We start from the raw sequence: 60,948 nt of genomic DNA on the forward strand, positions 1-60,948 counted from the left end.
CGCCAATGAGACTAATTTATGCGCTGCATCCGCCCATGTCTTAATTAAAAAGCGTTTTTAAATCCGATTTTGTGATGGTATCCACCATCTCCATATTCAGTAACCCTCAATTTAATTAGTCGCGTCGAACAATTAAATTATTATAATTTTTAGTTCGGTGCTGAAGACACTCAGAGCGAGCTTAAGGTTTATAATATATACCCGGAATCAATCAGGGGCCTGACCCTTTGCCCAGAAACCGAGCGAATGAAACGATTGCCAATAAAAATGATGCTCTAACTGCTTTGATAGCGACCAAGTTTACGATGCCTTTAGTACTTTTTATTGTTCTTTTTCTTGGTTTTTACTTTCAGCGGGACACTCTTTTATGACAGTATACGCCTAAAAGACAGATAAATGCGAAGTATCGCCAATCTTTTCCGAGTTGGAAGCTATCTCAGATAACTGTGGGGGCGAACGTTTCTAACTTATTGAGTGAAGGCTTTGACACGACATTGTTAAGAAAACTTGAGTGATGGCGACAATGCGAGAAACTTCTTACGATTTCTAACTCAAATTTAAACCGAGTAAGGCCACGAAAGTCGGAGAGGTCAAGAACCAGCGACTTTTAAAATGATAATAATTAGGAGCCGACCGCCTTCCCCTGAGTGATATCCTTCATGGATCGCGTGGAGCGGATTAACGTATTCATCAATGTCAGAGGGCGCTCCCTTATGTATATGCAATAGCGATGAAGCAAATCCGTCACTGTTGTCCAATGTATGGCACATGTTTATGTTCACATTCTGCGCCGGATGTGTTTTTATGGCCCCCATTTGAAAATACCGCGAATTATTTGCGGCCCGGTGCGCCCGTCATTATTTGGCATGGGTGCAGATCCACATAAAATAAAATGACACCGACAAACATGGGCGTAGCCGGGGTTTCCAAGTGAAGGGGTAGAGATAAATAGTGATACATTTTCAAATTATAAGGTAAAAGAGACATTTTTTGCAAACTCTTCTTTTTTTAGATTTAATCAAATTCCTGTATTCTTTATTAAAACTTATAATTTCAACACTACGACGATAGATTTGTTTACAGATTGTGCCAAACCTCAAAGTTGTAGAGGAGAAAGGAGGAGTTATTTTTCAAAACTCAATAAATCCATTTCATAAATTTTTTCAAGGGTTTAGAAAAAACGATAATTTGTTCAATTTTTCAAGTTTACTTCAACTATTTTGGCAAAAGAGTGTAACACAATGTTGTAGCAAGGGGTTTATCACTAAATAAAAAATACACATTACCCAAAATAATCTCAAATTTACATCAAACCCAATGTCAGTCAAAATTGGATTTATTGAGTTTTGAAAAATAACTCCTCAAAGGGTCACTTTTAGAAATTGACATTTTTAGGATCAAGGAAAATCTGTATCTACAATATTCAAAGCTCATTGGGCAGTACACTCCATTTTTTTTGTATTAAATTGGTAATTCTGGTAGTTTCAACACAATGGCAAATTTTAAACAGACTTAAATAGGAAAACCAATTTTTTCAAAATTTTATATTTAGTTGTTTAATTCAGATGGTTTTAACGCGTTGTCAATAAAATTTGGAGAATTTTTTTCAGTTGACGTGCTTATTTACAGAAAGTCTTACAGGACACAGATCAAATGTCAAAAAATTCAATTGGTATAAGGAAAAACGTAATCATCGTCACCTTCAGCTACGCCCATGCCAGGAAGAAAATCAAGTGAAGATACAATAAATAACTAAACAAAATGTTAGAAAACAAATTCCCGAAATGCCTCTCCGCTTAATCCCGTTAGAAATCTAAATTTAAATTATCCACTTTATTCATTTATTACTCCTAAAACGTACATTTACCTTCATTTTTATGTTTATAGTCATAAAACACTAACAAGCTACACGGGCGGGTTTTCTTAATATGAAATTTTGCTTTTGAAAAAGAAATAACGGTCTCCCATGCTTTTGTTAGTGGTGTTATTATGAAAAACACGAGTCTTTTTGTCGCTTTGTATTTTCCTTCGCCGAAATGAAATAAAAGGATACATATTTTACGAATTATGATTTACGAACCGGTCATAATGTATCTTTACGACGCCGACGTTCCGTTTTTTATGAGAAGGGAGCCGTGTTTTCTATAACATGGAGGAGGGTCCTACTATCTAGGTTAATTGGCACGGAAGAAACGAAGTGAAGGGGCAAAACTAGTGAAGTGGACAAGTGTATTGGGGGTAGTGCAGCAAAAGTGGGAAAAGGATCAATTCGGCTCCGTAAATGTCCAAAGAAATTACAATTATGTATGTAATTTTATTATTTATATCCAACAGTGGCCATAACTTCCAACACGCCATAACAGTGCAAATTCGCTGGTAATTAAAAATTTAATGCAGTAATTTTAATGGCGCTGATTGATTTACAACCATTGTGGAGTTTCAGGTCGTTATTTTCCACTCTTTTTTAGTCATACAAATGCCTTTACATATTACCGTAATGGCAGACATTACAATTCAAAAGAAAATTAAATTTGTCGACGTGGATTAATTGAAACAACCAAAAAAGAAAAAGTACGCCTTAAAACATGGTAAAAGCAGCAATATGTCACAGCGAACTACAGTAAAAGATAAGCAAATTAAGAGGGGAAGATTGAAAGAGAGGTATTAAGCTTTTGCCATCGAGTCCATTGTCGTTTCATCTAAGAAAAAAAGTCTGCAGAGTATAGATTAGATTTTAACGTAAAAACATCCCTCAGTGATTCGTTTAGGAAGGTTATTTGGGTCCGACCAACACACTCCTCGATAAATCTAATCGAAATCAATAACACTGGAACTAAATATTTCATTTTTTTTTGCGGGTAAATTGAGAAAAGTCCTTTCGTTTTGTGTGGGTTTCAGGACCATTTTTCAGTGGTATTACCATAACAATGAATTTTGTTCGTATGAAAGTTGGCTTTCTATTGTCATTTTTGTTAGAACTTAAACGAAGTAGTTTTCATATTCCGCTGGTCTTAATAAAATACCCGGACGTACAAATTAAATTTATGAAAAAAATACATAAATGGAATTTGTTTCTTGAGCCAGCGACGCCGTCGGGATCGTTTTATCTTTTACTAATTTGACACAGGTGGCTCTTGAGAAACACGCTAACTTTTATATTCTCTTGGAAAGAAAGTAATGAAAATGAATAAAGCACCAAGGAAACAACTGCAATTATGTCGGAGTTTTTCCCGAACAAATCAACTGCTGTTTTAATTATGTTATAAGAAGCTGAAGACGAATTACCCCGATAAAAAAATTGCGGAAAGTTAACGTCAGCGTTCGATTAAACCCACCAGACCGCAGACGGGTCTTAATATAATTATATTGATTTACAGATTATATTAATTTTATGACTATTTTAACCCCGACACGAGTTAAGCCAGAGGTTTTTAAATTCAACGTGGCAAATTCAGTTATCAAAATTTATAGCAAATTCATGGATGCACTTGAATGTTGGTGCAATTTTCGCCGTAATATCCGCGATACATGCATGCACTTATCGCTTACACATGTGGTCGTATTGGGGATGACAGTGTCCATGAACATAGATTATGCAAAGGGGTGATGTCCGCCTGCGTATTTGCAATGCCCAGTCACAATGATAGGGAAAGTGCACTGTATTGATTGCATGGTTGCATCAGATTAGGAGGGTTGAGGGTGGTTGCTGCAATATACCCCAATTGATACACGGATAAGCGGTTGCTAAAAAATGAATTTTGTTCACGACCATCGTTTATATTTATTGCGTCGTGGTTGGTCCAGAACTTAAACTGGCGGAAATTGTTGAAAATGATTAGATACTATTGTTGTACAACACAATCTTCAAGTGATATATGCACTAGTGATAGTATTCACGTGTCACACGTACTGTAGGTACACAACACAATAGTGCAGTGAAATTTGCTCTAATCCATTAATCTCTTAGCTGCGACAACCAAATCGATTTTGAATTTATCGCAGAATTAGAGATGCTTGTCGTGAAAAGGTTTGCTGCAATGAATTTGTTTTTTAGGCAAAAACTGATTTTGTTATTTGTGATATGAGTTAGTTTAGTGTCTTAAATCATTTAAAATAATTTTCAACACTGGATAACCTGGAAAATCTTTGATGATTACAGGAGAAGATAAATTGAACTATGTGATTGGAAGTAATTTTTTTCTGCAGATCCAAAAATTAATGTTCGGAAATTAATGATTGCTCAAATTTTTAAAATGCATTTTTTAGCTTTTTAGGACTTTTGAATTCATCAAATATTGTGTTTTACTCCAGTTTCTTAGAATCTCATCTCATCATTTTTCAAGTTTTCTGGTTTTGAAGGAATCTTTTACTTTTAAAATTTCTTTGATTTTTTTTATCTTTTGGATATTTTTTCTAAATTTTCTTATACAGGATGTTCCAGAACTCTTGACCCATAGAGCAAAAGAGGGTGCCGACAGCAACACAGATGGTAAATTTTAAGACAAAAATTGATTTAAAAGTTTAATAGTATTTGAGAAAGGATAAAGAAGTAACGACCAATCTCGGAAGCTTATTCTAACGATTAAAATAACCTAGACAACAAGAGTGTAATGTTCATCTGACCAATGAATGCTAGTACAATGTGTTACCGATTTTCAAATACTGTTCAAGATTGGGTATCGTTTTTTTGTCTTAACTCGATTATTTTGAGTTAAAAAATTTTTGTTTCGAAATTTTGGTTCAGAGATGTTGCCGCCATAAGCCTTTTTTCTCTGGTTCACGAGCTCTGGAACACCTGTATATTCTTTTAGATTCATTATTTTTCATATTTTCAAGTATATAGTTATATTTTAGTCTTTGACTGTTTTGGATTTTTTAACTTCTTTAAAACTTAAAGTTGATTTATACGTAGGTATATATTGATTTTCTCAATTGTATTTATAATTAATATAAAAGTAATTTATAGTACAGCTATATTTTTTAATGTGAGATTGATGTATTTTATCAATTTTGCACAAAATATTTTCATTATTGTGAAATTTTCAGAAAAAATCAAAAGAACAAAATCTAAAAAATCTGTTTCTGGTTAAGTATAAAATTGTGTTTCAAAAGTGTTTCAAGAGTAGGACTGTCTCCAGATTTTATTGTTTCAAATTCTTATATTTCTAAAATTAGTGAAAAAACGGAATTTAATAGAAATTTTTAGTTTTTAATAGAAAGTTGGTAATTTTTTGTTCGTCCTAAAATAAAAAAGTCTAAAAAATCTGTTTTTTGCTTTAAAAATTTGGAATTTGGCAGAGTTAACAAGCATGTTAAAAGTAGTAATGGCTTTAAATTTCAATTTTTTGATTTCTAAAATTAATGAAAATACTATATAAAATTTAATATAGAATATTGCAAATTTTTAATTCGCTCCAAGAAATCATTGCGAAAATTTTTAAAATCTTTTTAATGACTTATCTACACTTTGGCAATGAATATGTACTTACCAGATTTATTTAGAAGCGATTTCTTATTCTTTTAGATATAATAACTATTGAAAAGTTTGCACGTCTAAGTATACCTTCACTTCCATCTTTCAAGTACCGCAATCTCCTAGATATTCCTTATGCGAATGTATATAATTTATCAACATGTAAATTTATTAAGCAGTTAATGAATTTCACAGTTGGTAGTTTGAAATGAAACTGTCGCCAAAGTTACAATTACCAGCTAATAACAAACGATTTCTTTTCTCAAAAAATTGCAGCAGACCCCCACAGCAGGAAGTCGATAACATCATGCAACTGAAATTGCACCCTTAATGTAAAATAATAAATTTGGCCCTGTTTCGTGTAGATCCGTTGATAGTCATGGACATGCTTCCATTTCGACTTTCTTATGAAAGTGCATTTCTCATCGTTAGGATCGACGAAACGTAAATTCGTATGCATATAATTCTTGAAGGGCTCCTAAAACGGACAATTACGTCGGCAGCCGTAAAATACATCATAGTCGGTTGCGCACGTTATACTCATTTAATTACGTGATTATTCCGACTAGAGGATTGAAATCCTTCCGTGCGCGAAATCGTAAAATATATTCCAACACGGTTATGACTGGCGTAAATCCGTTATTGCTTCTTTCATATTCGGCAATTTTCCTGTGACATTTTCTAATTTTGTGACATGCCTTTATGTTCAGTACGTTTTTTTGCTGTTCTTGCTACCTAGTTCCAAGGGCATCATTCAATTTAATAAAAGAATAAATATTTTATAAGGTAATAAACAAGTTGCAGGAGCGTTCTAGAGCTTATTTATGGTTATGACACTGCTATAGAAACTTGCCAAATTCTAAATCAATAAATTCACCCCGTGTTAATTCGATGAGCTCACCTACTTGACCAGGCGTCTGGAAATATTTACTACGTTGCTACTATTCCGGGATTTATGAAGGATTAAAATATTTCAATTTTCGATGCTGGAGCAATATCACTTAAAAGAGCTTAGTTAATTTGAAGTTACGAAGAAACTTGTTTCTTGCAAAGTTAAATTTATTTTAACACTCGAAACGACTGCGTCGTTTCAATTTACAGATCTCTCGGGTGAACGGCCTTAATTTATAACAGGTAAGTTATAATCACATGCAACTGCAATTTCGTCCGGTCCTTGTTGAGTTTATTGCATGGTGAGTTAGCGATATTGGTGGCAGATTAACAATAGAATCGACTCCGTGACGAGTTAATGACGGGCCGGGGGCGGATGCACCGGTTTTTACACTACAATTGAATTGACGACTTTTTAGTTGCATTGAATACAATGTGAAGAGACGATATAAAACTTCTGGCCAGGCCTTCACGTTCCTTCTAGACTTTTCAAGCGAAGCGAGCAGCATCGAGTGGAAACCTTCTCCATTGTTCAAACATTGTCAAAATTATTATTTATAAAAAATTAAAGCGTTCAAATTCGTGGCCGAGATCGGTTCCACTAGCGCCACCTTTCAACGGCGTAGAACACCGTTGATTTTCCTGCAGATAGCTTCCCAATTTGATTTTGAGGGTACCAATAAAAGCACATCACAAAAAGAAGTTTTAGTTCTACAATTAGTAATAAAATCTTTTTTTTTGGGTAATGAAGCTTTGTCTTTATTTCATTCAAAAGTTGATATGCATAAGAACAATTCAATTAAACCCGAAAGATTTCGGGGGAAGTTTACGACTCCGTTGGCTCAGCTATAAAATGCAGCAAGGGATGTTTTATATAACTCTTTAACAAAATCGTACGTTCCTATTAAAATTATATCCTGCATAAATTAAACACAAAAGCGTCCTTTGTTGAATAGTTGATCGTAAAAATAAAACTATTCAAATGAAGCCCGATCATTTTTTATGGCTGCTTTGAAATGAAGCCGAGTGGCTTTACGCAATAAAATGTTAAACGCACCACGAGGACATTTACGCTACAATAAGTTATCATCTCGTGCTTTGTTCACGAACTACACGGGGTAAGTCCTCACCATTTTAATGGACGTCGTAAATTCTTGCCTCGGTCACTGCAGAGACCCCCGAATGGTGTAAGGGTTGAAGCCAGGGCTTAAAAGTCAATAATATTTCACTGAAAATGGCATGGTTTGAATATTTTCAGTTGAATTAAAAACAAAGACATTGAAAAATTGGTGCTTCGAAGCAGCGAAACATGTGTAGGAGACAGTCTGTCATTTACTTTTTACAAATGATATTATGCAAATATAAGCAATCTGATATGTGATTTATGATTCAGGAACGTTCAACAGTTCGACAAAGAAGATTAACATTTTATATATTCATAGTCTCGCAGACGAGGGTGTTGGTTCAGGATTTAGAATGAATTTAAACATCATTCACCCGCTCACTGACAAAGAAAGAGTTTCATATGTGGACCCAAGCGATGGGCTTCCTGCAAAGATTACAAGCTTAACACTTGAATTTGAAGAACGTTACTTACAGTCATTAGTCTCATTAGTCATTAAATTTAGGCATGTTTTGCCTTATTTCCATTTTTGCTTTTTTGTTATCGCATTAGAGCACCGACCCTATAAATTAGGCAACAATAATCAAGTGATTTAAGTCTATCAAATTAAAAAAATACTAAAACCAGCCTATTATTTCTAGTATTTTATGGCGGAAACACACTATACCATCTTGATTTGATGTTGTTTTTTCTTTATGTCAATTGGCCTGATCCATTTTGAAGTGATTGAAAACAAGAGATTTTGTAAGTGTTTTTGGGCTCTTTTTGGTGTGCTCAATTTTTAGTGGTCTATAGATCTTGAGGTTTGTTTTTTTTCTGGTGTTGTATATTCTTTTTTAGTCGTTTTCCAAAAATTTTTTGCAATTGGTCCAGAAATAAAAAACCATTTTGGAATTCATAAAAACAAGTGAATTTGTAAGTTTTTTTTGGAAATTTTTCGGGGCAATTATGCTGGATTTTAGAAGATTTTCAACGGTATTTACATGTGCCTAATTTTTGGTCTATAAATCGATTTTTAGCTACATTTGGGGTGCATAAAACTTAGTGATTTTTAAAGAATTTTAGGTCATCTTCGGTTCTATGTTTAAAAAACAGCTACATTTTAGGGATTGTGTCTTGTGTTTGAAGGTGCCTAATACTCTAGTCCAAAAGTGACATTCAGTATACAACTGTCTATCATTAAATATTTTCGAATTCATGTTTATCTCTCACATTTGGTTTTGGCATTTTTTCTCTCCTTTGGCATACTTTCAAGCGATATAAAAATTGAAATATTTTATGTGCATCGTGCGTATAGTGCAGAGGTGGTTGGGAATCACTTAAAATTAGACACGGACCGTTTTACATTTTCCAGCATTGTGAGTGTCAGCGTGACATATTTGGGTCGATCAAAATTTCGCTTCCATGACAAGTCGTATTTTCTTGTAGTTTACTTGATGGTAAAAGATTTATTTATAATTAATAAAATAAACAACATGTGAAAAAATTAAATTAAAATAAGTCGAATTTTTTCTCCCGTGGCCATTTCTCCTGGTGAGCAAATCACGGAAGTGTACTTATATTTTAGAATTATTTTGAAAATATGCACTACAATAGTGTCTAAACTTCTGGCAAGAAACATATTTTCAAAATTAGGGCTTTGAGTGCGGTTTAAAAATTTAAATTTTTAAGAATTCCTCTGGTCGTAGATTTTTTATTTTTTTAACCGATTTTGCTCGTTTTTGCGACTGTTATAGAGGTCATGAGGTATGCGCTATAAATGTTCGAGCTAAAGAGGTTTTATTATATTTATAATTCAAATTTTAACCGAGTTTTTAAATTAGAGTATATTTATTTTAGCAAGACAATAAACGAAAAATAAATGATAAACATCCATTAATTAATAGTTAAAATTCGTCATTAAAATAAAAATTTCTTAAAGACCTGCTATATAAAAAAGGTTATAACTCACCGAATTATGGAATTTAATAGAATATTGAGAAATTTGAGATTGTACTTTCAAAATTACAGCGTCTACCTTAATCAATGAGCGTGTCAAAAATAGAAACGCCACTAAATGTCTTTTTTTCGTGTAAATCGTAATAACTAAGTTATGCAATGTTACAGAAAAAGGAAGTCATTGGTTCGTATTAAAAATAATTCTAAAATGTTGTTACTTCGAGACAATAAATAAAACGTTTGGAAATGGTCTTTATTTTTTGGATTAGTTTGACCTTAAGAATAAAGAACACCTGGAAACCATTCGATCTCTCCCAAAAATAACAAGTAGTTATTCCATTACAGTAATTGAGAGCGGTGCGTTTTAAATTATTGCTTCCCACATGATGACGCTTTGTAGGTTTACAAAACCGCAGAAAATTGGTCCACCCCCAGAAAAATAAATATTATGATTAAAAATTGAATGACTTTCCTGAAATAGCCAAAAAAGAATAAAAATTTTTCATATGTGTGTTTATTTGAAGTCCACGTCGGCGCTTCAGGGCGCTGGTGCGCCGCTATTGATTTACTCGGGTGTGTATGTGCAAAGTGGTCGCATTTCTAAAGTCATCCCAATTTTGCCAAAAAAAAGCCAAAGTCATGTAGATTCCGCGTAGTGACTAAACCCATCCGTTGCTGGCCTCACGATGACTACGACGGAGACCACCGAGAACCAGCTTACTCCTCAGACACCGGTGCTAACTGTTGCATGTCGAATTTTGCGATCACCATCGCATGAATCAGTGACCACGGACTTGTCCTTGTTTTCAGTGTCTTCAGTAGCGTCCGACGCACAAGTGGGGCGCCGCCTTCTCAGCTTCGGCAAGTGTGATAGCCAGTTTGCCAGGGGTCACAGCCCCAACCCTGACAGTAGGCTACAAGACAGGTTAGTGTGTTACCAAAACAAAACAAAAATGGGAGGAACTCGCTGGGAGCTAATTAAAGTTTCTTATTGCGTTGCTGGAATTAACCGGATTCGAAAAAGTGTGAAGTTACGTAACTCCGCACTCTTACTGACTTCATTTTTTATTTTTTATTTATTTCTTATTCAAATTTTTGTCCACAACTAAGGCAAATGCTTTTTCCAATATTTGAAGACATTCCAAATTAAATTATGTCTTCAGGTTAGTATGAATTGCGTGGGCGTCCCACTTCCGAAAGTAAAAACCCACAAAGTGAGTAACACAGAAAGTATGAGGGTGCAATCAATCAATGAAAAACGGACTTTATATAGGTAGCGCAAATTCTGAAGACAGAAAAATTCCTATTATAATTTCTTTAATACCCATTTATTTTCGAAATTACAAGACAAGTTCACCATTTTGAATTACATAATAGGTATGTGCAAGGTGTGTTTTTTATAATTTTTTGTTTTTCCTTTGAAGTAATGCAATTCCCAAAAAAAATCTTAAAAAAGGTATTGTCGAGTTGAGCCACCAGCAGTTAATTTTTTAATAACATTCTGTATTTAAAGTCTGTTAATTATTCTGAACTGAGCCAATTTTAATTAGAAATAAATCCAAATTAACTAAACAAAATACTCAAAAGCCACTTTTTCCATTTTTTTCTCCCTCCGACGTAAACACATCGTACGCTTCGTAGTAAAAAAACTAGTTTGATCTCGAACACAAGGTGTCATTTCCGGTATCTCACTTGTTCACCCACTTTTTGTGTTATTATTTTGATTCTACTAGACGGCCTTCATAGTAAAGAAGTGCCGGAATCACTTTCACTAGGTGAGAAACCCGAAATGACGTCAGGATGGTTTTAAAACTGGGTCAAAAATGACAGAAAAAAAGCTCAATTGCAATGAACATAACACATAACAAGCACATAACAAAAGTACATTTTTTTACTTATTTTTTATTTCGATTTTAGTTTCAATCCGATGAAGTTTTGGTCCTATTTTTTCCTCTTCGCAGTTTTGACTTTGTGTTAATCTTTTTGATTTGGAAATCTTCCCAGGCTTTAACGATATTATGTCATCATGTAGGTATTCAATACCCATGTTTAATAAAAATTCTGTATATGAACAACCACAAAATCATCAATAAAAAATCTTCATTAACGCTCAAATTTCTTTTAGGCCAGCAGATATACCAGAGATTCTTTGGTTTGAAGAAGAGACTGAACTGATTAGAAGTTGTGCGGCCTTGTCCTCTGCAGTAGGACTCCAGAAAAGTTTCAGTACTAGTGACATCAGTCAATTACCGTCTCCAGAAGATAGTTCCAACGCTCCAGGACTAAGAAGCGCAGTTTCGGAACTTGCTCTAAATTCACTACAACGGTCTGGATTTATCTTAGAGAATGCGCGATTAGATCACACTTCGAGATCCTGTTCTACTTGGGTGGCAGTTGGAGATATAGCGTCTACTTCCCAGTTACCTTCTCCCCATGGAGGACAAACCTCTAGTACCACCCAGCAACAAACTGGAACGCCCCCGCCACCGCCAGTTTTTACAGCCGCAGATTTTATTCGTTCCGTTAATAAAAAAGTAAGCATCGCCGTCTTTTGACGAATCTTCAGTAGTTATGAATATTCTTTCAGGTGCGACAAAATTACATTAGAAGAAGACTTCTAACAACATATAAAGCTCTAGAACGGCTGTCTCAAAGTGAATTTAACTTAGATAGACTCGAAGTAACGCCATCTGCAGCTACAGCTAGTGTAACTACAGAATGTAGTCACAATTCTTTGCAAAGTTCCGGTCCAGTCCGACTAACAGTCCCTGGATCGAGTCCTTCAGCCAAAGCAAATCCGCCGCCACCGAATAGTACTAATGCAGCGGTTCTTCGAGCTGCCAAACAAAGAGCTAGTAAAAATTTACCTCTGACAATACGGGATGTGGAACGAGAACGAGGGAAACCCCTGTCCAAGTATGAAAGAAACATGATGATATTTAACTGGCTGCACACGCTTGATGATACTGTCTTTGTTGAAGGTATCCAATAAAACATTATATTTTAATGCTCCTCTATGTATGAGCATTTTGTTTTTGATTAGCTAATTTATATTATAATGTTGTGTACAATTTAAAGCATTCAAGAATATGTCACTGTGGAACATTATAACATCATATCAATAAAATCCAACTGTTTTTTGTCCGTTTGTCTTTGAATTTACTTTCCACAGCTGTTAGTAAGGGAGTAGGAGTGTGTTTTAGGTAAGTTCTCGTCGAAATCAATACCCTACATCAATAATAGAAAACCATTATTCATTAGATACATACTAGAATTTACAGCACAATCGAGATACAAATAAAGTCACAATATCACTATTTATAGTTTCAAAATAGCAAAACGTCAACCACTCCACCATTCATTCAACATCCAAGTACAATGGTTTATTCCAATCAAATGAATGACAAGAAGGAACGCAGTCGATCTTTTCAATTGGAATAACGTGTTTACCAAATATGGCAGTACAAGAACATAAAACGGTACTTCCATCCGGCGTGATCACAAATTATCAACTAAAATCTATACAAGATTAACTACAAGATTAATTTTTATCTTCTTTCTTTTCTTTCGTTTCTTCTGTTTGTTCTGAGGAAGCGCTACCACTGCTGCCGCTGCTGCTTTCACGGTCAGCCGCCATCTGTAAATTTAACAATGTAAAAGAGTTTTTACCACGGACATTATACAATACCTTCTTGTACGCCATTTCGAACAATTTGAGTGAAGACTGTTGGAGGGTGCCTGTAACTTTGCGAATTTCTTCGGGATCGGCTTCGTCTTTCTTCGCCAAAAGTTCTCGTACTTTCGCAATTTCTTCTTTCAGTTTATCACACTGTAAATCACAGATTTAGAACGAGAAATTAGATAATAAAAAACTACCTCTTCTTTTGGTAACTGGTCTTTGTATTCCTCCATCTTTGTTTCGGTGTCGTGAACAATTCCTTCAGCTTGATTAACAGCCTCTACGCGCTCCTTCTTTACTTTATCTTCCTTTGCGTATTCTTCCGCTTTACGCACCATGTTTTCGATTTCGTCTTTGCTTAATCCGCCTGAAGACTGGATGACAACTGTAAAGAACCTCAGTCATTTAGATACTCTTAAATTAAACGATTTTCACATACTTTGTTGTTCTTTTCCTGTGCCCTTATCTCTAGCCGACACGTGAACGATTCCGTTGGCATCTATATCAAAAGTGACCTCGACCTGGGGGACTCCTCTTGGCGCTGGTGGAATACCAACAAGAGAGAATTGTCCCAAAAGTTTATTGTCCGCTGCCATTTCACGTTCTCCTTGATGTACTTTAATTTCGACTTGTGTTTGTCCATCAGCTGCTGTAGAGAAAACTTGACTCTTCTTAGTGGGGATTGTGGTATTTCTTGAAATCAATCTAGTGAAGACTCCGCCTAAAGTTTCGATACCCAGTGAAAGCGGAGTGACATCAAGCAGCAACACATCGGTAACATCCCCAGCCAAAACACCTCCTTGGACAGCTGCGCCAACGGCAACGGCTTCGTCTGGATTGACAGCGCGACTTGGTTGTTTTCCAAAGATATCTTGTACAGTTGATTGGACCTTCGGCATTCTTGTCATGCCACCAACAAGCAGAACTTCGCCGATGTCGGATTTTGCAACTTCAGCGTCTTTTAAAGCCTTTTGACACGGCTGAACTGTGCGCTTGATTAAATCGCCTACGAGACCTTCGAATTTCGAGCGCGATAACTTGAGATTCATGTGTTTAGGACCAGACGCGTCCATGGTAAGGTATGGTAAATTGATGTCGGTTTGGAGCGAGGATGAGAGTTCAATTTTAGCTTTTTCGGCTGCTTCTTTAAGACGTTGCATGGCCATGGCGTCTTTGGTGACGTCGATTCCTTGGTCTTTTTTGAATTCGCCTACAAGGTGGTTGACGAGGACGTTGTCAAAGTCTTCGCCTCCTAAGAAAGTGTCTCCGTTGGTGGATTTTACTTCAAAGACTCCCTTTTGGATTTCCAAGATGGAGATATCGAAGGTTCCGCCTCCCAAGTCGTATACAGCAATGCTAAAGCAATTAATCATATTCTTTAGACGAAAACTATCACTTCTTATAACTAGATTGTGGTTACAAGTTTCAAGTGCTTATCTAATCAGTCAGTCACTTACATCTTATCTTCAGTCTTGTCCATGCCATAAGCCAAGGCTGCTGCAGTTGGCTCATTGATGACCCTCAACACATTTAATCCAGAAATCTGACCAGCATCTTTAGTGGCTTGTCTTTGTGAATCATTGAAATAAGCAGGAACAGTAACAACAGCATTCTTAACTTTGGTATTTAAATAAGCCTCAGCTGTTTCCTTCATTTTTGTCAAGACAAAAGCACCAATTTGACTGGGAGAATACATCTTTCCATCGCTTCCTTGGACCCAAGCATCGCCATTTGAAGCCTTGACAATTTTATAAGACACATTGTTCCTAAAACAACAAAATAGAACTTGTGCTTCTAACATGGTAAAAAACGTACATATCCTTCTTGACTTCATTATCATCGAATCTCCTACCAATCAACCTCTTTGTGGCGTAAAATGTATTGGCCGAATTGGTGACAGCTTGTCTTTTAGCTGGCATGCCAACCAATCTCTCTCCATCCTTGGTGAAGGCAACAATTGATGGAGTCGTTCGAGAACCTTCCGAATTTTCGATAACTTTAGCTTGTTTGCCTTCCATGACCGCAACACATGAATTTGTGGTACCCAAATCGATACCGATGACGGCCCCTTTAACACCTTCAGACCTACAACCAATTTCATGATTTATGTCCTACATATCCACAATACTTACTTGAAGCGCGCTTGAATGTCATATTTCGGGTGCAAGCTATACGACGATCCCTGAAAGATAGAAAAAAAATATTTCACAATCAAGGTATGACGCAACTGGAACATTGCCGGTAACATAACCCCACTTTAAAAAAAATTATAAAAACCTGACGAAAAGAAACTGAAGTTTGATTTGGCTTAACTTTTTTAAGTAAGAAAGTAAAGCCTGTTCAAATGGGACAAAAAAGGTCGTGAACAGAAGTTTCTAGAAGCTTAAAACTGGAACTTACATTTTGCGTCAAGAGACTGAAATTTCTTCTGCAAGTGGCATCGAAATTCAACTTTGAACACTCAAGAGCCTTGCGGCTAAAAACACGAGCAGCTGACAACATTTTTTTGTGGAAATTTGCAAAAGTCGACCGAAAAAAAGCCTGAAGCTCTTTGAACTTCACGTGCGTCGAAAGTCGAAATTCTAGTCAAAGTGACAGAGAAAGAGCAACTATTAAAATGAGAAGGAAGATACGGCTCAGTGTCGCCAATCTAGACAACCGTAAATAACTATATAGAAATTAAAAATAAGGAATAAGCATCATTTGAAAGAATAGAAAAATAAGCATTTAAATGAGTATAAGTTAATTTTAGAAACCCGCTTATTTGAGTTTAATCTGAGATTTAACCATTATAACCTCTGCACTAAAGCCACTAGAGATCTTGTGATCCTGTGGCAACACTGAAAGAGTTGTTCGGAAAACTTAACCGGTCAATTTAAAATTATTGAAGTTTTTACTGCTTACGTTACTCACAATATGAATTATTTATTAAGATATTATAAATATAGTAGTTACTGTCAAAATTTGAGCATTTAGGCCCAACACAAAGCACTTTTCTGTTTTAGCGGCAAAGATTCTAATTAACTTGAAGTGCTTTTTATCACAAAACATTATAAAATTAGCAATTGGTTGGAATTAACGTTTTTATAATTTGATAACGTAAGAGCTGTAATCACTGATCGAGTGATTTATTGTCCAGAGATAATCTAATATTTTAGTTATACGTTTGTATCTACAATTATTAACAATGGAAATTAGATCTTCATCTTCGTGGTCCTTTAGTTACAATAAAATAAAGGGCAATTATGAGACTTCCTATAAGACTATTCAAACTGCTTTTATGTTAGAAGAACAAAATCGATTTGAAGAGGTAAAATTTTGTTTTGCACTTATTAGATTCCTATATTTGATCTTTCGTTAGGCTTTCCAGAAGTACAAGGAGGGCATTCAGTTAATAGACATCGCTTTAAGTGTCGAAGTGACATGCCCCCCGAATCCTGATTCCACATGGGAGGAAGCAATAATAATGATCCAAAAAATGAAAAAGACCAGAGGCGAAGCCTTATCAAGAATCACTTCTATTCAAATATCAAATGATTTTAAACAAATAGAGCAACCTCCATCGTATGAAGAGGCAGTAGCAAGTCTACCTACAGAAACATTACACACTTATAAAGACTTGGCAAATGCTTTAAATGATATGAGCGTTGAGACTGTTGATTCAAAATCAACAATAGAGGGAAGAGTGATCTACATGTATGAAAATGTTAAACTTTATTTTATTTCATCAAGCGAGGAAGTAGCGTCGACTTTAAAACCTCAAACATTAAAGATTATTGTTGTTGAAAGTAATGTTAAGTTTGTTTTTTATTTAGTATCTGAAGAAAAAAATTTTAGATGAAGGCGAAAATGTACCAAGATCTATCATGCTGATTGGGTCGTGGATATATCCTCTAATTCCAGGGGTGTCACCTTGCTATAGATCAAATTATGGCGTTTTTATTTTACCTAACATCTATGTAGAAACTCCCGGTAATCTTTTCTGTGATTTAAGTCTATTAATATGTTAAATAATTTCAGGGGCCTATGTTGGTATTATCTTACCACCAGAGGCAGATGAAGACGCTTATAACGTTCTAGAAAGTGTTCTTTATGGAATTGTAGGTGAAATTAAAAAGCCTAAGCTTTTAAGTGAAAAAATATCAGATGGAATAGTTTCAGGTAAAAACTAATTCATTTTAAGTTATTGTTTAGTTAAAATCGTCTTTTTTCAAACATAGGGGCATCGTATGTCTCGCGTCATCTAGTACGTGGAGCAGGAAAAGTAGAAAAAATAATCAATAAAAATACCTCGAAGTTTGTAAATAACACGCAAAGTGCAGAAACCCCAACCAAAATTCCAAGAAAAGTTGCTAAAGGTATGCACAAGGCAGAAAGAGCAACTCAAAAAGCCGTAAATGTCACTGGATATGTCGGTTTGAACTTCTCCATACTGCAATAAGTCTTAAAACCGACTATATTTTTTTAGCCAAACAAGTTGGAGTTGCTACAATAAAATTAGGACATTTTCTGGCACCTCATCTTAAAAAACAGGGAACCAGACTTCTAACAACTGGATTAAGGATGTCAGAGGAGAACGCTAACGCGAAAATTATTGGTGTGATCACTGTGGCGTCGGGGGCTATTGAAGGATTTGCAACCGTGTACAATGGTTTAGAGAATTCTGCTTTTATCTTGGGTAGAAGTCTGAAGGATAACACCGTGAAGGTTGTGCAGCACAAGTAAGGTCAGTTAAAAGTTAAAATTAATACTCGTAAGTTGACTTTAGGTATGGAGATTCAGCAGGGGAGTTCGCTGACGATACCTTAAGTACAGTGGAAAACATTTTAACAATCAATGAAAATACGAAAGTTTTTCGGCCTAAATATCTCGCCAAACAAACCATTAAAGAAACAGAAAAATCTATGAAGAACAAAAATATTGGAGCAGCTAACACAACTGGTACCGAAGAATTTATAAGTGAAAAAAGTGAACTCGAAAAGAAATAATTTCTATTGTTTATTTTTATATAAAAATACATTAACGATTAACGATCGACTTCATTGTGTCGAATTCATTGTCCGAAAAAAAATTAAATTCAATTCAAGTTTGAATGCGGGGCAGTGTCGCATCCATAGTACTTTTTTTAATTCTTACCTTGGCAACATGGAAGTTCTAGAACACTCCATGGAGACATTTACCGGGAAGTTTAAAATTTGGTTCGTCGATGCAGTTTTACTGGTTGCGTCATTCACGGAGTAATCCAACCATTTATTTCTTCATTAGTTAAAAATCGAAATAATTAGCCATGGAAGGTAATCATAATCGAAATTCTTTTAATTACACAACATTTCGTAATACTTTGGCTTCTGGAAAGTTTCTGTTCACACCATTTGACCACGTTTGTACTTTAATCACTGACTCATTCATTATTTCGTGCCACCACTTTCAGTTTGTTTACAGTTAACCTCAAAGCTTAAAGTTCTGTTTTGTCTTTTTGTGCTTACAATTTGCAATGGGGAATACAGCTTCCACTTCTTTATGGTCTTCTACTTACAGTGAAATCAAAAGTAAACATGATGCTGCGTACAGTGTTATTCAAAATGCGATCACCTTGGAAGAACAAGAAAAACCACAAGAGGTAAAATGTTTCTTCTTGCTACGATTTTCTTCATTTCGTTTCGTAGGCTTTACAAAAGTACAAAGAAGGCATTCAGTTGATTGACAGTGCGTTAAGTGTCCAAGTCACATGCCCCCAAAATCCTGATATCACTTGGGAAAAAGCTGTTGTAATGATCCAAAAAATGAAGAAGACAAGAGGAGAAGTTTTATCAAGAATTACTTCTCTTCAATTATCAAATGATAACTTTGAAGACAGAGAGCAACCACCATCATATGAAGAGGCAGTGGCAAGCACCCCCACAGACACCCCACACACATACAATGAGTTGGCAAATGCTCTACATCATATGACTGTTGATAGTGTTGACACAAACTCAACAATAGAAGCAGGACTGGTTTATATGTATGAAAATGTTAAACTGTATTTTATTTCTCCTAAAGGAGAAGTGTCCTCAACTTTAACTCCCCAAACATTGAAGATCATTCTCGTTGAAAGTAATTTCAAATATTCTTCTTTTTGTTGTCATTTTACTACAATTTTACTACAATTCTAGATGAAGGCGAAAATGTGCCTAGGGCTATCATGCAGATTGGAGACTGGGTCTACCCTTTAATTCCAGGAGTTTCACCTTGCTACAGATCTGATTATGGGGCTTTTATCCTTCCTAATATTTACTCAGAAACTCCCGGTAATCGTCATCCCTTTTTTAATTGTGTCTACAATAATCTTTAATTATAGGCTCATCTGTTGGGATTATCCTGCCATCAGATGCAGATGCAGAGGCCTATGATATCTTAGAAAGCGTCCTTTATGGAATTGTTGGTGAAACTAAACCTGAGAGACTACCGCCCAAGGAATTAAGTGAGAAAATATCAGATGGGATAGTTACAGGTAATCAAAAAACTACCTAATCCAATAGGATTATGCAACATCCGACTTTTGACAAAAAATTAGTTATCGGATCTATCGAAAGTTAAAGAATCATTTCACGCTTTGATCTTTTTTCGTTATCCCAGGAGCATCGTACTTATCCCGTGGTCTGCTATTTGGGGCGGAAAAAGTTGGAAATTTAATCAATCAAAACACTCCCAAGCTCCTTAATCGCATGCAAAGCGCCGAACAACCAACTGAAATTCCAAACAAGGTCGTCAAAGGCATGCAGATTGCAGAAACAGCCACAAACAAAGCAGCCAAAGTCACTGGATTTGTGGGTTTGTCTCCATCTTCTTTGCAGTCCCCAAAATTAAATCTTGTTATCTAGCTGAACAAGTTGGAGTTGCGACAATGAAACTAGGACATTTCCTTGCGCCTCACATTCAAAAACAGGGTACTAGACTTCTAACATCGGGATTAAAAATGTCAGAGGAGGACGCTAATGCTAAAATGAAGGGCGTAATGACTGTAGCAGCAGGGGCTGTTGAGGGTTTTGCTACTGTTTATAATGGTTTAGAGAATTCTGCTGTTATTTTAGGGACGAGTTTGAAAGAAAATACTGTTAAGGTTGTACAGCATAGGTATGATCCGTTTTGATTGAAATGATATACATATATAATAGTGGTTGATTATGTTTAGGTATGGACATCCAGCTGGAGAGTTTGCCGGTGATACGTTGAATACAATGGGAAACGTTTATTATATCAGTCACAACGCGAAAGTTGTCCAACCCAAATATCTTGCCAAGAGAACTGTTAAAGAGGCAGGAAAGGCCATGGTTAGTGGATACAAGTATACCAATGAAGGAGCTAGTACGTCAGCTACTGGTGTTACACATTTTCCGTCCAAAAGCGAAAATTTTGGAGAAAAGGATGCAATTGAAAAGAAATAATTTAACAGGTTACTTTTATATTTATTCTAGGTTTAAAGGAGGGTTTGATTTTTTATATTACCTAAGTTATTAATATTTGAGAAATAAATGACAGGTATTTAGTTACATTTTATTATAATTTGGTACAGGATAGCGCGATAAGACAACAGCTCTAAATAATTGCTCTTTTTGCAACTTGTTCATAAGTACGCTTTTAAACTGACAAAAGCACAAAAAAACCCTAGTATTATGTGTGAAAACATTATGTAATCGTTAATTTAAAGATTAAAATTTAAAAATACTCGGGAGATTGGTACTGTGATAATGATTGAATTTGTGTTTCATTTTATTTTTGAATAAAACTATTTCTTATTTTATATCCTTTGGGAAATCTCACAACCATACATACCTCATTATACAAACTTAAATAATTCGGATTTGCACGTTTAATTTTTTTCATCTGGAAACAAAAAGGCGATCGAACTTCAAAACTAAAAAAACGTCAAGATTAGAAACATCAAAATGTAAAGTGACATTGAACGCATTTTTAAAATGCTAAATGAATTCATCATGGAAATCGCTCTTCGCATTTTCTTATGGTTCTTATTTTTGTAAGAACGACTCTCATCAACCACAAGTCAGCAACAATCTTTTTAGATGGTTGGATCAGTCTGATCCTTTTATCCGCCAAATCCAAGAAACCGAAATCTGGAAGTATAAATATCCAATTACGCCAAGCTACGTTCCAGCAACGATATTATGGATTGCACTGTTTAGCCTACCAGGAATAGTCTTCTTAACTGAAACTATTGTTACCAAGAAAACTGAAGATCCGATTCGTGCTTGTTTGGGGATAACATTAGCGTATGGGTTAACAGGGGTCTTTACATCATACTTGAAAATGTTAGTTGGTCGTCCAAGACCGGATTTCTATTATCGATGCTTTCCGGATGGAAAAGGGAATGATTTTAATGACTGTAAGGGATCGAGACACCATTATTTGGAGGGTAGAAGAAGTTTTCCCAGTGGACACGCATCTTTAAGCTTTGCTGCTATGACATTTTTATGTTTGTATTTAAGAAGGAAACTCTGTTCATTTAATGAAAAACATAAGTCGTGGCAGTTATCCCTTTGTTTTTTTCCGATGGTAATTTCTACAGGAGTGGCTATTAGCAGGACTTGTGATTACCATCATCACTACGAAGGTACCAATTTTCAAAGTATAGTATTTCAACTAACGTAAAATTTTAGATGTTGCAGTTGGAAGCTTACTGGGCACTGTAATAGCATATCTATCCTACAAAGTATATTTTCCAACGACCTGCCTAGAGTAACATTATTGTTTTATGAAACTGAGAATTTTATGTTAGCTACATTTTCAATTCCACCTTCAATTAGATCTCCTTGATGAACTGGCCCCATTCCTGGAGGAGACCCAGTGATTATCAGATCATTTTCTTCCAAAGTCATGTACTGTGATATAAAACTTATTAATACAGGTATAGAAAAATTGAAGTCATTAGTATTTGCATCCTGTTGCAGCTCATTGTTTACTTTGCACCAAATTTTCAAATTGTGGGGATCCTGAACTTTGTGTTTTGGTACAAATGAGCTGACTGGACATGCGGTATCAAAACCTTTGCCAATAGTCCACGGGCCGCCTTTACTTCGCGCTTCTTGCTAAAAAAAATTACCCATAGAAAAATACAATTAGCAATAATATCTTAATAACCATGCGACACGTTGCTGTCATGTCAAGAGCCACACAGTACCCCCCAACAAAATCCATGGCTTCATTCTGTGGTATGAATTTACCCTTTTTGCCAATAACCACTCCTAGTTCAATCTCCTGATTAACAGAGAAGCCTTGAGGAATCTATGATTATAATTTAAATTGACAGGGATATTAGAAATCGATTACTTACCACAATAGACTGCCTTTCTGTTATATAGCTGCTGGTAGGTTTCATGAAAATTTCAGGAACTTGCGGTGGTGGTTTTTGGAGCTTTTTCAGCAGCAACCTGAAATTCACATTACTTCACAGGTTCCAAAGAAAATGTACATTTGGACTTATAATTTGCAGTTACACCGATAATTTTCTTTCCGTTTCGCATAAAGTGGCTGCAGTTCGTCATGTCGAATTACGTAAGTTTGATTTGAATTTGGCGCCGTTGTTAACTTTGGGGATTTTCATGTTGGAACTAAAATGGTAATCTGCAATTCTTCTAATCGCCCATTCTCGATACGAGTGAAATGGGTTTGTGAGCTTCGCTTGGTGGTTTATCGAAATCATAAAGTTTCACATTAAGAAACTGTGGATTTGGTTTTATTTCACTCTTTAACAATTCATTAATACAATAACGTATAATAATGTGGTAGTGACATTGTGCGAATGGTAAAACTGCAGCAGTGAGGAGTGTGTACTGCTCTCTACATCAATGATGATGGAAACAGATAAAATTGAAGATTCCAACAGTAATTCGCAAGTAAGTTATTTGAGAGAATTTTTAAGCAGCAATGACCGGCATAAAATTAGTAAAATTGTACGGCCATATCCCGTTACGTTACACCTGTCAGAAATATCTGATGTGTCTGACACAATTTTATACTGACTTGACTGGCTTTTTTGTCATATCGGGTTTATGATCATTTCCTTTTTGTGCACTTCTATTCTTTGTAAATTCCGTTATATGCACTTGATCCTGCTTGAACCTGTCATGGCAAGCCGAACGAAACAAGAAATTGTTCTTTGTCGATGTAAAGTTGGGGGGTATTTGACCTTTTGTCCACTGACTCATAATGGCATTAATATTGACTGATAAACAATGCAGTTATCGTAAACTAGCAAAGAAAGGTGTCGGATTTAGGACAAAAACTTTTTTATTTAACATTGGTTTCTAACAATTGAACTTAAAAGAAAGTTTTTGTTTTGTTTATGCATTACTAAAAGTAAAATCTTGATTTAATGAGTACATCATCGAATAATACGACTTTCTCTTAGGTCCTGTTACGGTATAGTTTATAACTGAACAGTCTGACTCGCGAAGAATGCTTCGCTGTGGTGATAATTGAGAATCAAGTAAAGGTGTTCGATAGTGGTACTACATTTTTCTTTTTTTTGGTGCGGAAGTGACGATGTAAGGACAACAGGTTTGCTGGGGACAACCCATAAATTATGCGGTATTAATATCTCATCATAACAGTATAACAAAGAATAATCACGCATTCAAGTAAAAACTCATGCTCGGTGACCTCTCAAATCAAAAGTCACGTCTTTCATTAAAAAGATTCTTTCGTTTGACAAATTAAGTTAATGATATAGATCTATGACGTCACCATCACTCTGCAATTTTCTTTACTTTTAACCTCGGAATTAAGTATTAACAAAAGATTATTTTCTAATCAAAGATAGGAGTCGAGGCAAAGCACTTTTAAAATTGCAAATTAGATTTGATTGGCTGTAGTAAACGGGGCTGCAGAAGAACTGAAAAGAGAAGTTTAATGTACCCAAATGTTGTACATCTTTGAAATTTGTTTTTTTGTTCTTCAGAATCGGCTTGATAAACCCGTTTAACAAGTTTGATCGTGTGCGAGTTATTAGACCATCAAATTTCCAACTATGTAATTTAAATTCATACAGTACGACAACGAACAAAGTATGAAACACAATTTTCTTCTTTGTCATTTTCAACATCATTGGTGTTACATTACAAAAAGTTTTTTAAAGTGTAATATTACTAAGTATATGATAGAACAGTGGGAATCAAAACAACAAGATATTAATACCCAACACTGATTATGCCGATTCAGAATTACTTCTTTAGAAAAGAATTGCAGTCTTGCATTCATCATAGTCATAAACATTCGCCGATTTTTCTATCTTATTGGTAAATTGCGCAGAAATTGAGTTATTTTTTCAAATGCTATAATTCCCATTATATGCTCGTAATTTTAGCTGTAAAACAGCATTCGAAATCACAAAAAAAAGCGCAGATCACGTAACTGCATGGGAGATCCTTTTCCTGTTCATTATATTGCGAGTGCTGCATGATTTTAGAAAAATTTTAGAAAATAGGAAATACCACGTATAACTTTTATACAATTGCTTCGTTTGTGTGTGAAATTACATTGTCAAGTGAAATTTCTCCGGCTTCTGATAATAATGAAAGATATTTCTTGTATTTTTATGTAACACCTAACAGATCTATTTATGGTGGATCACATTGTCTAGTGGATGTTTTAACGATGTTTGTATCTCCAGAAAAATCAACATTTTTTCATAGTCCAATCTCTTAGACGTCGTTTTTATTGTTATTATGCGTTTGATGTCATTGTACTTCAAATTTCTCTCATGAAGAGTACAAGTACCCGACCAACTTTCTTAAATTTTCAAAATTGTTCTTGTTTTCTATCATTATAATTCAACTGCAAACTTGTTATCGCTGCAATAAATTTAATATAAACAGAATATATTATAAAGTGAATGAGAATTTTTTTAAGAAAATCAATTATGCAAAATTTATGAATCAACTAATTAGCTTGTGCAACGCGATTCAAAATTGATGAGTTTTATTAATCCTGGTTTATACTCACGTAAATTAATTTTAAAATTCCGTCACAGCTGCATATCACAATAAACCTCGCAATTATATCTACAAGTTTATTGTGTCTTTATTGTAATAAAAAGACCGCTGTGTAATATTCGACCTTTCACGGATTTATTGCAGACTTTTGCGTAGAAACCAGCTCCTCACAAAGAAGTTGAACGTTGTAAATTTCTTGTCATTCCTTCAAAGCGGTGAACTTCGCTTCTTCACTGTCTCTATCGAAGGTTTTTGTAATCCTTTCTCAGTCGATGAATAATAAATAAATATGTATGTAGTGTTAATATGATTCGTCGTCAGAACCTTCGCGGTTTGCGTATCGGTCCTTGATTTCGCGATCTTGTTTACTTCCCGCGTTCGATTAGGAATTTAATAGGTATAATATTTAAACAAAAATAAAAAACGGAAATTTAGGTTTCTTGTTTCCAATTTCATATCCACGTAAAATGAAATCTTAATTTATTTTTAATTGTCATGTACAGTTGCGGCGGATGAAAAGTAAGACAAAATGACAAGTTCAATATTTTGTCTTTGTAAAACCACCTATAATTGAAGTTTTTGAAATGTCAGTTCGATTGTCATTGAGACAGGACGATTCAGTGTCGTAGAAGAAAGAACTTTAGTTCAAACTTCAAATATTTAATAAAATTAAATGTTGTTAACAAAAATTAATATTTTATTATTGCTGCATGACCGGAATTAATAACACTTTCAAGTCTTCGTGGCATCGACATAATAGCATGTTGAGCGAAATGTTCAGGTATCATTTGCCAGTTATCCGAAATGCTCTGGAGCAGTTTTCGCGATTATTGGGCAAAATTTGTTCATTTATATTTTTGGTCATGATACCCCGAATGTTCTCAATAGGATTTCAAGTCGAGACTCTTTGCCCGATAAGATAATGTTTGCGCCCTATTGTCCTGTAAAAAATTGCTGACAGGGCTCGGACTGCAGTGGAAAAGGGGTTAATACCACGTCTTCGTCCGGGGTTGATATTTTTCTTCAACCAGTTCCTTGCTTCTTCGGATGGTTCCCATCTCTCGAAACTAACGTTTTGCTCGTAAAATCGTATTCTTATTGACAACAACTTTATTTGCAATAGTTTTTATGGCGAGTCCATCTATTAAACGAGCTAGAATCAGAGCTTTTTGCAATTCTGTGAGTTGGGGCATTTTAAAGATGTTTGGGACAACTCTGGTTTATTTTCTGTTGACAGTGACATTGTGATCCTTGATTAAAACCTAATTTACACCTTATAATTTTTGAAATTTTCAAATACAGGGATGTCATACTTTTCATCCGCCGCAACTGTACATCTAGGTTGAGTAATCGAGACTTAACTGGTTTGAAATGTTCAAATGAGTGTAGGTGGCAACGGGGGCTTTGTAAAATAGAATGAATTGTGAAGATTGTCAAATGCGTTTTTTAATTATTATTATTATTGTTCATTAAATGTCGTAGCCACTTGATGTAATCTAGCATACTTTTCATAAAATGCTAGATTACACCAACATCATGCAATCTAACGTACGAGATGTCGGAGGTTAAAAAAAGTGTATAATTGTAACAAAACAGGTAAAAACATGAAGGACGTATTTATCGAAACGAAAACGTGTTTCTACAACTTTTCAGAACTAAACTTCAACATTATTGCCAGCCTAATGAAGAGTAAAAGTGTTACCTATTGTTTAATAAATGCGATGGAGTAATCAGTTGATAACAAGAACGGTACACAAGTTTGTCATTAAAACAATGCATTACTGTCTTGCTTAATTTTAAAGAAAGTGTGTTGGTAGAAATCTTTCAAGGGCGGTTTCGTAAACGGTAGTGCCTTGAATTTTTACATGCAGTTTTTTTTTATACAAATTTGGCTAATTCTGAAAGTCATCAATTTCTGCGAACATTGTGATTTAATCTTAAAAACGTGTTGTGATTCATGTTTTGTTGTATGAGATCAGATAATGGCGATATTTTGAAGTAGTTGGCTTGATAGCTAATCAAGGCAGCAATTTATTGATCCTCTTCCTGGAGTATGGCCCACATATAGTAACCCAAAAGGTATAAAGGGCCCCACAAACCTTGTTCTTGCACGACGGTTTCGGCCGTTACAACGAAACGGTCGGAAAAAACGAGGTCTTCGGGTAAAACTGTCGGTTCAACACGACACTAATAAAAATTTTGACCGTCAATTGTCATCTCTTTTGTACCCTTATCGGCAAGCGCGTGTCCCAGCAATAAATCATGGTTTGCCTGAACTAAAGGGCCCCACAAACCTCGTTCTTGCACGACGGTTTCGACGGTTGGAACGAAACGGTCGGAAAAACCGAGGTCTGTGGGTTAAACTGTCGGTTCAACACGACGGTTTTTGCCCATAGACCTCGGTTTTCCGACCGTTTCGTTCCAACAGTCGAAACCGTCGTTCAAACACGTCGAGCAAGAACGAGGTTTGTGGGGCCCTTTAAGCGCTGCGGTACAACCAGATGGTTTACAACTCTGGGATGTTTTCTATTGTAGACAAGTTAACTTTTACACAGTGGGATAATTTTAGTGGTGTAAAAGTAACGAAAACAAGCGTACCCGTATGTATTCGTTACTATAACAGTTAGTACTCGTTACTATCGTATCGTTACGTTACTCGTTACTATCGTATCGTTACGTTACTCGTTACTATCGTATCGTTACGTTACTCGTTACTTTTGATACCTTATAACAAGCCATGTTATGTTAGAGCAACGAATCGAGTCATATTGCGTACGCGTACTGTATGACTTCGCACGTTTAACTAACTCTATTATTTTCAAATTATACTTTACTTAATTATCAAACATCATTCTTTGTAACGTACATTTTTCAATTCACCGAATATGCGCGCACATGCGTAAAACTTACAGTAACGAAAAATGCGAGTAACGAAATGCATTTGTGAGTAACGTTTCGTTACTCGGTACTAGATGACGGACCCGTTACTCAGTACCGAATACATACGGTTTGCTACAGCTTTGGATAATTTTACTGCTGCTATATAGCCTTATACAAGGTGTTTATAAATGTTTCTAGCATCAAGGGTGGCTATGAATTGTCAAAGAAATTTGCCGCTCCTTACAAATGTAGGTTTAGATTTTTCAACTGACATTTGCAGTTAAACTTAATTAAGAGCAAAGTTAATTTTGACCAAAAAAAACTGTTCCAATTTTGCTTTGAAACCAGAAAATCAAAAACTTGGACACAAAATCGTAACTGAAACGTGTTTGACATAAATGACATTTTAAGTGTAGAAATTCCAGAGCCGCCCTTGATGCTAGAAACATTTATAGACACCCTGTACCTCTTGGGTTACTTTAATATTAAGTGTTGGATTATAGGGATTTAGTTCTACTGTACTATTATTATTCAGGGTTTCCCATTGGGATAAGTCATCATAGCCAATCGATTCACTATAAATAATCCTTGTGTAATTATAAAAAATAATCCACTTTATCATGCTACAAAAACATCCGGTGATGTTTCACTCGTATGTAGTAAAGTGAGGTTGAACGCTCTGCTTTAATTGTCTCAGTAGTAATTGCAGTCATGCGATTTTTATAATTATCTGATATTGTTATCGAAACGCCTGTAAATGACCAAATAAGTGAAACTTGATGAGCTATTGTTGCGCAGTTGTTGCCTAAAACCACAATCACCGCATCTGTGTGACCAAAGCGAGCTTTGTCGGTTTTAATGCTTCGATAATTATAAATGCAATGGTTGGTAGCTTTGCGTTTGTTTGACTTGGATTAGGCAGGTAAAAAATATTTCACGGAACCGTCCTCGCTTGAAAACTCGTCTTGTCTCCTAGCCGTAATTCTAGTTCAAGTGTACCATGTATGTTAATTTCGTCCTGGATGTCGACCGCACTTTATTTATGAGATTATACTTTTGATTGAAAAAAACAAGGCACCAGTCGAACGTTTTCTATGTTTGTATTTCCTCTAAAGAATTGCGATTCATATCAGCGGCAAATAGACGATTTGTGTGTGCACAAGGAATTCAACTTTCTACTAAACACATCTAATTATTGTATTTATGATTTCTAGTTCCATTTTTGTTGTATGTTATCTTCATGTTGAAAACAACATGTGGTTTAAAATCGAAACGTTGTCTTTAATTTATTTATTTATTTCAGTATCCAATGACAATATTATCACCGTACGACACGGCGAGGAAGAAAGAACCGTCGGCCACATTTAACGCGGAGAGAGAATCATGTCTGAAATGCTTCGAAAAATGGAGCGAAACCGACCAAGTCGAATTTGTAGAGAACTTACTAGCTAGGATGTGTCATTATCAGCACGGCCACATAAATTCCTATTTGAAACCTATGCTACAGCGAGACTTTATCTCTCTATTGCCAAGTGAGTATAGAAAATAAAACGCAAATATTTGTTTACAACAATGACGTTGATTATATTGAGCGAGAGCTCAAATTTACATATTGTAATATTGGTATCTTTATGGTTATTTAAAGAAAATGAATTCACTTGGAAACTTTCAATTTTTCGTTGTTCGATAGTAAGAGTGACACGTAAACAAACAATAAAATTATTATAATGGCTTTTCTCTATCCATCTGTGATTGACTTCATGCTATGATTTTACATTTTAAATTATTGTAGAAAAGTGAGAAATAAATATGTGGCTTTCTGTTGTAAAGTCTATAATGGTCTCTTATGAAATATTAATTAGTAAATTATAATATTCCGGGATATGAAAATATTCGTAGTTTAATAAAGCTTGAATATATTTTAAGTAGCCACCGAAGTTTGAAAATAAATAACTAGTCCCAGTGGTGTCAAGCAAGGCCACTTCAATGTTAAATTTCCTTAAACATAAAATTGCAAGATCGCGCTAATTGGTAATTTAGAGTACAAAGCAAAAATAACGTTTGTTTATAATTTTAGAACAAGGACTGGACCATGTTGCTGAAAACATATTATCATATTTGGACGCTGACAGTTTACGAAACGCCGAATTGGTGTGCAAAGAATGGTTCAGGGTAATATCAGAAGGAATGCTATGGAAGAAATTAATAGAGCGAAAAGTTCGAACAGATTCTTTGTGGCGAGGTTTAGCAGAAAGAAGACAATGGTATAAAACTTTCTCAAACTCGTTTTTTATAAGCATTATTTTTTTATTTTTAGGATTCAACACTTGTTCAAGCCGAGACCCGGTGAAAACCATAGGCCGCACTCATTTTATCGGGCCCTGTTCCCTAAGATAATTCGTGACATCGACAGTATAGAGAGCAACTGGAGACATGGACGGCATATATTGCAGCGAATCAACTGTAGATCTGAGAATAGCAAGGGAGTGTATTGCCTGCAGTACGACGATCAAAAAATCGTGTCGGGTCTGAGGGATAATACGATAAAAATATGGGACAGAAGTACATTGCAGTGCACTAAAGTTCTAATAGGACATACTGGATCGGTTTTGTGTTTACAGTATGATGACAAAGTTATTATTAGTGGTTCTAGTGATTCTACTGTGCGCGTCTGGAACGTTAACACGGGAGAAATGGCTAATACACTCATTCATCATTGTGAAGCCGTCCTGCATCTTAGGTTCAATAATGGAATGATGGTTACTTGTTCGAAAGTAAGTTTTTACAATGACACTCCCATTATTTATTCTTGGAAATTCAGTTACCTCAACCTAAATTACCCATTACGTCGTACTCATTATTTGTATTTACATATAATGGATCATATGATCGTCTTGTCCACCAATAGAGCATGAGAAATTAGTTTACAATTCATCAGCGTATTCCATATTCTGAAACGTGATGAATGGATACTTGGTATAATGTAATGTAAATTGCAAATTTAAAGCATTTGAATTACGATTACAAACGGGAAACAACGTTTAATGTTAATTTGAAAATATCTAAATCTTCCTTGTTTTTTCTAAAATTTTATCAAACTGAAATTCAACGCCCACCGTTCGGTATTTTGTTGTTTAATGAACTGTCCTTCCAAGTTTCTTAACATTCATTGTCATAAACCAGCATTTAATGTTTTTTCTAACAGAAAAAAAAGCAATAAAGGCTAACTGTTTCTTAACCCCGTTTTCTCAAGCTCTCCAAGAAAAGTCTCAAACTTTATTGTTTAATATTGGAGCATTCGATTGGAAATGTTTTTCACGCCTCCAATGCTGTTTTTGTAAGAATTAGTTTGTCCTACAAAATGTTTTTTCGTTCGTCTACTTCAGTAAACACAAAAACGGAGTGTTACATTGTGGATAACATTACTTGTTTCTTTATAAGGCGCTTTGTGTCACTGCCCTTTTTTGGAATTTGTGTAGATCTTGATCGTTATTGAGCACACCATAAAACTCCTCAAAACCGTGGCGCGAATAATACGTGATCACCTGATCAATTAATAACAAAAAGTGACGACAAGATTTTGATTACACGCGATTTCGCCCACCTGTTGTCACTTTTGTACTGTAAAAAAGGCGATCGCAGATCAAAGCGATGACAGATTTCTAATTACGACATGATTTTTACCTGATCATAATTCACCGTGATATTACATATTTTTTTATTGCTCATTAAAGTTGTTAAAGGTTCGTTCCGTAATTAGACATCATCTTTACAGGATCGCTCGATAGCCGTATGGGACATGACATCACAGTCTGAAATAACCCTTCGAAGAGTTCTCGTAGGTCATAGAGCTGCAGTGAACGTCGTCGACTTCGACGAAAAATATATAGTTTCAGCATCCGGTGACCGTACTATCAAAGTATGGAATACTTCAACGTGTGAATTTATGCGAACATTAAATGGACATAAACGAGGAATCGCTTGTTTGCAATATAGAGATAGATTAGTAGTAAGTGGAAGTTCGGACAACACCATAAGGTAAAATTCAACTTTTATACTTTCGATGAATGACAGAATGAATGTTCCAGATTATGGGACATTGAATGTGGATCTTGCCTTCGAGTTTTAGAAGGACATGAAGAATTGGTACGTTGCATTCGTTTTGATTCGAAACGAATCGTCAGCGGGGCGTACGATGGCAAAATCAAAGTTTGGGATCTTGTTGCGGCGCTAGATCCGAGGTCCCCAGCCAATGCTTTATGTCTTCGAACATTGGTAGTAAGTTAATACAGTCATTAAATTCATTAATATCATAACGCAAAGTCATTGTGATCATTTTAATAACGGAGTAGTTAATAAAGGTCTGGGAGTTGTTTAGTTAATTGTGGCTAACCGGTGCTTGGGACTAAACAATACGTAACCTCATAAAATGTTAAAATTACCGTTTTAAAACGAAATGGACCTTGGTGCCGAAAATAGTGGTCACATTTGTCTTCAAAAAAAATCGATATCGGAACTTATTTCTCTTCTTTGATGCTAGGCGTTTGGAATTGCGAACCTAATTATTTACTTACCTTAACATCATTTATACCATTTCTACTAATTACATAATTTATTAAAAGTATTGACATTTACGTAATGATAATTGAATTTGATGTTTTTAGAACTAACACTAATGGAAATATTTTTTTTAAGAATGTCAATCATGTTACCAGTAGAGTACAGATTAAGGTACAAATATTTGATAAAATTTCTTAATAGACAGTATCGGTGGTTCAAATCGACATTATCGTGCCAGTATTTTGATTGACAATTTGTGGAGCAGTTACTCAAAATTCCATGTGTTTTAGTTTTCAAGCACCACAAATGAGTGTTGTTTTCAATGATACAAATTTGCAGGAACATACCGGTCGAGTGTTTCGGCTGCAATTCGACGAATTTCAAATAGTGAGCAGTTCGCACGATGACACGATCCTGATTTGGAATTTCCTGAATTCAATCACTGATCGTAGTGCAAAATCGCCTTCACCTTCGCGTAAGTATACAACTCGTTAAATGTGGTTGTGTTTTAGTGTATTTTTTTTAGCATTTGAATAAGCTATTGAGAAGCCCACAACCATTATTTCGAAGTTAACTGAAAAACAAATTGAGCAAGAGCTCGTGTCGTATTGTGAACGCATTATATTGACGGATTATACATACGCATTAATTATTATTATTGTGTACAATGTTATACTTAAATTTGATATATTTATGTCCTAATTTATGATTATGAAGGAACGTGTTTGATATAATTGAGGTTACTTTAGATGTGTTTTTGTCTTTATGAAGTATTGAATTTAGCTGTTGTATTTCTCAAACCGAATTAAAGACGTAGGTGTCAACAAATTCTTTGTTGATCTGTTGTAAAATATTTAATGAGTTGAAACTGCAGCTAATGTGATAGTATGTTTTGAAGTACCCAATTGTTTTTGGGCGTACCCTTCTAACAGTTGAAGCGTGACTTGTTTAATTTCAGTTATTGTTGAATTTTAAAAATTGTACATCCTAACTTTCTAGTCCGAAATTTTAACTAAATCAATTCGTTGTATTGTCAATTCGGCTCTTTCCATTAGTTGTGAACTATAGAAGCTAAGTTTAGTAATTTTTGGGGCAGACTGTTTAGCTTTCTAGTCTTAACTGATTTTTGCAAGATTAAAAGGGTGAGTTTAGAAATGACATTTTTGCAGTAAGTTCAAATAAACTTAGTGTTTATTAGTTTGGGATGAGTAAGTATAGTGATGAATCAATCTTAGGTTGTTAAGAATATTATTTTCGTCTTCATAATTTAAAGCATTGTGATCGATTAATTTTAGTTTACTATTAAATTTTATAAAAAAAATTGTCTTACTGTAACCAAAAACGAAATTAGACTGTTGTTAGGATTGCTTTGCACCTTATTTAGTAAATTAAAACAAAAAATTCCAAGAGTTGTCTGTAGGGGCTGTTCTTGCAATTGGTTTTGATCTGCCAAAATATAGTACTCGAAGATTATTAACAAGAATTACTTGTAATAGCTTTTGTGATAAATCTTACCGTAAAATTTGTATGCCTGTTTTGTACTATAACTGGAATGTACACTATTTCATGTCTTAAGTAAACTTATTCTCACTAAAAGGCACTAAATCAACATTTTATAATAGGTTAATGTAAATATAATTATAATTATGAATGTAGTGTTAAAGCATTTGCATTTACAATTTTTATTTTAAATTTATTTATATTTTATGCGTGTAAGTAAATTAAATGATGAACTACACACTTGTTTTATTTATTACTTCCGTTTTAGGTCATTCTGAAAAACATCACTACTTTTAAAAATTAAACTTTATTAAAATTAGTACGTGTTGAACAGTCTTGGTCATCACATGGTAGGTTTTAACATAATATTCGTATGGACGTACTGTAAAACATCCTTACTAAGAGACAGATCAGAAAAATATTGCCCAAAGTGCAAACAGATATTAAACAAACTGAGTTTCACGGCTGTGATGACAGCATTTTTCATTTTATAGTTAAAATCGTCCAAAGCAGCAATTTTTCTGGACAGAGAAGGAACTTTGTTCAGTTTGTCCAAGTTCTGTTTCAAGTGAACCAATGAAGTAATAATAATCGGCATGTCTTTCTGAACGATTCCGTACTTGTCTTCTTGTAACGATGCTACTACCAAGTTGGAAATTCCTTGACTTGCCCAAATTATAAGTTGTCCGTTCCCTAAACATTTTTGTACGTTTACTTGTGGTAGTTCGCCGAAGAGGAAATTGATACCAAGGACATTCTTTAGAAAATTTACGCTCTTGTCTACAGTTTCGTTGAAGTTTTTCTGTAGAGAGCTCACCGTGGTGGAAGGAATATTGTGGGACACATCCACGACGTTTAAGAAATCGCTATAAGCTGACATGTTCCGTAGGTTTCGGTACTTCAAACACTTATCAGTGGGTGACTGGAGAGTTATTGGAGAAAATGGTTGAATCGCCTCCGACTGTTTCTTTGCTTTTTCTTGGGATAATGGCACATCGGTGGACCTTTTCAAGAGGTCCGTATAATCGGAGAATAATTTCACGATATTTTCCACTAGGCCATTCCAGTTATGGGGATGTCCACCGGGGTTGGACAAGGTGAAAAATAATTGGCGACGTAATGGAGACCACTTTGACAATAAAAATAAGTCTAAACAGGCGAGGTTTTGTACAATTGGCAAGTTTTCGATATTCAGCGCGTCTTGTAAAGTTAAAACATAAACGTTATCCTTAACCAATGGAAATTGGATACTTTCTGTTAAATACAGGTAAAAAAAGAATCTCATTAGACTCATACTAAAGAAATACAACGTGGAAAACCACCACAAGTATACGTAAGTAAGCAAACTACTCTCCCGAGAGGCCTTGTCTAAATTAACTATAAACATAAAATGTTTTTCTAATTGGTGTCCCCAAATATAGTACAAAACAACAAAGTACATGGTGGGCCAAATTGACTTAGTTAAACTCTCCTTAAACAATGACGATATGCTGGAACGAAATTGTAAAAACTTTTTCTGCTGTATAACAGGAAACATCAGTTGTTTCGTGGACATGTAAACTTTAACAAAATAATACAGCCCCGTCCAAAAACCACCAATTGTGAGAAAAAAAGTGTCTTCAACCAAACAAGACTGATTAGTTTTACAGGTCATTAAAATTCCATTATCACTATCGATAATAACAAGAAGTTGCCAAGTTAATGCACCTCCTATTGTTCCATAAAGTGAAAGCAGTAAAAAATTGTGTAATGAAAACACTCTAAAAAACTTTTGAAAACGAGTTGAACAATAGGAAGACATTAGTACATAATCCTTAGCACAAACTAAACACTGGGCGAATATTATACATGAAAAAATAATCACAAAGATCCATGTGCTCAAATACGTGAAAGTTTTGACAATCAAAGACAACCAGAGAACTGGGTGAAAAACATTAACATTTGCTATAATTATATAAACCAAAATTATGACTATTTGAGAAATTATACTGCATGCTACAGCTCGGGCAAGTTTTCCAACTAAAATGTCCTTAAAACTAAACGTTTGCGGAGTTACAAGACTCGGGTTGAGGGTTGGAGACTGCATTTTTGGGGGAGGCACCTGAAAGATGTGAATTTTTCAGCGTGATAATTATGTTGTTACGAAAAAATTAAACTCACTTGAAATCTGTATCCAAAGAAAAGTAACTTTTTAAATCAGTCTTGGAACGACAAACATTTCAAATCTGACACTTAACAGGACCGGTAAATTTAGAGGTTAGATTACCCGCTTGCCTGTTGCTACCAACACAAGTTCTCAAATCCCCTGTTATTTCAAAATAGAGCGGTGAAAAAATTCAGCTAAACATTTTCCCTACTTTTCATATCATAACCGAAATAAATTTGTTATTAGACAACACTTGCAAAAAGTTTATTTCAAAACAATATAACAAACATAACTTCAAAACAAAAAAATACATATACGTACATATAGATAACTTCAATATTAAATATTTAGTAAAGAATTCACTTATTGTTGCTGCAAGCAACTTTCTAAAATATCCATAATTGCCCTGCAATTATCATTTACCAAAAATTTGGGATTGCGGACATATACACGTTTAATGTAGTTTAGATATGATTCAGAATTCATTTCTGCAGTCTCCTTTATAAAATCTTCGGCGTCAGACTCATGTGTGTGCGCTGGCTTTAATAATATATTGGAGATTATGTTGATTTTTCTGGAAGTCGCATCCTGGCTCGACATGGGCTCGTTCTGATCTTTTCTTTTATAGGAATCAGGCTTACGTTTTTCGCGTTTTTTAGGTATTTCGAAGGACAATGAGGCATTTGTCGATGCATCTCTATATCCTTTCTTTTTAGATCTTTCTGCTGCAGCTCTTTTCTTTTTTTCCATAGATTTACGCACTGCAATGGCAAACGGTTCCATTGAAGACGAGCTAGAAGGAGAAATGGCAGGCTTTTTCCCTGCCGACAAAGTTCTAGCTATTTTGGCGTTTCTCCTGGACGTACGTATCTCGTCCTTCAATTCATTATAAATATCATCGAATGTCTTGGAACCTCTTTTCTTCTTTTTCTCAATCTTAGTGATTTCAATCTTTTTTTGTGAATTACGTTTAATGAAATTATCTTTATTTAGCTTCTTTGGAATTTCTTTCTTTGGTGTACTTTTACGCTTTGTGTACGATTTCTTGATCTTCTTCGTCGCGTTAGCAGATCCTGAGTAAATTTGGATAATATTAGGCTTAAGTGGACTCGCCTCATATTTCTCTTTCACTGAATTGTCGAAATCAAGGAGAAAGGTGTTATTCAAGTGGGAAAGATCATCAGGATTGTAAAGTTTCCTCTTGGACGGCTTGTTTATTACCTGACTGGTATTTTTAATATTACTTCCTTGTTTCACCGGTAATTTTGTTTGTGCTTTCTTCTCAATAACTTCAGACGTCTCCAACTTTCGTTCTACTTCTACTTTCGTAGAACGTGGAGTTTCTTTTTTTTTTACCGATTTATCAAGAGCAGTGGCAATATGCGAGAGATCCAGGTCTGGAGTAGCATCAGTTGCAGCAGTTTTGTTGGGACTAACTTCTTTAACGCTTGGTTTCTCTAACTTTGAAGTAATCGCATTATATTCGCTTAGGGTATAAATTTTGTCATAATCATTAATTTCTTTTTTTTTGGCTGCAGTACTCGGAATTTTAGTTGGAGAGACAATCTTATCGACAACATCTGTCTTTTTTGCTTCTTTAGGCTTATTTTCATTTTCTTTTACAGTTTCTTGACTGCACAAAATTTTCAAAAGTCCGTCGACAGTATTAATTGGCTCATCGTTTTTAACAATAGCTTCGGAATTCTTACTGCCCTCTTCATTTTTCTCACTACCATTCATTAATAATTCAATGCGTTCTTCAACAAACATTTTTGGATCAGTGTTATGCGCACCGATGGAAGGTGAAACCACAGGAGATTCTTCTTGAATCATCTGAACCTCTTGATCTTGTTTTAAGAGTTCTACAAACCGTGGAGTTTCCGGTTCCAGTCTGTGTTCTAACCATTCCATTACTTTGGAAGTAGAGAAGTTAAGTACCGTTTCTGGAACTTCAAATTGCTCGATTTCCTTCGGTAAGTTGGTACTTAGAGATGCGGTGACGTTCTGCTTGGTAGCCTCGTGGTTCCTACTTTCCACTTCTGGTAATTCAAAAAGTTCTACAGCTCCTTTTTCTATGGTAGTAGAACGATTTAAGTCACACTGAGGAATTTCTTTGTCAAAAGAATCGTTCACAATAACCGTTTCTTGTTCAAATATATTTAATTCCGAGCTAATCTGATTGTTGGTATCTGGTTCCTATAAAACATTCGCATAAACAATATTATTCAAGAACTGAGCATAACATTAGTAAAACCTTCTGATAAATTTCGTCGTACCTTTCGTTCTGCGAATCGAGATATTTTCATACTAGGTTTCTCGGAATCATAACTTTTTATTTTGGAAATTTTACTGCGCTTCAGATTCAGTTGAGATTTTCTTCCAACTACGGAATCATTGAAGGACTAAAACCAAAAAATTAAATTTTGCCAGGAAAAGTTGCAATGCTACCAGAGGGCTTGACGATTTGTTCAAATTTGATCTGCCATTTGATCGAACACAAATTTTGGATTTCTTTCGTAATATCACCAAGTCGTCTTTGCGATATAATTCAGATTCCGCATCGGAAAGAGTAATGCACTGGAATTGGTAAATTAGGAGAACAAAAAAAGAAAAACATAATGTTTACTGAAATATGTTGCTTCTCTTCATTGTCTTTGGAATGCGTTAAAATTGAATCATTCTCTTCGTCCGAAATAATTATGAACGCGTCAGTAGCCGGCTGTAAAAAGGATTTGTTTAACGCAAACATTTATGAGATAGATATCATTCATTACCTTCGCGTAATCGTTGGATTCCTCTTTGGCTGAAGAGACTTTTTTGCGCTGAACAAAGTGGTCAATAATGGGGCTTGACAAATCAGTGTCGCTTTCCTGCTGAGAGCAATTTATTACAATAACAAATTTAAATCCAATGGAACATTACCTGTTGCGGAGAAATATTTAACGAAACGGCTGAAAATGTATTCCCAAATAACTGCGGTAAAACTACTTCCACAAATGTTTGGAAACGCCCTGATGATTTAGAGACACATATTGAAATATTGCGAAGTTTATCACATTTTGACGTAGCAAATAGACTCATATTTGAGGCATTCAGCAAGAGGGATACGTTTAAGACGTGAGTAAGACTATCGTATTTAAAGAATTTCTCGACCACGTCATGAGCAGAAAATGACAATACTTCCCAAGTTGAAGAAGAAGTGTACAGTTTAATATCTTCAACAGAAAAGGCATATTTCTGACAACAAAAAAAAGAAATTTGACTTTGTAATAAATTAATATCCAACCAAATATCATGAGTGTTGGAAGCGCCCTGAAAAAAACACGTCATTTATCATGGAAGAATTAATACTTTCTACTTACTTCAAATTCAATAACTGAGCTAGAATCAATCTCTATCTTGGTACAGTTAATAGAGAAAATATTTGATGAAAACTCATTCAATTGATCTAAGATCATTCTAATGTTTTGGTACATATCAGACTTATAATCGGAAGCAACTCCTTTCAAAGTTTGCAAAAAATCTTCATCAATGCTAATCAGACAACCATGCCTAAGGAATTTTAGAATAACTTCAATAATAACAGCTTGAGTTTCTATGTCTGAAACATCCTTTACAATCCTGCATAAATTTGGACTACAATAAATAATATTATTTATGTATATAAGCAACTTGAGAGATAACTCACAATGTTTTATGCTTAGTTGCTAATTTTCTCATAACTTCTGGAGACACTTTGTCTAACAAACATGAGTAAACCCTTAAAAACTCTTTTATCTGAGAAACACTTTTAGTATCCACAAGCGCATCTATTATTTTTCGAAGCTTGAGCATAATTTTTTCATGAAGTTCAGCCTTTTCTACCACAAACTAAAAAATCTATTAACACAAGAAATAAGTAAAAAACAATTACCAGAAACTTCCCGAGAGCCGCTCGAACAGTAAATTGCTCAAGAGGACTGAGTTCTTTAGTTTGGCCATAATTACTCAAGAAAACGAAATATTTGACAACACAGTTAAGAAAAAGCGAAATCTCATAATCCTCTTTGAGGTTGATATTGGAAAATTTCTCGAATAAGTTAGATAAGTTTGTCACATGCACTTCTGTAATGTTTTCTTCAATGTCCTGAAAAAAACTTGCATATTCAACCCAAAAGAAGTTTTCAAAAATGTTACCAATGTGTAAGTGACCACTCTGTTGAACAATGATGAAATATCTTTGAAATCCATTTTATGTACTCACTCCGCGAGGACAAAATTTTACATCACTTTACTTTTAACAAACAAAATTACACAAAAAAGCTTTTATAAGAAGTTTCAAATCTGTCAACGACATTAAATTTGGTAAAATAACATTTGACATTACCGACAATTACGCGGTAAATTCAATTGACCATCCCGTTGTTGACTTCTTGAGGGTGGATTTTCTAAATTCACTCCCCGAGAACAAAATTTTATATCACGTTTTAGAAACGCACAAAAACAGAATTAGAAAAAAACTCAAAGAATCTTTCTACGAAAACAATGTTGGTAATAAAACATTTGATATTATCGGCAGGAACACGCCAATATTTAAAACCTTTCTCATCATTTATTTACATAAGTTTCAAGTTTTGAATAACACAGATATCATACAACAATTTGTCTTGTAGTCGATTCCACACAACAGCGTGACAGCTTTGTATATTTCTCAAGTAATTTCTCAACTTTTCTTCAGAAGCGATGACTGTCCCATGCGATTTTAAAAACACACTTAGATATGACTCTGCAAGTTCAAAGTTCCTATTTGATTTCAACATAAATTCGATACATTTGAGGAATTGTAACATGACTCCAACCGATCCGCCACCTTCAGGTGCCAACGATTTAATTTCAAAGTCGATAGTTGATGGACTAAAACTCGTTAATTTCTCTATTATTTGGCTAAAATCGTCGACTTCTTCCGTTCTGGCCAACATTGTTCCAAATTCTGTTAAATTTAACAATGAAGTAAGTGTTAACAATTTGCTGGCAGAATCAGATTCTGGTTGAGTCAAATTAAATTGGAAATTTAAAGATGCGACAGTTGGTAAGAAAAATGGTGCTGCTTTTGGGGCTTTCGGTGGCGATTTGGGTTTATTTCGTTTCTTAATCACATCCAAGTTGAGCAAATTCTGCCAACGAGAAGCCGCTAAACCTGACAGTGTCACTAAATCATGACTTATTTGCTCAGGGGATTTAAACTCCTCAGGATCTTCATAAATTTCTTCTTCCTCTTCTTTGCTCTCATTGAGACATTCAGGGAAAGACACCAACTGTGGCTCGTCGGTCGGATTCAGAGCTTTCAGTGTTAATTTCGAATAAATTGAACGATTTGTCCACAAGTAAATCCCTAAATAGTCGACATGGGCTGTGGCCAGGGCTTCCCCCGTCGGTGACAAATTCAAAGACACACATGCGACTTCTGTCGCAAATTGGTCTATTAACTGGCACGATGGGATGTCCCATGTGCGGATGGTACAATCCATGGAAGCTGTAATCAACCATCGAGAATCTGGACTGAATGAAATGTCGGTGATTTGAGCCGTATGACCCACAAATTTTCGGACGATTCGTCTTGTGTCTACGTCAATTATGTAGATATCGAAGTCTTCCAAAGCCGCGGCCAACATTGAACTTTCCCGATGGGCACGGAAAAAACTAATTGGTTCTTCTAGCGTTAAGACGGTGAGAGGATCCGCACCTAAATTTGATTTGTTATTAAAAAAAATTAAAAAAAACGATTACCTTTGTTTTTGAATTTCCAAAATTTGATTTTACAGTCGCTACTTCCGCTGATGGTTAACTGGTTTAAAGAGTCGACAGCAATGCCTCTTACTGACGACTCGTGGGCTTTGGGAGTCCCGTAGGAATCCCTCCAAATTCCAGATTGAATATTAAACCTAGACAGGAGTTAATAAAATTTTGTACCGGACTTTAATTAAATCCTTACCTATCAATATGTCCCGTGTTATAGCCAACAACCACAAAGTTCCCACAATGAGTGAGACACAGAGTCGTGGCAGCAACATCTTGAAATCCATTCGCAGCAGCGTTTTTCTTCTGAAACCGTTCTGGTAACAATTTTAATTCTCCCATTTTTAATTTGTCATAGGACCAAGTAGTCACCAATGGTATCCCTAAATGAACAGCAGCTATGTTATCCCATTCTTTTTCACGTGTTGTTTCTGAGGTAAAATGGGTAATTGGGGGCATAATCAAAGGATCTTCTACACATCTTCCACGTTTTTTGGAGACTTTTCTGTTGTAGGACGCTCTCCCTAGGCTTTTGTTAAATTGTTCCGTTTGAGTGTTAAATATTCTTAGAGTAGAATCACCAGCTGAACTGAGGATGTTTTGTCCATTAGCACCATGAAATCTGATGAAGGATGGAGGCGCGGAGTGCCCTGTAAAGAGATATTTTATTAAATTTGTTGAAGAAATAAGAAAGAATAATGGGAGTAAGATAACTCACATCGCAAAAAATGAATTACATAAACTTCCGACCAACTAAAAAATTATTAATACATAATCCTTAAGTAATCGACTGTTTAATCCTCAAAACTTAAAAACTCAATTTCAGGAGTCACAACAAAAAATGATGTGATTTTAATTCAGAACCAATAAGAAAATTGCGCAATCTTAAATTTCAAGATAAGCTAGTTTCTACTTAAAATAATACTTTAGAAATTGTTAAACCAACCAACAAAGTATTGTGAAAAAAGATGTTGCATACCCTCTCGAATTCTCAGAAGTCTGGCGCCCCCGTCAGTCATATCAAATATCCACATTTTCAAAGTGTTATCTGGCGATGATGTTACAACAACTGGTTCATTTGGAAGACATACCATTCCAGTAACACTACCATTGTGGGCTGATAGCAACTGACTAGCCACACGTCGTTCCTCCAGATCCCAGAAAACCACATGACCCACAACACTCCCAGTTGCCATAACAGGAGTGCCGTCTGTGCGAAAAGCGATTGAAGTAACCAGCCCCCAATCCTGCATAAACTCCATAATAGTTTCGTCGAATTTTAAATTGTGCAAAATTATCTTTCCATTAGCTAAGCCCACAGCTACAACATCAATAGCTGGAGCTTGTGCTAAACAACTAATTGGGAACTTCCACCCTTTGAATGAATAAATTAATTTGAGATTGTTTATATTCCATAACTGCATCTCTCCTTGTTCACTCCCAAATAAAATCTTATTAATATAAGTACTGGGATGTAAAATCGTTGTGATTTGAAACGTTTTATTACTAAAAGTCATTTCCAGAAAGACAGTCTCTTCTTTGATGTCCCACACGCGCACGCTGCTATTCTCGTCTACTGATATCAAATGAGCCCCAAAAGGTAACATTAGATGCACTGGTTTCCGATGACTTTTATACACGTGTTTAAGTTCAGTGCCTCTTCTCCACGCGTAGATTTCGTTCCCACAAGCTGTGTAAACGTGAAAAGCATCCGCTGTCATTGCTGTTATATCCTCTGGATGTAAGCCCCCGACACTCAATAACCCGAAATGGGAAACACCGTAAGTGTGGAACGATTTTCCCACACATGTTACAATTAAGTTTTCTTTGCGACTTTTTATGTAACGGACTTGAAGAGGGATGTGGTTGCTGACGTAGCCGAGGCTCCGACAGGGGGTAAAGACTTTGCTCCCTTTGGGCATTTCCACTTTTAAACGCACTAAAACATCGGACGTAAACACCCAACACGTGCCGTTTATAGTTGAGGTTAGAGTAAATGATTTTTGACATGACAGGTGTCAAAAATGTGTTGGCTGCACTGATTAGTTTCATTTGATTTTGGATATTTTAAAATCCTTTATCGGGTATTTGCTAATTGACAAATCAATTACGAATATTGATTTCATCTTATCTCTTCCTTTAGTAACTCCCAATATTTACGAGTGTAGGAACTTATGTAATTTAGTTGACACAATTGACAGTTGTAAGTTGAAGTGGCACTACTGTTTCCCCTAACCCCCAAGTCATTGTTTGCTTTTTTTACTCATATTACGTACCGGTGCAAATAATTCTCTAAATTCATAAATTACGTAAAACGCACAGTAAACATGACTCGTTTTTATTTATTTATACTTATTTTTTCGCTGTTTGGGACCTCCTATTGTTTGGAACGTGAAATGACAGTGAGTGTGGAGCCCCGGAAAGAGGATTGTTTCTTCCAAACTGCAAAGCTTGGTGATGTCGTAGACTTTGAATATCAAGTGATAGACGGGGGCCATGGTGACTTGGACATTACGTTTCATTTAGTGGACCCCAATGGTCGAATTCTCGTCGCTGATTATAAGAAAAGTGAAAATAATCATCGTGTGGATGCAACTGTGGCTGGGGACTACAAATTTTGCTTTGATAATACTTTCAGTTCCTTTAATACAAAAACTGTGTTTTTTGAGCTAATTTTAGAAGGAGATGATAATTCTGAGTGGAGTGACGTGGACACAGATGGTCTAAGACCTGAAGATGTCTATGAAATGAAAGTTCAAGACATTCAAGATGTTATATCCAATGTTAGAAACCATTTAACTAAAGTGCGTCATATGCAGGAGATGTTAAAATCTTTAGAAGCCAGAGACAGGAATGTTGTTGAAGAAAACTTTTTCAAAGTTAACACGTTTTCTATGGTACAAATTTGTACCATGATTGTTGTGGGGTTCATCCAAGTTGTGATGGTTAGAAGTTTGTTTGATGATAATTCTAAAGTGCACAAAATATGGAAGAACTTGAATAAATAGTGATTTAAGTTTAAACAACAATCTCTAGTTAGTATTTATATTGTCTATAATAAGGATTAAATTCCACAGTACATTAGAAGATTAGAAACCAAAGTCAACCTAACTGTGCCATGATGATTAAACCTAGTCAAGTGTTTTGTTTGTTTGAAGTGGAATTTAATCAACTTGAGCAATAAATATGATATTTTGTCATCCTTTATTATGTTCATACAACTTTTAAATTACCAAAACTTTCAAATTGAATAAAATCACATTTTTATGTTCTAGCTACTGTTGTAATCCAATCCTCTTTGTGTCCAGGCTTTGTATAAACCTTAACTTTTGGTTTCTTCCTGTGTCTTCTAACTGAAGGTTCTATTATATTACGTTTCTGCATACTCTTAAATCTATCTGCCAACAAATTTCCTTCCTTCTTTAAATTTCTCAAATTTCCTGCAATGTCTGGTCCCAAATTAAATTCTAACTCTGTTTCCTCGAATTTCATGGCGCTCAACCGTTTGGGCTCTTTCTTCTTCATCAATTGTACCTTTTTACGCTTCTCCCTCAAGATTTTTGTTTTAATTTCATTCTTATCTATGTGTTGATTTAGAGTTTTTAAGTTGTGGAGATCTGATGTTTTTTTCTTATTAAGTTTTGCAGCCTTTCTTGCCATCTCCTCCAACATCTGTTCGCGCTGCTTTCGTCGCTGTTGGAGTGTTTTCTTCTTATTCTTTGTAGGAGGATTTATAGCTTTGTATTCACCATCATCCCTTTCATTTTCCGCATTGTTGGTGCTGGGGAGACCTTGCGACATTTCTTGGAGCCACATTGACTGTAATTTTTTATAAGAAATTGTTGGTATTGGTAGTAAAACTTACATCTCTTTTATTTGCGGTTACTTTGCTAAACATGTCCCTTGTGACGCGGTTAAGATGTTCTTCTTCCTTGATGATTTTTATTTCTTTTTCTGCAATGGTTTTTAGGAGATCTTGGTGGTCGTTAAAACTTGGATTATAAGACATTCCAGGATGGGGAATTTCAATAGTTGACAACACAGTAGTTTTGGGTCTTTTGGGGTTCTTGATGGTTTTTCTAGATTTACCAGTACCCACTAAATTATGTTTTACTGTGCTTTTAGAAAACCAACCATTTTGTTCTGCTAACTCGTCTTCTAAAATGTGAATTGAAGATGTGATTACTTTAAAAAAAACTTACCATTAGTCCAAATATTTTGAACAAACTGTCCCCTTTTGGGTTCATTTTCATTTCTACTATCATTTACTTTGTGGTCGTGGATCGCTTGCAATTCTCTATGTTTTAAAATGCCTTTTGCGCGATTCTCAGCCTCTTTCTTTTTGATCAACTCATTTTTCCTTTCATCTTTGCTTCTCACGCGATTTCTGCAAATTCAACAATAGTTAAAGAACGACTGTTACCACAAATAACCACCTTTTTTTAATTGGATCAGGAACCTTAGTGTGGGGCTCCAACAAAGCAAAACATTTAGGAGTAGACAAGAATTTTAATTTTTTCCTTTCCTTTGATGAATGGACCTGTTCAGAAGGTTTAGTGTCAACTTGAAACAATTCGTCGTTGCGCAGAGTCTCAAGTGGAGGCCTAAAATCATTTTTAGTCGTACTGGAGAAACAATAAAAATGAGGTTACCCTAATCGTTCTTCTAAACGTTTGTCTTCCAAAAAGTCGTCAACGTCTGTAATATTCACATGTTTGCGCCAGGAAAGTTTCGACTTTTTCGAAACACGTTTCTTTTTTGATGTAACTTTCATTTTGTTGTCAACACGTGTGAAAAAGTTAACCTCAAAGTGAGATTTGACAAATGACAGCTTTTAAAATGACAAGATAATGTATAATTGGTTGCCTATCTCCACGGTTTCTAATTTTTAAAACGATTTAATGTAACCATTTCGGCCGATTTTACATCATAAAGGTAATAAAAGACGCTGAAGTGATCTAAAAATCATTTATTGTAAACATCCAACAGAACTGAGACTATAATATAGAAAATACAAATGAATTTGCATATCACAAAGGTTATGTTAAGTGATAGAATAAATTGTATGGCTACTTTACACTCAATACATAATTTACAAATCTCCATTGAGCAGTTTCTTATCATACAAGAATTCACCAAGAGCTCCATGTTGGGACATGAACTTATCAAGAGTGGATACCTTGCCAGCTATATCTCTTTGTCCCTTGTACTGTTCTTCAAGGAACTCTCCTGTCAAATAGTCCACCAAATGGTAATCATTTGGTTGTTCTTCACATGTTGCAATGACTCCTTTAATTTTTTTAGTGACTGTGGCTTCAAGTTGAAGAGCATCTTTCAAAGCCTCCAATCCAGATTCCCATTGTGTTTTATCAACACCAATCTAGAATTAGTATTAGGTACAAAAAGTGTCAAAATTTGGGGGCCCACTTACATATGTCTCAATCAGATTGCTGACGTCAGAGATAAGTTCTCCTCTCATCAAAAGGTAAGAGATTAACTTCATGGCATGTTGTCTTTCTTCAGAGGCAGATTCAAAGAACATTTTGGCAAATCCTGGTCTGTTGACCACGTCTCGGGAGAAGTAAGCCCCCATGGATAAATATTTCATGGCAGCACCGAGTTCAGCTTTAATTTGAGCCCTCATGCTCAAGATGCAAGGATCAACCATGTCAGTCCAGTCTGGATTCGTTTTGATTTCTCTAGCGGTGTGGGAACCTGTTCCACAAATTTTTAATTCGAATCGAAATCCACAAAATAATAAACTTACATTGTAGTTGGTCGCCTGTCGCAAGGACGAAAGAGCCCAAGAATAAAGCAGCAACAATCAGCTTCATTTTATCTTGTATTAAGTGGAATGAACACAATTGTTTATCAAATGAACGGTCTATAGTCTGCCTTTACACTCACTGGTGCAGAAGGTGACTATGGAAAAAATCAAAAGTACAATAAAGCGATAAACGATGTTTTTACGCAGTCCAAACCAAGTTTGACGCCGCCTCCCTTCTTAAAAACACGAATTCTACTGGGAATTTCCTGCCCCTCCAACCTTGACAAGGCACTTTCTTTGTTTTGGGGGGCATCAGATGTGCGCTGTGGCGTTTTGCGCTTGTCTTTTAAGACCAAAATCGCGCACTAATGCGCAGTTAAAGGACAAAGTCTGTTTTTTGCCCAGTTTTGTGTTATTCGTGATTACGCTGGCGAGATACCAGGTATGATTATTTAGAGTTTTCAAGCTGTTATTGTCTACTATTAATTCAGAAATTATTTTGTGTTTAGGGATCATGAAGGCATTCGCTATTTTCGTTGTTTTCTTCGTCGCCGGAGCCTCGGCTTTCGATTCCTGCTATAAGAAGGTCGATGAGGCCTGCTCACAACCTAGCACGAAACCTCGTAAGTAATCACGTTATTTATTTCAGTTTGTCTGCAAAAATAGACACTAGAATGGTCAGCTTATCAATTGTTGTGCTTTGACCTTATTTGTTTTGATATAAACTGAATATTTGCTGCAATATCAGTGTTAAGTTGCAATCTCATCACATGTTTAAGAATCAGATGTAACCCTTGACGATCCAACCAAATTATTTTAGATGGTACAAAATCTTTTATCGGTTTTTCATTAGTGTTCTTATCTTGTTTGTTTAACACATTGTAGCATGCAGTTTGAAGTACCCCACTTCTGAAATTGATATTAAGTTATAGGTGTCTTAAATTTCTTCATTAGAAGGGCCTACATTACGCTCCAACATATTTTTTGGTACTTCGTATTCCTTCTCCCTATATTGCACGTATTCTTACTTGTTGGGTGTTTTTTTTTCCATTCCAAATTATCCCATTGAATCGATTCATTTCCTTTTCGGTATCTTCATTTTGGATGGTTCATATTGTCAGTACAATTCCATTACCTCATTTTATTCTACTTTCATGATTATCCTGTTGTTGATTCTTTCCTGAATAATTCTGTCGCCTATATTTGATTACTCAATTTCTGTTACTCGAGTTTTACTAATAAGATAGTAATTGTAGCCTTTGCAATTCTGTTTCCATTGTTCTCTAGCTATTCTAAATAAAGCAATCGGTCAAAAAAAAAACATAAATGTTGTTTCAGCCACAGTAACAATTAATCTGTCATTAATAAAACACCTGTAGATAAAAAATTGTTGACGAATATTACCTCTTTTGTCAAAGATTTATTTGGGACACTTGAAATCAATACAATAATTTTTATCAGATTGATTGTTTTCTTACAATCAAACTACATATTGTTGGAGTTTCTAAATGATTCAGATTACCAAAGTTCATCAGGTTTTTCCAATATAAACTGAATTTGCGTATAATATAAAAAATTCAAATTACCCGCTGTGGATTAATATGGAAAACCAATCGCAAAATTATGTGGGGTAGCCACATTGTTTTCTAAATGAAAATGAAAAGAAAAAAATAACGAAAATTATCATTGAATTGTCCAATATCAACAGGAAGACGCGTCAGATAACTTTCATGTTTGTCAAAGCTTTAATGAGTAACTCACAATAATATCATAAAGGAAACTAAATTGCAGATCATTGACGCTACGATAAATTTTAAGAATTCATATAAACAGGAAATGAACTAATGATTCTTTCAGCATTCTTGGCTTAAGTCGTACTTAAAATCTAAATATGTTGCATTTATGATACATTTACTGTTTTTACTTACAGTGATGGCCCAGAGTAATGAAGATAAAATCATTGTTTCATTGTGTCTATTTTATCTAGAAACCAGACAGTAAATATCTAATTTCTAGATGTTTAAACAAAGCTTGTTTTTCACTGGCCGCAAAATCAAAGTTTAAACCTCTCTGAGACACGTACAAGATTTTAGATAATTACGTGTGTACTTCTAAAAACACTTGCGCCTGTTCTAAATTGTAACACTTTGATCTCATTTCCAGGTCTAGATAACGACATAATATGTAACGCCACTTACGGCCACATTAACATCATAACCAAAGACCTGATCAACTTCGCCAACAGCCACATCCTCCGATCCTTCGAGTACCTGTTGATGTCCACGCATTATGGAAATTACCAAAAGAATCGTGCCGGTTTCGAGAAATTATTCCGAGAATTATCCGATTCTAAATGGGAAAGTGCCATAGATTTGATCAAACATATTACAACTCGTGGTGGAGTAATGGAATTCGTTCCACCAAAATCCCTCAATGGAGTAGAAAAATCCAACAATGTTTTTGAACTCTACGAAATTCAAAGCATTGCCAAAGCTTTGGATACAGAAAAGCAATTGGCACTTGAAGCTTTTAACGTGCATAAAGAAGCTAGTGGAAGGAGTCAAGGAAGACATGACCCGGAAATTTCCTCGTACATTGAAAAGGAATACGTGCATGGCCATACTAAGACCATCCGTAAACTTGCAGGCTATGTGACTGATTTGAAGTCTATGTTGAGCGGACCTGATGGATCCTTGGCGTTGTTCTTATTCGACGAGTATCTGCAAAAGCAGTAAAGTGAAAATTTTCCTTTAATTGTGTCTAGAACCGATCATTGTGATAGGTACATATTTTCTACTATAAATTGTGTTATGATAAATAAAAAGTGAGTTTACCACGTGTGTTCTATTTTTTAAAATAAACAAACAGCGTGAATGTCTCGAATTATAAAAAACTGGGCTGCTATTGTTGGATGCATCGTGAAGGTCGAATGTTGTTTTTACCTTATTTTAGTATTGCGACCATTCTGTGATTTAAAAATTAGGAATTATAGTTCTTCTGCTGAAGTAATAATAGAAAAAATAGTGAAATTATTCTTAAATTATTATTAAATAATTTTTTTATAATATTTTTTTGGGTTCAGACGAGGTTTTCAACAGACTTGAACTTTTAAAGTCCACGTTATTTATCATGTTTCTAGCTCAATTTAAGAAATCAATCAATTTTCACTTTCCTTTTAATGAACAAACTCTAGAATATGAAGTGCAAAACACTTCAGGTGATCAATCTGATTTTAATTACATTGAAACACCACCAATCATTTTTCTACATTTTGACCACTCGAGCAAGTATTAAGTTTTGGTTCCATTGATTGGTTGACGCGATAAGTGGCACACAATTGAACATCGTAATTGTTATCTTTGATGTCTAAATTGAATATTCGGAACATTTATGGGATGAATGTTGAAGTTGCAAAGTCAAATTTCGATTTCGATCGATGGCTACTAAATTTTTATATAAATGATAAAATTAATTTTATGGTGAAAAACGAGATAACGAACGCAAAATAAGTGGTGTTGTTCAATTATCAAATGTTAAATGAACAAAGACTTGAAATATTTTCTCTAAAAGCAATTAAACTAAGTGGATGGTTAATTATTTAGTCAGAAACATTTATAAACTAGAGGAAATTACAAACATTAATTTCTCGATCCGAATTTCACCTCTTCCCGTGTAACTGACAGATGAAGAAGGTCATGTTCATGCTAATTTTTTGCCTTTAGAGGAGTTGATCGTAATATTTCATTAAAGGGCATAGTCCACAAGCAAGTATAGCTTTAAAGTGTTTATTTATACAAATTAAATAAAATTTTGCACATACAAGTTTTCTGACGAGACAGATACACGTGAATTATCAATGTTTTACGTGACTTTTGCTAAAACTCGTGCTTAATTTTTCAAAAATATCTATCTTTTTTAGAAACTTGCTTATATTTGTTGGGATACTGAACAGATTAGAATGAAATTTGATATATTTATAGATTTTGATATGTTCTTTCGGGTAACGTCAAATCTAATCGATTCTAAATATTATTTTCCACAGTCTTGTAATGTAATTAATGCTTAAAAGTAAGTTTCATGATATGAAGAGTTTAATAAATATGTAGTTTTACAATAATGTGTCCACAGTGCTACCAACATCAAAATATTTCCTCGCGTCTTACGAGTATTATTAGGAGTAATATTTTTTAATAATATTTATTCCTGGGCTTATTATCAAAAAATTTTCTGTTGTAAAATCTTTAAACATCAACAATAAACGACAACAATAAATACTTTATTTCAACAGTCATAAATTACTACTTGAAAACCAAAAAAATAATGAAAATTTAATGTTTTTGGTACAAAATATCTATAACTATTCATACATTTTTAAAACGCACTTGGCGTACGTCTTGTTTATCGAACCAATGTCAGTAGAACCGCCATTTTCTTGCTTTAAATTGCGCAATACGTAGATATAAATAATAACAATTTATTGTATGTAAATACAAATCAAAATTTGCAAATTAGTCCATAGCAAATTCAATTTCGTTCAAGGTTTAATTCTTTTAGCATTATAAGATGTTTTTAGTTCCTTGATAAAATTCTGCAGATTGCAACAGTTTCCAGGAAAAAATTTCGTATCATGGAAAATACCATATTCCGTTGCAATAAAATTTTATACTGCGTTCTAAATATCTCACTAAAAAGTCGCCAAATATTTTTTTATTATTACATTTTGCCAACAAAGTTGCTTCATAATTTCCATTAATCAGTAATACGTGACTGATTCAAAATAGAGATAGAGCGAACAATCAGTGTCTTACAATATTGTCAGGGATTCGTTGACATTATGAAGTATTTGTCTACTTCTGCTTTTTAAAGCGTGATAAGAAAGAAAAAAAGAATAAATCATTAAGAATAAGTATACATAAAGGTAATTAGTTGTTAACATTATTCGTTCTTCAAAAAATGATATTAGAAGTTTTAAAAATTCTTACCGAAAGTACTAAAATACACGAGTACACGAGGGTTCATTTTGTGCCAAGTTTGGTATCAAAAATAAATCTGCTATTTTTGATACAGGAATTTTTAGTCTGTTTCAATTATCAATACTGAAATGAAATTACCACCTGAAAATGATGTTATGGAACTTGATAGTTTTTATATTTACATCAGGTGAAATTAATGAAACCTCGTCGAAGATAAGCCTGTTGCTAGGGCGTTTAGTTGTACAAATTTTCAATGATTCGAGTTTGACCAGTTGCACTGGTTTTCGTTCAATTTTGCTTACAAAATCCTGTTTAACTATTTGCTTATTAGCATTTAGTTCGTCATTAACAGCGCATGACTTGCACAACCAGAAAAGATGATTAAATTTTAAATTTTGTGTTAACAAAACCTCAACTGGAAGATATCATTTTTCAATGAGCTAGCAAAAAATGCTGTGAGTAAAAATATCAGCTGGTTACTCCCAATGACCGATTCCCATGCAAGAGATTCTAGGAACTCTTGATAAACTAATCACGCGCGTCTTACTCAGCAATTCTGTAATATTGCCATAGAATTTGCTATGTAAATTAGGTTACCATCGATTTCTATCAAATGAACGCATTTGAACTAAACGTAGTTAAAAGAAATTTTTTGTTTTTCTTATCTCTTATTTTATTTCAATACTGTAGACTGTAGGTGTTGATAGGAAGCTACTAAATAATGAATAATTGTTGCCACGTGCCATGCAAAAAGATATCCGACACTACTTAACATATTTTGTAGTTATTTTTTATTTATTAATGTTTCAAAATTGTTTTAGAACTCAGGGGACAACAATGGACAGTAACAATAAATTTCACCTAAAAACAGAAATTATTCTAAGCTCTTAATTAATATTTTTTCAGTTTTCAAGTAAAATTTATTGAATTCTTTTATTTTATTCTCTAAAATAGGAACCAGAGAAATGGTCTGCATAGGTATAAAAAATGATAATTAAATTGTGCAACGTTATTGTTTCGTTTTTAGTCAGACCTAATAATAACAGTAATTCTAACCATATTATTTTATTGGGAAATGAAGATTAGTATAAACTTTGTCGTAAACTTAAAGTAAAGTAATAATATAATAATCAGCAGAACAACAGATAATTTTTTGCTCTATTATTGCACTATTTATTTATTAGTAGACTTTGATCAATGCATTTATTGTTGGATGAAGTCACGAAGTTATTCAGAATTAACATGTGAATTAGAAATTTGATCATGTTAAAATGATGGACGCGCTTTTATATTATGGCTGCAGATGTATGCATTTTGTGGAAAGTCTATCCACTTTGTGAAATGACGATAACACGTGATGAAAAAACAGTATTTCTCAATCTAATATCAATATGTTGCTGATGATTAGTATTATAGATTGTAGTATAATTTCTGTTGTTTGAAATATTTATTTTCAACACAACAAAAGATTACGATTATGCAGCCAACAATATAGAAGTAAACTTTGGGTAACATACTAAAATTAAAAATTATAAATAATAAATTAGGAATTGGATAATTCAATAAAAAATGGTAATCTATATTTAACAATTTTGTTTATAATGATGAAATTTGATATATTTTCTTTCAACCTATGGCACCTGCACCCATATTCTGTAGGTTTAGCACATAAGGGAAATTTACATATCTTTTTTTTTTAACATGAGCCCCAATAAATTTGATCTAATGCCAAAAGCAAACAAACATGTACGTAACTTACTGTTGTGTTTGCTAATCAGTTTCAGTACGTTTTATTTTTATTTACAAGTTTTTACTTTTTAGGTTAAGTTAATTAAAACGTTTTTATGTCTAACGTCCTGAAGCACCTTAAAATGTCGAAGATCGACACGAATTTGTTGAAAAGCAAATTCCGAGGCTCTCTTTTAGGCTCTTTATTAGGAGACTGCCTCGGTTCCCCTTATGAAGGCGAAACCATAACTGCCGGCGAAAAAATCATCATTCAGAAATATTTCGATGGACTGGAATCCCCCGATCTGAAAGGTATATTTTATAATTTTCTTCATAATTAGAATAATGGAATTTCAGGGCCCTTTAGAAGTTACACTGATGACACTGCTATGATGAAATCAGTGGCTCAATCACTGATCACTCAGCCTGAGATAGACTACAAGCACATGGCAAAGTTATTTGTTAAAGACTATTTTCAAGAACCTAATCGTGGATACGGACAGAATGTAGTCGACGTTTTTACCAAGTTGAGAAAAACGAAATTTGAGGATATTTATAAACCAGCAAAAGAACAATTCAATGGAAGTGGCTCTTTTGGGAATGGGGGCGCCATGAGAATCGCTCCTATTGCGTTGTATTTCCACAATGATTACAATTTGATGATTGAGGCGGCGAAGAAATCTACGGAACTTACACACTCAAATTCCTTGGGGATTCACGGGGCTGTTTTACAATGTTTAGCGGTGCACCAAGCGTTATTAACACATCCTAAAGAAGAGATTAAAATTGAGGCTTTTTGCCAGGAGCTTATGAAGAAAATTAAGGCGTTAGAACAAGAGGATGATGATGGGTGAGTGAAAACAACAAGAAAGGCGTTATTACAGTTAAAACCAAACAGATTAGGGCTAGACGAAGTGCATCCCTATGAAGATAAAGTAAAATTTGTTCAACATTTTCTCAACACAAAATACCATGAAGAGTTGGATGAGGAAGTTATACAGAATTTGGGTACTTCTATATTAGCGTACGACTCAGTTCCCACAGCGCTTTATTGTTTCTTGAGAGCGATTAAAAATGATATTCCAACAGTAAAAGTGAGATTAATTCATGTTTAAGTACTGTTTATGTAACTTGAAATTTTTAGACCGACAACGTTTTTAGAAGGACTATTCAGTATGCTATTACTTTGGGAGGTGATACAGACACCATAGCATGCATGGCGGGGGCTATTGCAGGGGCTTATTTAGGCGAGGAAGCCATCAATACTCATATGGCTAAACAGTGTGAAAGTTATGAAAAAATAATAGAAATGGCAGATCAGTTACATGATATTGTTGTGAAATAACAATTTGTTTCTTTGTTTTTTTTACTGATGGTTTTTACAGTCTTTTGTCCACTATTTTGGGGTATAAATAAATAACAAGAAGAAAAATTGATATTCCCGCTGATTTTTGAATTTGTTTTGTGCAGCCGCGTGTAGATGTCGCTGTATCAAACGACGCTCCCAGCTGACTTGACCTCCCAACCTCCAAGTCAAATTTTGACAGTTCGCCCAAGCGTCGGAACGCAAGGTACAAATTGAATAAACAACAATTTCCTGTTGTTAATTCCGTTTCTATTTCAGTCTACGAAAGTTTCGCATCGAATTATTGAAATATAGCTTGCAATAGTGAATATTTTAGTGCGGTGTTTATAACCGCGCCCAGTTTTCCGTTTTAGCAGTGTCTAGTAAATTTTGCCACCATAGGCCTGTCAGATACAGCGTTGATGGACATGGTTGTCTCAAATCTGCAACAACAACGTGCTACAACAGAGCAGCTTAGACGCGAAGCTGCTATTAAACGGTTACCAGTGTCTTTGGCTGTAGCTGATATCATTAAGTACATCACAGAACATGAGCAAGATGATTGTCTCCTCGTCGGATTTTCGAGTCAACGTGTTAATCCGTTTAGGGAGAAGGCCCCCTGCACTTTATTGTAAAGTGGGAAGTGACATGGAAATTAGGTTAAGAGCTTTATTCTAATTTTAGTAATGTCTTCAGATTATGTAATCTAAGTTTGTAAGCCTGTAATCTATTAATAATAAATTATTGTACGAGCATTTCGTGACCTGTTTGTATTAGGAATGTACAGGCAAAAATGGGTCATGAAAAAGTTGATTTTGTACTAATCATCCTAATTACATCAATTTACCCATAATTAGCGGATTTGTAAGTAAAACTGCACGTTTAAATCGTATTTACGAAATTCTTGCGTTTAGAAAAACGATTCCTTTTTTGTCTAGACTAAAAAGTGAGGTTATGTAATATTTTTGTTTATTTAACGAATTTTCGATGATTCGAAATCTGATTTTCCCTTATCTCATTAGGGAACGGGTTTAAGTGAAAGACTAGACATTTTGAACGTATTTACTTTACTCTACTCTTCAAAAAACTTTTTTTGTAAACGAAAAGGTGAGGTTACAAAGTCTGTTTTTGTTAATATAACAAAATTTCTCAAGATTTGTTTTCGAACATCTCTTTATTTCGTTGTAGTAAGGGGTGAAATGAAAGTCGATGATTAACAACTAAGTTTATTGATAAAATGTATACAAGTATAGGTTATGTTATTCAGCTCATAAAAACTATGAAGGTTTAATAAAAACACATGTGTTGTCGCTCTTGTTAGTGAATTTCGAACGGGAATACTATTTTGAAATGAAACTACGAGCTACAAATCGTTTTATCACAGCTAAGGTAACTGCATAATTCACTAATAAGAGTTTTTGAGTATAAACATGAACGATACAATGTGGGGGTGATTATATAAATGTCAGGGTTTGTGAGACGTGCCCGTGAAAAAGTTCCTATTGTTGCGTTGTTAGAATTTTGTGTCGACCAACGTTGCTTGGTGTTAATGTAAACGTGGCTGTGCAGTGATTGAGCAATTGGGTTATGCCAGGACAGTAATTTATTGGCAAATCAGTCTTTTCAAATTTTTGGGGTATGTGAGGCAACCCTACAAAGCAATTGTTACTACCAATTCCACATTCCAAAGAACTTACGTTTCAGAAGGGAATCTCTGGCATATCCAGACTGTATCAGTTAGCCTCCCCTGACTCTGCCTCCTTCTCTTGGTAAAGTCTCAGCAAATCCATGGCGTCCTGAGCTTGTCTCTTCTCACTCAGAAATCGTCCAGACGCTTCCTTCAGTTGTTCAAGGAAAATCCTGTCTGGAAAAGTGATATCAACTAGAGAGTCAGGGTCCATGTCTGCTAACAACTCCAGCTCGGCGCCCCCCAATAACGACACATGACACAAATTGTGTCGTAGCTTCCCCACCAACCCCACTAATTCTCCACCTCGTCCATCGTCGGTTTGATCGGAGGTAAGGCGACATGGGGGCGCCGGAGGCATCCACTTCTGTCCGTCGTTCAGGACCATAAGACTTGTATGCGGCTCAAGTGTCGCGAAGTATTCTTCGTCGTCGATTTCGGTGCCATCGGATTCTAAGACTACGGTTACAATGCCGGAAACGCTGAGCTTTTCGAGAACTTTAGAGGTTAGGTCTTCAAGACTGGTTGCCACTACACCTTTACGAGTTTCGCGTGTGGAATCGGTAATTTTGAATGGTTTGCCCTGTTGGATGTCTGCATCTTCCATCGTATGCGGCCACTGTTTACATTTAAGCGGTGGTGTGCGTACTTCGCCGGTTCTTTGTTTGAAATGGGGGTTGCCGCCCTAGCCACCACTCTACATGCATGTCGTTTGGTGGGGCGTATGCGCATGGCGTGCAAAGGGTCAACCTCGGTCATGTTGCCCGATCAATATGGGGGCACAGGGCCGAATTCGCCCTCTGCATCTTGCAGGATTTGCATCGGCGGCAGGACTATCACCAGCTTATCGACTCTTCGGCTTTTCAAGCACACTCCTGAGTCGCAGATTCACGGATCTTTATTTTGACATAATACATTTTAAATGTATCTAAAATTTCTAATTAATGACCTTCATGTTAAACAGAAGTAATTTCTGGTTCTGAACTTTAGAATAATTAATATTAAAGCAATGTTTTTTATTTTTTTTATGGTCAATAAGATTCTTCAAGAATAAAACTATGTTTAAGGAGGCCTTGAAATTTGGTACATAGTTGGTAGTACCGTCTGTTACCCTGAAAAGTTAAATCCGAACAGTGCTACCAATATGTCAAAATAATACAAAGCCTTTTACATGTTTTTCAGAGCCCGTCATCACCTTTCTTGCAACTTGGATGACAGATGAAATAATCAGTTTTTTTGTTTTTGAAAATAAAAGTCCCATTTGTGCTATTCTAAAACACTGAAGGAATTGAATGAGTGTTATTCAGCGAACCATTTTGTTAATTTTTCAGGTCTGAATAAATATTGACGAACAGCGCCTCTTCCAACTATTTAATCGCCTGAAAAATATGCGAAAAGTGGAGAATGGACTATTAGTTCAAAACTAAAATGACATGCTAAATATTAAAACAAATAAAATGACTTCTATTTGGACAAAAAATAAATACCGAATTTCATATTGTTTTAATAGAACTGAGTCAGACCACCTTCTACTCCTCATTTATTTTGAATACCGCATTCCAAGGTCATAATTTGTGAAAATTGTGGAGCTCTACGGCAAATTTGAGAAGATTTATCCATTGAATTGAACATAAACGAGTACTGGAACACCCAAAGACCTGTTCGTGATTGTTTTCAATACATAAATCCTCTTAAATTTGTCGTAAAGCTCCACAATTGTCACAAATTATGACCTTGAAATGCGGTATTCAAAATAAATGAGGAGTATGATGATAACACAGTGTATCAAAAATTCAAAAAGTTGTTGTTTCTCTGAATTTTCGTTTTGTTTCTGATAAATTAGACTTACACTGCCTGATTCAGAAAATACCAACTATTTTATCGAGACATCGATTTTAACAACAGAACTTTAACTTTATTTTTTTCTGTTTTACCTATTCTGGTGTAGAAGATAAATATATAAAAGAGCTTTGTTATAATTTGAATCACACTGTATTGTTAAATTATGATTAATTTTAATGAAAATAATAAATAAAATACAAATAAAATCAATTTCTTCAAAAATGGAGGATTTTTCTTCCTTTTCACCGATGTGTAGAAGAAGTGTCGCGCGTTAAATTCCATACCTAGGTCTCCTATTATGTTGATGTCCCATTTGCTGGGTGCACCTACTAGAAGCTTGTGGCTATCAGTAGAACATATTGTTATAATTATAACAGTTTTAATAACACAAAAAACTAGCTGCCAAAATTGATAAAAACAACAAATTTTGCATACATTTTCTTAAATATTTTTTCTAAAATTGATAGTTTTGATGAATGAACACTTAAAACATGTTTAAACTAATGTATTTAATCGGAAAATAAGATGAAATAAGGAGGGACAAATTTTTGTTGCACTGTGTAATTAATCGTCGTTTTTCGTTGTGTTGGTACCTTCAATCAAGCGCTACCACCAGATTTTCAATCTCAACGTTTCCAACGTCGATCGATAATTCCGTCGGATAACGTATTTAAAAGTTCTTTTCGTTAAAGAAAAATACGGTAGATAAAAGATGATTTGAAATGATCGTATTATACTGTAATTACTTTGAAACTTTGAACCCAGTTACCGGGTAGGAAGCAGGTCCGTAGCTCGGTTATTGACCGTCTGGATGTCAAAGTCAAAATTGCTCTCTTCCCACCTCAGTTCGCTCACCTCTTGTTTAAGATTATGTAAAATGTGGTAAAATGGTGGATGCGCCGGGCAAAAAAAAAAAAAAGTCCATTTCTCTCATTGTAGACACAACAATTATATTGCGAAATGAGTAGAGGACGGACCCGGAAATTAATTTGTCTGTGAGCAAGTGACACTGAAAATTTAACTTTTTGTCACAACATGGTGGATGCGCCGCGCTAATTTTCGGTACTTTTTTTCCCCCAGTCCGACCCTGATTCCTTGGCGCTCTCAGACACAAAAACGAACAATAGCTATTAGTTAATCCATGTGGAATATTAAAGCAATACCTGTGAGGTTCATCTAACTTAATTAGCTTTTGTGAATTAACAAAACTTTACGTCGTGTAATTATTGTTAGTAAGAAGATAAATCACGCCCAGTTTCCCAGGAAAGTATTTTTTTAATAATCATGGTGCGTAAAAGAGCGACGCAGCAGAATATAAACCATAATAAAAAGAGATTAAAATTGTTTTTGTATTAGCGTTTGTGTATGCTTCCTTCGTGATTAATTCGTTTTCATAATGCTTCTGTGGCCGAGCAATATGAAACAACTGTCCTATTTTCTCTTGAAAGGTATTGGAGTGATAAATTGTCGTAGGACAATAAGAATTTCAGTCTAAGACTCGATAAAGAAGAAAAAATTCTAATTAAATACCTAGGAAATAGCTCAAGATGTCATTTTTGCCACCATAAGAAGCCAGGCAGCTGAAAGGCATTGAATAGGAGTTTTTACAGATCATAAAACTTGTTTCTTTTTATTTAATTAAGAACGGAAT

The 60,948-nt window shown here is 35.0% G+C and overlaps 16 protein-coding genes across 21 annotated transcripts; 8 read left to right on the plus strand and 8 right to left on the minus strand.

The window, feature by feature from the left end:
• Window positions 1-9,971: 9,971 nt before the first annotated feature.
• Window positions 9,972-12,569, plus strand: LOC148172835 (uncharacterized). Its single transcript, XM_088038684.1, has 3 exons — window positions 9,972-10,350; window positions 11,551-11,959; window positions 12,013-12,569. The coding sequence occupies exons 1-3, from the start codon at window positions 10,112-10,114 to the stop codon at window positions 12,415-12,417; spliced, it is 1,053 nt and encodes a 350-aa protein (XP_087894810.1). The 5' UTR covers window positions 9,972-10,111; the 3' UTR covers window positions 12,418-12,569.
• Window positions 12,570-12,658: 89 nt separating this feature from the next.
• Hsc70-5 (Heat shock protein 70 cognate 5) lies at window positions 12,659-15,734 on the minus strand. Its single transcript, XM_088038682.1, has 8 exons — window positions 15,505-15,734; window positions 15,237-15,286; window positions 14,920-15,189; window positions 14,562-14,870; window positions 13,544-14,460; window positions 13,302-13,489; window positions 13,114-13,254; window positions 12,659-13,062 (listed from the first exon to the last, which is right to left on the minus strand). The coding sequence occupies exons 1-8, from the start codon at window positions 15,604-15,606 to the stop codon at window positions 12,967-12,969; spliced, it is 2,073 nt and encodes a 690-aa protein (XP_087894808.1). The 5' UTR covers window positions 15,607-15,734; the 3' UTR covers window positions 12,659-12,966.
• A 522-nt stretch (window positions 15,735-16,256) lies between these two features.
• LOC148172837 (protein spartin-like) lies at window positions 16,257-18,141 on the plus strand. The gene is given in 7 exon segments (XM_088039226.1): window positions 16,257-16,414; window positions 16,466-16,893; window positions 16,895-17,076; window positions 17,125-17,265; window positions 17,325-17,519; window positions 17,573-17,825; window positions 17,873-18,141. Coding segments are annotated over 7 exon segments (1,542 nt in total). The 5' UTR covers window positions 16,257-16,291; the 3' UTR covers window positions 18,093-18,141.
• Window positions 18,142-18,420: 279 nt separating this feature from the next.
• LOC148172838 (protein spartin-like) lies at window positions 18,421-20,636 on the plus strand. The gene is given in 7 exon segments (XM_088040111.1): window positions 18,421-18,724; window positions 18,771-19,202; window positions 19,205-19,394; window positions 19,445-19,597; window positions 19,723-19,917; window positions 19,968-20,220; window positions 20,279-20,636. Coding segments are annotated over 7 exon segments (1,602 nt in total). The 5' UTR covers window positions 18,421-18,598; the 3' UTR covers window positions 20,532-20,636.
• LOC148172839 (oxaloacetate tautomerase FAHD1, mitochondrial) lies at window positions 20,627-22,734 on the minus strand. Its single transcript, XM_088040114.1, has 5 exons — window positions 22,582-22,734; window positions 22,436-22,532; window positions 22,243-22,386; window positions 21,885-22,190; window positions 20,627-21,835 (listed from the first exon to the last, which is right to left on the minus strand). The coding sequence occupies exons 1-5, from the start codon at window positions 22,644-22,646 to the stop codon at window positions 21,803-21,805; spliced, it is 645 nt and encodes a 214-aa protein (XP_087896240.1). The 5' UTR covers window positions 22,647-22,734; the 3' UTR covers window positions 20,627-21,802.
• Window positions 22,735-22,910: 176 nt separating this feature from the next.
• Window positions 22,911-34,272, plus strand: slmb (beta-transducin repeat containing E3 ubiquitin protein ligase slmb). 2 transcript variants are annotated; one of them, XM_088040112.1, is made up of 8 exons: window positions 22,911-22,997; window positions 29,278-29,506; window positions 30,052-30,238; window positions 30,292-30,748; window positions 31,750-32,012; window positions 32,063-32,252; window positions 32,874-33,009; window positions 33,061-34,272. In XM_088040112.1, the coding sequence occupies exons 1-8, from the start codon at window positions 22,950-22,952 to the stop codon at window positions 33,069-33,071; spliced, it is 1,521 nt and encodes a 506-aa protein (XP_087896238.1). In that variant the 5' UTR covers window positions 22,911-22,949; the 3' UTR covers window positions 33,072-34,272. The 2 variants fall into 2 exon arrangements, with proteins under 2 accessions (XP_087896238.1, XP_087896239.1); XM_088040113.1 differs by having other exon boundaries at window positions 32,063-32,249.
• Window positions 34,273-34,322: 50 nt separating this feature from the next.
• Window positions 34,323-36,318, minus strand: Ndc1 (Nuclear division cycle 1). The gene is made up of 2 exons (XM_088040110.1): window positions 36,195-36,318; window positions 34,323-36,135 (listed from the first exon to the last, which is right to left on the minus strand). Exon 2 carries the CDS (start codon window positions 36,118-36,120, stop codon window positions 34,378-34,380), a length of 1,743 nt encoding a protein of 580 aa, XP_087896236.1. The 5' UTR covers window positions 36,121-36,135; window positions 36,195-36,318; the 3' UTR covers window positions 34,323-34,377.
• A 76-nt stretch (window positions 36,319-36,394) lies between these two features.
• Window positions 36,395-40,768, minus strand: LOC148172842 (uncharacterized). The gene is made up of 14 exons (XM_088039801.1): window positions 40,760-40,768; window positions 40,659-40,693; window positions 40,557-40,607; window positions 40,474-40,503; window positions 40,094-40,397; window positions 39,869-40,050; window positions 39,543-39,816; window positions 39,103-39,492; window positions 38,955-39,050; window positions 38,807-38,899; window positions 38,629-38,757; window positions 38,457-38,582; window positions 36,631-38,376; window positions 36,395-36,586 (listed from the first exon to the last, which is right to left on the minus strand). Exons 1-14 carry the CDS (start codon window positions 40,766-40,768, stop codon window positions 36,395-36,397), a joined length of 3,657 nt encoding a protein of 1,218 aa, XP_087895927.1.
• Window positions 40,752-43,958, minus strand: LOC148172843 (WD repeat-containing protein 36). Its single transcript, XM_088038618.1, has 4 exons — window positions 42,935-43,958; window positions 42,152-42,605; window positions 41,947-42,101; window positions 40,752-41,902 (listed from the first exon to the last, which is right to left on the minus strand). Exons 1-4 carry the CDS (start codon window positions 43,875-43,877, stop codon window positions 40,776-40,778), a joined length of 2,679 nt encoding a protein of 892 aa, XP_087894744.1. The 5' UTR covers window positions 43,878-43,958; the 3' UTR covers window positions 40,752-40,775.
• Window positions 43,959-43,993: 35 nt separating this feature from the next.
• opm (transmembrane emp24 domain-containing protein opossum) lies at window positions 43,994-45,229 on the plus strand. Its single transcript, XM_088038621.1, has one exon. The coding sequence runs from the start codon at window positions 44,283-44,285 to the stop codon at window positions 44,961-44,963; it is 681 nt and encodes a 226-aa protein (XP_087894747.1). The 5' UTR covers window positions 43,994-44,282; the 3' UTR covers window positions 44,964-45,229.
• On the minus strand, window positions 45,141-46,805 carry LOC148172845 (ribosome biogenesis factor Nop53-like). Of its 2 annotated transcripts, none has more exons than XM_088038620.1 (5): window positions 46,608-46,805; window positions 46,392-46,559; window positions 46,158-46,342; window positions 45,821-46,110; window positions 45,141-45,774 (listed from the first exon to the last, which is right to left on the minus strand). In XM_088038620.1, exons 1-5 carry the CDS (start codon window positions 46,727-46,729, stop codon window positions 45,220-45,222), a joined length of 1,320 nt encoding a protein of 439 aa, XP_087894746.1. In that variant the 5' UTR covers window positions 46,730-46,805; the 3' UTR covers window positions 45,141-45,219. The 2 variants fall into 2 exon arrangements, with proteins under 2 accessions (XP_087894746.1, XP_087894745.1); XM_088038619.1 differs by having other exon boundaries at window positions 45,821-46,113; window positions 46,608-46,804.
• A 104-nt stretch (window positions 46,806-46,909) lies between these two features.
• On the minus strand, window positions 46,910-47,984 carry LOC148172846 (ferritin heavy chain-like). The gene is made up of 3 exons (XM_088040144.1): window positions 47,723-47,984; window positions 47,387-47,670; window positions 46,910-47,335 (listed from the first exon to the last, which is right to left on the minus strand). The coding sequence occupies exons 1-3, from the start codon at window positions 47,787-47,789 to the stop codon at window positions 47,048-47,050; spliced, it is 639 nt and encodes a 212-aa protein (XP_087896270.1). The 5' UTR covers window positions 47,790-47,984; the 3' UTR covers window positions 46,910-47,047.
• Window positions 47,985-48,067: 83 nt separating this feature from the next.
• On the plus strand, window positions 48,068-50,558 carry Fer2LCH (ferritin 2 light chain). Of its 2 annotated transcripts, none has more exons than XM_088040143.1 (3): window positions 48,068-48,164; window positions 48,214-48,345; window positions 49,886-50,558. In XM_088040143.1, exons 2-3 carry the CDS (start codon window positions 48,237-48,239, stop codon window positions 50,455-50,457), a joined length of 681 nt encoding a protein of 226 aa, XP_087896269.1. In that variant the 5' UTR covers window positions 48,068-48,164; window positions 48,214-48,236; the 3' UTR covers window positions 50,458-50,558. The 2 variants fall into 2 exon arrangements, with proteins under 2 accessions (XP_087896269.1, XP_087896268.1); XM_088040142.1 differs by having other exon boundaries at window positions 48,232-48,345.
• A 3,628-nt stretch (window positions 50,559-54,186) lies between these two features.
• On the plus strand, window positions 54,187-55,871 carry LOC148172848 (ADP-ribosylhydrolase ARH3-like). 3 transcript variants are annotated; one of them, XM_088040140.1, is made up of 5 exons: window positions 54,187-54,267; window positions 54,517-54,735; window positions 54,781-55,273; window positions 55,322-55,517; window positions 55,568-55,871. In XM_088040140.1, exons 2-5 carry the CDS (start codon window positions 54,540-54,542, stop codon window positions 55,766-55,768), a joined length of 1,086 nt encoding a protein of 361 aa, XP_087896266.1. In that variant the 5' UTR covers window positions 54,187-54,267; window positions 54,517-54,539; the 3' UTR covers window positions 55,769-55,871. The 3 variants fall into 3 exon arrangements, with proteins under 3 accessions (XP_087896266.1, XP_087896267.1, XP_087896265.1); XM_088040141.1 differs by lacking the exon at window positions 54,187-54,267 and adding an exon at window positions 54,332-54,350; XM_088040139.1 differs by lacking the exon at window positions 54,187-54,267 and adding an exon at window positions 54,357-54,441.
• A 32-nt stretch (window positions 55,872-55,903) lies between these two features.
• On the plus strand, window positions 55,904-56,523 carry Ggamma1 (guanine nucleotide-binding protein subunit gamma-1). The gene is made up of 2 exons (XM_088040147.1): window positions 55,904-55,994; window positions 56,048-56,523. The coding sequence occupies exon 2, from the start codon at window positions 56,191-56,193 to the stop codon at window positions 56,401-56,403; it is 213 nt and encodes a 70-aa protein (XP_087896273.1). The 5' UTR covers window positions 55,904-55,994; window positions 56,048-56,190; the 3' UTR covers window positions 56,404-56,523.
• Window positions 56,524-57,326: 803 nt separating this feature from the next.
• Window positions 57,327-58,163, minus strand: Drep1 (DNA fragmentation factor-related protein 1). The gene is made up of 2 exons (XM_088040145.1): window positions 57,466-58,163; window positions 57,327-57,419 (listed from the first exon to the last, which is right to left on the minus strand). Exon 1 carries the CDS (start codon window positions 58,060-58,062, stop codon window positions 57,502-57,504), a length of 561 nt encoding a protein of 186 aa, XP_087896271.1. The 5' UTR covers window positions 58,063-58,163; the 3' UTR covers window positions 57,327-57,419; window positions 57,466-57,501.
• Between the last annotated feature and the right edge of the window lie 2,785 nt (window positions 58,164-60,948).

This window comes from Gnatocerus cornutus, chromosome 6 (genome assembly GCF_029298725.1).
Source record: "Gnatocerus cornutus isolate USDA-ARS CGAHR chromosome 6, icGnaCorn1.1, whole genome shotgun sequence".
NCBI classification, from domain to species: domain Eukaryota; kingdom Metazoa; phylum Arthropoda; class Insecta; order Coleoptera; family Tenebrionidae; genus Gnatocerus; species Gnatocerus cornutus.

What these genes read in the sequence shown, in the direction of transcription:
- LOC148172835 (XM_088038684.1), top strand. Translation starts at nt 10,112, where the DNA reads ATGACTACGACGGAGACCACCGAGAACCAGCTTACTCCTCAGACACCG. An exon ending in GACAGTAGGCTACAAGACAG is followed by an intron (nt 10,351 to 11,550) that starts GTTAGTGTGTTA and finishes AATTTCTTTTAG; the next exon opens with GCCAGCAGATATACCAGAGA. An exon ending in TTCGTTCCGTTAATAAAAAA is followed by an intron (nt 11,960 to 12,012) that starts GTAAGCATCGCC and finishes ATATTCTTTCAG; the next exon opens with GTGCGACAAAATTACATTAG.
- LOC148172842 (XM_088039801.1), bottom strand. An exon ending in TAAATATTTCTCCGCAACAG is followed by an intron (nt 39,051 to 39,102) that starts GTAATGTTCCAT and finishes TGCTCTCAGCAG; the next exon opens with GAAAGCGACACTGATTTGTC. An exon ending in AAGAGAAGCAACATATTTCA is followed by an intron (nt 38,758 to 38,806) that starts GTAAACATTATG and finishes TACCAATTCCAG; the next exon opens with TGCATTACTCTTTCCGATGC.
- Hsc70-5 (XM_088038682.1), bottom strand. Translation starts at nt 15,606, where the DNA reads ATGTTGTCAGCTGCTCGTGTTTTTAGCCGCAAGGCTCTTGAGTGTTCA. An exon ending in AATGAAGTCAAGAAGGATAT is followed by an intron (nt 14,871 to 14,919) that starts GTACGTTTTTTA and finishes TTGTTGTTTTAG; the next exon opens with GAACAATGTGTCTTATAAAA. An exon ending in GACAAGACTGAAGATAAGAT is followed by an intron (nt 14,461 to 14,561) that starts GTAAGTGACTGA and finishes TAATTGCTTTAG; the next exon opens with CATTGCTGTATACGACTTGG.
- LOC148172839 (XM_088040114.1), bottom strand. Translation starts at nt 22,646, where the DNA reads ATGACGAACTGCAGCCACTTTATGCGAAACGGAAAGAAAATTATCGGT. An exon ending in GGTGTAACTGCAAATTATAA is followed by an intron (nt 22,533 to 22,581) that starts GTCCAAATGTAC and finishes TGTGAATTTCAG; the next exon opens with GTTGCTGCTGAAAAAGCTCC. An exon ending in CAGAAAGGCAGTCTATTGTG is followed by an intron (nt 22,387 to 22,435) that starts GTAAGTAATCGA and finishes TTATAATCATAG; the next exon opens with ATTCCTCAAGGCTTCTCTGT.
- LOC148172845 (XM_088038619.1), bottom strand. Translation starts at nt 46,729, where the DNA reads ATGAAAGTTACATCAAAAAAGAAACGTGTTTCGAAAAAGTCGAAACTT. An exon ending in CCTGATCCAATTAAAAAAAG is followed by an intron (nt 46,343 to 46,391) that starts GTGGTTATTTGT and finishes TTGAATTTGCAG; the next exon opens with AAATCGCGTGAGAAGCAAAG. An exon ending in TCAAAATATTTGGACTAATG is followed by an intron (nt 46,114 to 46,157) that starts GTAAGTTTTTTT and finishes TTCACATTTTAG; the next exon opens with AAGACGAGTTAGCAGAACAA.
- Ndc1 (XM_088040110.1), bottom strand. Translation starts at nt 36,120, where the DNA reads ATGCAGTCTCCAACCCTCAACCCGAGTCTTGTAACTCCGCAAACGTTT.
- LOC148172843 (XM_088038618.1), bottom strand. Translation starts at nt 43,877, where the DNA reads ATGCCCAAAGGGAGCAAAGTCTTTACCCCCTGTCGGAGCCTCGGCTAC. An exon ending in ACTTCTGAGAATTCGAGAGG is followed by an intron (nt 42,606 to 42,934) that starts GTATGCAACATC and finishes ATCTCTTTACAG; the next exon opens with GGCACTCCGCGCCTCCATCC. An exon ending in TTGGAAATTCAAAAACAAAG is followed by an intron (nt 41,903 to 41,946) that starts GTAATCGTTTTT and finishes AATCAAATTTAG; the next exon opens with GTGCGGATCCTCTCACCGTC.
- opm (XM_088038621.1), top strand. Translation starts at nt 44,283, where the DNA reads ATGACTCGTTTTTATTTATTTATACTTATTTTTTCGCTGTTTGGGACC.
- Drep1 (XM_088040145.1), bottom strand. Translation starts at nt 58,062, where the DNA reads ATGGAAGATGCAGACATCCAACAGGGCAAACCATTCAAAATTACCGAT.
- LOC148172848 (XM_088040140.1), top strand. Translation starts at nt 54,540, where the DNA reads ATGTCTAACGTCCTGAAGCACCTTAAAATGTCGAAGATCGACACGAAT. An exon ending in GGAATCCCCCGATCTGAAAG is followed by an intron (nt 54,736 to 54,780) that starts GTATATTTTATA and finishes ATGGAATTTCAG; the next exon opens with GGCCCTTTAGAAGTTACACT. An exon ending in ATGATATTCCAACAGTAAAA is followed by an intron (nt 55,518 to 55,567) that starts GTGAGATTAATT and finishes TGAAATTTTTAG; the next exon opens with ACCGACAACGTTTTTAGAAG.
- Fer2LCH (XM_088040143.1), top strand. Translation starts at nt 48,237, where the DNA reads ATGAAGGCATTCGCTATTTTCGTTGTTTTCTTCGTCGCCGGAGCCTCG. An exon ending in ACAACCTAGCACGAAACCTC is followed by an intron (nt 48,346 to 49,885) that starts GTAAGTAATCAC and finishes TCTCATTTCCAG; the next exon opens with GTCTAGATAACGACATAATA.
- slmb (XM_088040112.1), top strand. Translation starts at nt 22,950, where the DNA reads ATGATGATGGAAACAGATAAAATTGAAGATTCCAACAGTAATTCGCAA. An exon ending in AGTTCGGACAACACCATAAG is followed by an intron (nt 32,013 to 32,062) that starts GTAAAATTCAAC and finishes TGAATGTTCCAG; the next exon opens with ATTATGGGACATTGAATGTG. An exon ending in TATGTCTTCGAACATTGGTA is followed by an intron (nt 32,253 to 32,873) that starts GTAAGTTAATAC and finishes ACAAATTTGCAG; the next exon opens with GAACATACCGGTCGAGTGTT.
- LOC148172846 (XM_088040144.1), bottom strand. Translation starts at nt 47,789, where the DNA reads ATGAAGCTGATTGTTGCTGCTTTATTCTTGGGCTCTTTCGTCCTTGCG. An exon ending in GACAGGCGACCAACTACAAT is followed by an intron (nt 47,671 to 47,722) that starts GTAAGTTTATTA and finishes TTTGTGGAACAG; the next exon opens with GTTCCCACACCGCTAGAGAA. An exon ending in GCAATCTGATTGAGACATAT is followed by an intron (nt 47,336 to 47,386) that starts GTAAGTGGGCCC and finishes TACTAATTCTAG; the next exon opens with ATTGGTGTTGATAAAACACA.
- Ggamma1 (XM_088040147.1), top strand. Translation starts at nt 56,191, where the DNA reads ATGGACATGGTTGTCTCAAATCTGCAACAACAACGTGCTACAACAGAG.